Source organism: Marmota monax, unplaced genomic scaffold (genome assembly GCF_021218885.2).
Source record: "Marmota monax isolate L192 unplaced genomic scaffold, Marmota_monax_Labrador192_F-V1.1 WCK01_AAM20220418_F8-fsc00038, whole genome shotgun sequence".
NCBI lineage: Eukaryota > Metazoa > Chordata > Mammalia > Rodentia > Sciuridae > Marmota > Marmota monax.
This window is the reverse complement of record NW_026692498.1, coordinates 11,410,674-11,479,156: the sequence shown is the minus strand read 5'-3', so window position 1 is coordinate 11,479,156 and position 68,483 is coordinate 11,410,674. Positions and strand designations below refer to the sequence as shown.

The following is a 68,483-nucleotide window of genomic DNA, read 5'->3' as shown; positions in this document are numbered from 1 at the left end:
CGCAGAGACTGAGCCCCAGGAGGAGATGGGGAAAGGAGTGAGCCATGACCAGGTTCCTGGCAACAGAAGGCAGGGTAAACCTCTGCCCCTGGGTCCTGGGTGACAGGGGAAGCTCTGGTCGTGCAATTCAGATTGTGCAAATGCTCTTCTGAGGAAGGAAGTGGGGACACCTTCCAGAAGCCAAAGACTCCATACAGTACCCACAAGTGAGTCGAGATTGAAAAGGGCACTGAGCTCAGACTCAATCACAGTGAGTCCCCTACTTTAAAGCCCTCCTGCCTATTTCTGAGAGCAAGAACCTGTCCCCATCCTGACCTACAAACCCAGCAGGATCTGACACCTCCTCTGACTTCATCTCTGCTTCAAGTTCAGGGAATCCAGCCTACTGACCTTTCGGATTCTTCCCCAAACTGGGTTCCTTCCTACCTCTGAGACTACACCTTTGCTTCCTCTCTGCCAGAAAGACTCTTCCTCTAGATTTCTGCATGGCTGCCTTTTTCTCTTTATTTGAATTTCAACCCTTATTAAATGATCGCTCTCAATAGGCACCTCTCCTGATCATCTTAGTGAGCAACTGGCTTCTCAGCATCCTCTCTGTCACCTTGTCCTGTTATAATGTCTTCAGAGCACATATAACTTGTTCAGTCTCTTCTCCAGTAGAATGTCCTCTCCACTGGGTCAAGGACCTTTAGCTGTCTCATTCCCAGTGACTTCCCAGAGTCTGCTTGGCAAAATAGCAGATGCTCAGCAAGTACTGGATGAATAAATGAATGGGAATGAAGAATGTCCCAAGGCAAGATTTGTAAGAATAAAATCAGGAAATCTAAACGTTAACGTGAACCTTGCCAAAGCTGAACATATCACCAAAAATCATATATCTATATATCTATATATATATATATATATATATATATATATATATATACACACAATATATATATATATATAATACATATGCATCTATATGTATTTTATATGATACATATGTATGTATCTATAATATAATATTTTTTTGGTGATCCTTATGTATCATATAATATATGATCATATATATCATTTTTGGTGATCTATATATGTGTATATATTATATCTGATAAGAAGCCAAGCGTGGTGGATGATACAAACCCTTGGAGGTATAAGACTGAGGAGTGGTGGCAAGAAAGCAGGGCTGTCTTCTAAATTCTGCTTGTCACTGCAGTCAGGAACAGTGCGCTTTGGACCAGGCAGGGGAGAGAAGAGGGTGCCTCTGTGAGCCGTCTCCACCTCTCCATGGAGGAAGCTCAGGATCCCCAGCCACGGGGTGTAGGGACAAAGTGCAGGTCATATCAGACCCAGCTCCTACCTGTCTTGGCAAGGTCCCTAGACTGGCAGAGGTGACAAGGACCATCTCGGAGTGCTGAGCCTTACAAGGGAGAGTCCTGGCTTGCTCTCGGTGATCTTCGGAGGGTGGTGGAGGAGGGAAAGGCTTCTAACCACAGTGTGGTCTGCAGACAAGAAAGCAGCAGAGAAAAGCTCGGAGCAGTTTCTTCCTTTGCACCTGGACTCCATGCACAGACAGGGAGGAGCGAGTAGCCTCTGACAGATAGGGGAAGTAGTGTCTGCGGGTAACTGATTGTCACTTGGGGCATGAGTGACATTATTAACAGCTAGGGCAGGGACTCCTAGTACAGAGGAGCTGGAGAGCTCATGGCCGCAGGCATGACCCACAGACCCGTGTGGTTCGGTCCAGGTAGGGTTCAGCCCCAGACTGTCAAGTTTTCATTGTTGCATTTGTCATTATTTAAGGCTGCTGGTCCATAATATGCTGTGTGTGAGTGGGGGGGGAATGGGAGGATTCAATGAACTCTAGATAGAGCAAAGGGGAAAGGGGAGAGAGGGGATGGAAGGGGGCACAGGGGTAGGAAAGACGGTGGCATGCTATGGTCATCATTACCCTAAGTACGAGTATGAAGACATGAAGGATGTGACTCTACTTGTGTACAACCAGAGATATGAAAAATTGTGCTCTATATGTGTAATATGAATTGTAATGCATCCTGTTGTCATCTATAACAATTTAAAATTCAAAAAAATAAAGAATTTACAAAGTTATTAATTCAGTATCTCCTTCAGATGTCAGAATGAAAATTCAGGCGTTCAGCCACTTGAAGCTGCGGAGGGCCTGCAGAGCCAGGCCCTCTACAGGCAGCCAACAGGCAGCCGCCCCCGAGCGCTGGCAAGGTGAGGTGGGGTGCAGGGGGCTTGGCTGGAGGCTGCTGGCCCTGGGCTGCTTCACCTGCGCTTCTCTCAAGCTGCCCTTGAGTGTGAGAAAGGCGTAGGCTGCACTGAGGAGGGATGGCCTGGGGCTAGAGGTAGAAGTGGCCTCTCCAGTCTCCCACTTCCTACTGATGACACTCTGCCAGGTCAGGGAAAGAGTTGTCAGATTAAGGGAAGTTCAAAAGTGGGATTTACATAACCTCTCGGGCTCTAGCCCCACCTTCTAGAACCCAGCGCGATTACTTTATGTGGTTGAAAAGAATGGAATGATGAAGCCCAGATCTAACTTGCAGTCTCTAGGTGCAGCTTTTGAGAAATGCCCCAGTACTGCTGAGCTCCACTGCCTGCAGCTCATATAGCCACAGGAAGCATCGAATTGCATAGCCTCATTGGGACTCTGTAGGATGACCGTGATATGGCCCTTGCAGTGGGCTGGGCTGTCTGCCAAGGCCTGCCACACATGCAGAACAATCAGAATTTCTTTTAGACCTGGACAACCTACTCCCTGTTCCCATAGGGGGGATGCTGGGCTGGAGAACAGGTGGAAAGCAAATACCTGAGCCACCTGGATACAGTCTAATATCCATGGAGGAAGGACTGGCAGGACAGAGGGAAGGAGACGGACAGTCCCAGGGACTTCCTGGATTGCTGAGTAGGCATCCCCCTGGAGCAGTGTGGCCCAGTCCAACACCCTGTTTAGGCCACAGATGGTCAGGGCCAACATGTCCCACAGTGCAGCGGGTGAACCGGGAACTGTACTTTACCTGCAGCTCGCTGTCCAGTAGCACTCTCATTCTCCTGGGAAGCAGGTGGCTGCACAGGAATGCCACCATCTGGTTGCACTGTGGCAGGACCAGGTGGAGGTAAGGCTGCTCTCTTCCATTCCCATGACCACCAGGACAGGCAGGTGCTTTTAAAGGAACAGAAGCCGGAGTAAATGAGCAGCTTGTTCGCAGGGCCACAGCTGAGGATGGGACATTGACTGTGGCCTGCACTGTGGAAGATGGCAGTAGAGGAGGCCTCCTCAGATTGTCCTCCTTGTCCCCTTGGCACCCAGGAGTGAGGCTAGCCAGGAACTGAGAGTAAGTGGGTGGCGACATTTCATCAGTTGTATTAGCTTTCCATCACGATGACAAAGTACCTGAGAAAATGAACTTTGTGTGTGTCTGTGGTAGTGCGGGTTGAACTTGGGGCCTTGTGCAAACTAGGCAAGTGATCTATCGCTGAGCTACAGCCCAGCCCTTTCTATTTTTTGTGTTGAGATAGGGTGTAGCTAAGTTGCTGAGGCTGACCTTGAACTTGTGATCCTCCTCTCTCAGTCTTCCCAGGAGCTGGGATTACAGGCCTGCACCACTGTGTGCCTGGCTTAATAAATCAACTTTTAAGGGGGAAAGCCTTAAACAGTTTCAGAGGTGTCGGTTCGTGGTCACTTAGACCCATTGCTTTGGGGCCTGTGGCAAGGTCACACCTCATGGTCAGGAGCACTGGGGGAGCAAGATGCCCACTTCACAGCAGCCAGGATGAAAGGAGAGACCCAGGAAGGGGCAGGAGTGCCAATATCCCCTTCAAGGGCATGTCCCCAATTACTCAACTGCCACCAGGGCCCACTTCTTAAAGGTTTCATCACCTTCCTGTAGCCCCATGGACTAGGGACCAAGCCTTCCACATATGGGGGACATACAACATCCAGAATATAACACCAATGACAGTTGTTTCTTATTATATCCTTTTAGTAAATTTTCACTCTCACCAGCCTTTTACAAAAGTGATGGGCTGTGATGTCTGTCCTCTATTTCAGGTCTCCCCAAGGGGCCTGTCCCTAAGTTCCCCTGATGTTGCTTGGCAACTGTGTCCCCCGCCCCCCGCCCCCCACCTGTTCTTCTCTCTCACCCTGCAGTGCCCACCATGTTCAGGCAGCCTGGACCTCACTGTAGTAGCACCTTCCAGTTCATGTTCAGCACTGAGGCCAGAAAGCTTGAAAACCACAGGGCCCCTTCCTGTTTTCTGGATGGGTCCATATTCCTTTGTCCAATCTAGAGGGTCTGCCAGGATTTACCCCTTCTGTTCCAACTCCCAAGCTGCATCTGTGCTCTCTCTCCTGCCTGCCACCCCCACTCTGCCCTCTGCTCAGCTTCCAGCTCTCTTGCACCTGGAACTTGGCACATGCTGCTCTTCCACTGCTCATCAATACTGACCCCTGAGAGCTTGACTCAGATGCTGTCTCTTCTGAGAAGTCTCCTTTGATTTCCAGGGTTGGATGCAGGTCCCCTGCATGACTCGTAGCTGCCTGCTGACTTCCCTGTTTCTTCCAGGGCACGCTTATTTATTTATTTTTGGTACCAGAGATTGAACTCAGCAGCACTTAACCACTGAGCTTCATCCCAGCCCCTCCTTTATAAAATTGTTAATTTTGAGACAGGGTCTCGCTGAGTTGCTTAGGGCCTTGCTAAGTGGCTGAGGCTGCCTTTGAATTGTGCTCCTCCTGCCTCAGCCTGCAGAGCTGCTGGGAGTACAGGTGTGCACCACTGCACCTGGTGCATTAGAGACTTTCTGAGGACAGGGGTTGTATTTTCTTCGTCTCTGGGCTCCATTGCCTGGCACCAGACCTGGCTCACAGGAGATACATCCTCTTCCAGAGAACAAGCTCTAAGAGTTGGATCACCTGAGAAAGGGTCCAGTTTTGACATCTTAAGAGTAACTTAGCCTCTTCAGTTTCTTTACCTGTAAAATGGAAAGAGAATCATAATTCTTACCTTAGAGATTTGACTTGTGATTATCAGAATGAGATAAGCCAGACCTGGGGGTGCAGCTCAGTGGAACATGCTTTCCTACTGCGTGTGAGACGTTGCGTTCCATCCCTAGCATGAGAGACAGAACCAGTACTATGTCTGGCATAGGGCCAGAACTCCTGAAATTCGTGCACATCAGTAAATAAATAAACAAATAAAATATATAGAGATCTCCTACTATGTGTCGGGCACTGTCCAAGGTGCTGAGATGACTGAACAAAACAGGCAAAAATCTGTCCTCATTGAGCTAACACTCTAGTGATTGGAGGAAATAGACAACAAGCAAATAGAGAGAGCCTGGAACAGAACAGAACAGGGTGTATTTAAGGTCATAGGTAACAAAGGTAATAATAAAAAATAAAGTTGCATATAGAGAAGAGGCTGACAGTTGGTACTTTTTAGACACAATATAATACAATAACTTGTTGTTATAAATCAGGACTTCTTGACCCTGAGAGTACTGGTGCACTGGTCTGGGTAGTGTCTGCTGTGGGGCTGCCTTGGTTATTATGGGTGTTTATTTGCAACACACTCTTCTCTGTTCACAAGATGCTAGCTATACCCTGTGCTAGTCAGCCCTCTGTTACTATAACAAAATGCCCAAGCCAATCAGTTTATAAAGAGAAAATGTTTATTTTGGCTCACAAGTTTGGACGTTTCTGTCCACCACTGATCAGCCCTGTTGCACTGGGTTTGTGGCAAGGCAGCACATTAGAGTGAGGAGCATATGGTGGAACAGACAGCTTACCTCATGGCAGGGAAGCGAAAAGAGAGAAAGAGGGGGCGATTTCCCCTTTACATCCCCAATGACCAGATGACTCGGCCCCACCTCTTAAAGTTTCTACTACTTCTCAAGAGCACCTTGGACTGGGGACCAAGCCTTAGCACAAGGGCCTTGGGACACACTTAAGATCCAAACTAGCTGAGTGTGATGGTGCAGGCTTATAATCCCAGCGACTCAGGAGGCGGAGGCAGGAGGATCACATATTCAAGACCAGCCTCAGCAGCTTAGCAAGACCCTGCCTTAAAATAAAAAATAGAAAGGGATGGGGATGTAGCTCAGTGGTCAAATACCCCTGAGTTCAAGTTTCAATCACCAGTATCCCCCCAACACAACACACAAGTCCAAACTGTACCCCCCCACACACATACACATACAGCCTCAATTATGACAACTGAAAAAGTCACATTATCAAATGTCCCCTAGTGGCAAAATCTCCCTGGAGGGTATAAACAAAGGAGGAGGCTGGTATAAACAAATATGTCTGGTGAAGCCCCCACGCCCATCCCACCGCACCCCACATAGACATCCACAACCTAGCCCTGGAGCCTGCGAAGGCTACCTTATACTGAAAAGATCCTACTACAGTGAAGGATCCTGGAAGGAGGAGCTTGTCCTGGGCCATCTGGGTGGCACACCCCTGCCATCACAAGGGTCCTTGTAAGAGAAAGTCAGAGGGAGATTCGACAGACCCAGGCGGGAGATGAGTCACGGGGGCCACAGGTGGGGGATGCCAAAAACCTGCGGCCACAAGAAGGTGGAAGAAACGGGGGACATTCTCCTCTAGAGACTGGGTCTGGATTTCAGGCTCTGGCCTCCAGCACTGAGACAGAATAAACTTCGGTTGTTTTAGGTCATTAAGTTTGAGGCAATTTGTTACAGTCACATACAAACAAGTCCAGAGGGGAAGAACACACCACCCAGGGATGTGGTGTCACCACCGAAAGTCCTAATCCAACACGGGATTCCCATGGGGGGACTTAGGGAAATGCCTTTGACGGGGATGAGGGTGGCCCCGTGGGCAGATCACACGAAGCTGGAAGGGTGAATACAAACTTTGGCCAATAGGCCCTGGCGCCCAGAAATGACAGGGCAGCTGGACATGGACGCAGTAGACGGATCTGAACATAGTCCTCCTCTCAGGGCCCTTGGACTCAACCGAAAAGGGCCAGAATGATGTGGTTTAGCTTGGGATTTTTTTTTTTTCCAGTATGTTTCAGGGTGCACCAATGTTATTTGGGGCCACCCGAGGCCACAGGGAGACAATGGCTATCAAGGTGTGCAATCACTGGTGATGCTTTTCCCTTTCCTGATTTTCCAGAGTTGCTCTACTGGGGTTCGGAGGACTTGGTTATTACCGAAAGGTCAAATCTAGCACAGGGGCCATCCCTCTGAGGCACCCCAGGCTGCTGGGGTCCTACACGGATTGTCAGATTCAGCAGGCACCCACTTAAAGATTCAGTGGGGAGTGGTTGGGAGAGAGAGGGCCTCGGAGGCCAACACCTGGGAGGGCACTGACCCTGGGTTGCCCCTCAAACAGGACCTGTGTGTCTCAGGACAGGAACTAGTAGATTCCAGGTGCCCACTTTCATCTCTGACCACCGGGGCTCTTCCCTGGGAACCAGCAGTTCTCAAAGAGGGTCCTGAAGAGACCTGAGTCCCTTTCAAGGGTCCATGAGGTCAAAATTATTTTCATAATGGTACTAAGACATCATTGGCCCTTTTCACTGATATAATTTGCCTGGCTCAAAAGCAATGGCAGGCAAAGCTGCTGGTATGAATCAGAGCTGTACTCGTAGCCATTGGATTCTTCACCCCTGTGCACTCAGAATAAAAATGGGGTGGGGGATTGCTGCTCTTACTTGAGAATGTCCTCAATTAAGCAGTGAAATATGTTACCATTATTAAATCCACAACTCTTGGGTACGCATCTTTTTAATATTCTGTGCCACAAGATGCAGAGCAGGCATAAAGCATTTCAGAATATCGCAGCTTGACGGCTGCCTCTGGGAAAAGCACTTTATTTGCTGTTCTTTGATTTCCCAGCTGCACTGGCTGCACTGCTCTCACGGAACACCATATTTACTTGAAATTGTGGTTATTCAGACTTAAGGATTTGGCAGACTTTTTTTTTTTTTTTTAATGAATAAAGTGAGCTCATCCCTTCAAGGAAAACAACTGACAGCGTTTGTTGCCAATGATGAAATTGGAGCTTTTAAATGAATTCAAGTTTTAGGAGACTCTGCCACCATGGTATTGACAGCTTCCCCAATGCTTCAAGTCTTTTTTGATGGTTTCAGACATGATATCAGTGAATGGGTTTCTTAATATTTTGTAGTGAAATATGTCAACATTTGGAAGATCTGCGTGCCTCTGTGAACCAGTGTGTTCCAAAATGATCAATGCACCTTCTTACAAAATCCATTCAAAGTGCAAGATAGGCCAATAGATTTTAATTTAATGGTATATAAAAGGCTACGGAAGCCTGGCACGGTGGCGAATGCCTGTCATCTCAGCCACTGGGGAGGTGGAGGCAACAGGATCACAAGTTCGAGGCCAGTCTGGCAACATAGCCAGACCCTGTCTCAAAATAAAATAGAAAGCACTGGGGATGTGGCTCCGTGGTAGAGCAGTTATCTAGCATGGGTGAGGTCCTTGGTTCCAACCCAGTAGTGGAAAAAATAAAGGTCATTGACCTGATGTCAGATTTCCCATTGCAACTACCCTTTAGGAAGGATCACTTGTCGAGTTTGGTTGTAGCCAGGAAAGAATATCTACAATCAGCTTTTGAAAGCCATTAAGATATTCCTCTTTTTACTCGCTGCATATGGTGAGAGCAGATTTTTTCCCAAACACTTTAACTAAAACAACATATTTCAACAGATTGAATAAAGAAGCAGATACGAGAAACCAGATGCTTTCTATAAAGCCAGACATTCAAGAGAGCTGTAAAAATGTAAAAGAACGCCACTAGTCCTAATAAATTTTGGCAGGGGTTGTTTCTTTCTTTTTTTGTGGTGCTGGAGATTGAACCCAGGGCCTTGAGCATGCTAGGCAAGCACTCTGCCACTGAGCTACCTCCCCAGATATTTTTAAAATAATTAAGTAAACATTTTGCATTTCTCAGTTTTAATTTCTAATATGATAAACATCACATTTATCATATTAGATTTATCATATTAGTGGATAAATGATACACTAATTGCCAGTTCTTTGGAGTCCTTGATGATCTTTGAGAATATAAAGGGTCTTGTGATTAAAAAGTCTGGGGATTACTACCCCCTATATGCCAAAAAGTGAAAGATAAACCCCACGATGATGTACACTGCTTTATTGGGGGAATTTTAGGGGACACATGACCTGGAGCATGCTGGGACGTTGCCTTAGGGTGAAGAATAAGCTCCTGCACCTCGAATCCCTTACCTCTAATCACAAGTCACAGCATGTAGTAGGTGACATGGTTTGAATGTGTCCCTCAAAAGTCAATGTACTGGAAACCTGATCTCCAAAGTTACATGCTCATGGAATTTGGGAGATAATGAGGGTTAGATGAGGTCATGAAGGCAAGGCCCCACGATGCATGCATCAACGGCTTCACAAGAGGAGGAGGGACCGAGCCACATGCTCGTTCTCTCTCACCATCTGACACTCTCCGTATGCTATGAAGTAGCAAGCAGCCCCTTACCGGATGTCAGCACTGTGCCCTTGGACTTCCTGACCTCCAGAAGTGTGAGCTACATAAACCTCTATTCTTTATAAGTTACTCAGTCTGTGGTATTCAATGATAGCGACAGAAAACCAAGACAGTGGGCCTCTTTGGGTTTTAGGGCATATGCCATTTGTCGTGTGCCTTGATCGGTGGCCCAGAGCAAGAGAAGGCTCTGCAACCATTGCAGGAAGTGGTACCAGCTGCTGTGCCGCGCATCAGACCCACAAGGGCCAATCATGCCAGAGACACTTAGATGGATAAGGACGCTTACAGAGTCTCTGGAATCTTCCAGTGGAAGAAATCTGCAGCACAGACCTTTGGGGTACTGGACCAAAACCCTTGACTACTGCAGCAGAGAACCATGGGTCACTTGAAAGTCACTTCCCAGGTCCTACTTGTCCCCGACAAACTGTGCCTGATGAAGAGTCACCAATGACTAGGAGACCTGAGGACCCGTTGTGAGCTGGGTATTGTCACACACCAGGTCATGAGGTCTGGATGGAGGAGCAGGAGCATCTGCAGCTCAGGCACACACTGGCCCAGGAGGCACAGATGGCGGATGGCCCCTGGCTCCATTGCAATCCGGTTTTCCTTTTAACCCACACCTATGTCCTCAAGGGAGCTCCCTGGTGGAGGAGGGAAGGCTCAGAGGTGGTTCACAGATGAGCAACACCAGTCATGAACAGAAGCAGTTGGAGCTTCATGCAGAGGTGACTCTGTCAGACAATGATGAGGGGACCTCCTCGTGGTAGGCAGATGTGAGAGCAGCTTTGGTCATCGCTGTGTTTGGAAGGATGAGTGGCTTGAGGCTTGGAGATACAGGGACTCCTGGGCAGGGGCCCAGAAGGAGCAGGACAGGAGGTCAGAGACCGGGACATCTGGGTAGAGGCACGAGGACAGGGGTGTGGGTTTGTCACGGAGCATGCTGTTCTTTATGTCTCCTGTTCATGCCCAGGAGAGTTCTCTGCAAGGGCCTAGGATGACCGCGCAGACAGGGTGCCCTTCCTGTGGATACTGGGCAGCTTCTCTTCTCTGGCCACACCAGTGCGGGTGCAGCGGGGGGCAGAAATGGAGTCCACAGGTGGGGCGGGCGGTTCTGAGAACGATTCCGTGAGTCCGAGAGGGAGAGCTGTTTGCCCATGGCTATGGATCTCAAAGAGACCTGCTTTTTTTTTTTTTTTTTTTACTTTTGTCCTTTACCTACTTGCTATCTCTTGTACCTCATTTCTGTTCCCTGGGATCATTCCCAAATCACCTATCTGTGATCCAGCCCTTGTCCCAGGACTGATTTGAGGGGGAGGCCAGCCTAGGATACCACCTTATTTAAAAGCAACCCCTCCCCAGCATCTAACCCTATTTATCCAGCTCTATTTCTTTTCTCCATGCAATTTACTTATTATGGCTACTGCTGATTACAAAATGCTCCCCGTAAAACATAGTCCTATGAGAATAGAAATACTTGTGTGTTGGTCCACATGGCCTCCCCAGCATCTAGAACTCATGATAAAGGTGCATCAGATGCCTGAGTGAGGGGCTGGGGCTGGGGCTCAGAGGTAAAGCGCTCACCTACTATGCGTGAGACACTGGGTTCAATCCTCAGCACCACATACAAATAAAATAAAGACATAAAAAAATGCCTAAGAGTGTACACTTAGGTGCTGAATACTTGGACCCTGGTAGAAAACTCTTGGGTAGGAGCTCAGGGTCCTGGTGGGGAGTACATTTCTAAATTCAGAGCCCAGCCCTAGTCGTCAGAATGCTCCACGGACACAATCTATTTAGAGGAGTGAGGGAGAAATTCCAGGCACTGTGTTTGGAAGAGAAGGAGACGCTCACCAAGTATTAGTAGCATTAATGCGCCACATGGAGGTACGTGCAGTTCAAGGACGTCTCTTTCCGGTTAGAGACTCAGGTTTCTCTCTGATTCCCTTGGCTGGGCCAGGGTCAGGAGAGAGTTACAGTCTAACGAAAACTGCCTGGATTCCCCAAGGATGGAGAGCCACCAGGAGTCCCCTGCAAACTGAGATCAAAAGATCTGGGTTCCAAGAGTTATAAATAAAAATGAGCTCATTGATTTGGGTATCCAGCTGGGTACATCTTCCAGCCTCCTGTTCAAAGCTTCATGTCCATGAAACACGGGCGGCTTGGGGTGCACCCTGTCATTTCAGCTCCAGCAGCACCCACACCCTGCTGTCCTGCCTCTTGTACGCAGTGCTCCCTTCCAGGAGCACCTTCCCAGCACCCTGCACCCACCTCCACCTGCGGAAACCACCATCCTTCCGTTAGTCCTGTTCTTCCTATTTCATTTTTACTTTTGTGGTCCTCTTTTGGTTTATAACAGGCGCTCTCCCTCATTGCTCTATCAGCTTAACAAACGCATTGTACTTAACAAAGTGGTTATGGTTTCGAAATGAGGTGACCCCAAAAGTTCATGTGTCAGAATTTTCAGAGGTGACATGATTGGGTTATAAGAACATGAACTTCACCACTGGATTAATCCACTGTTGGGAATGAACTGGGTAGTGATTGTAGACTACTACTGGTAGGGAGTGGTTGGAAGAAGTAGGTCACTGAGGGTGGAAATTTGGGGGAGCAGCTCTCTCTCTCTGCTTCCTGTGGCCATATCCTGAGCTGCTTTCCTCTGCCACACCCTTCCGCCATGATGCTCTGTCTCACCTTGGGCCCAGAACCATGGAGTTGGTCAACCATGGACTGACCAAGCCTCTGAAACCATGAGTCAAAATAAAAATTTTCCTCCTTTAAGTTGTTCTTGTCAGGTCTTTTGGTCATGGCGATGAAAAAACTGACTAAAACAAAAGTCAAAAGGTAGGTCAACGTTTTCCCTCCCACCAAATAATACAGCTTCCTATCTCTGATTACGCCTTCCCGGTTCACTGGCTCTGGTTTTCTGGTTCTTTAGTTTTATCTGTGTTTTCCCCACTAACTCTATAAATTAGACATTATTATAATTGTTTAGTACACTTAATGCTTATTTAATCTATCTCTCTAATTATATATTTCTTTGCCACCACTCCTACGTGAAACTTAGATTTTCTTTCTGGGATTATTTTTCTGGTTCTTGAAGAACACCTTCCAGAGTTCCCCGAGGCCAAGGTCTGTGGAGTTGTAAATGCTCTCAGTTTTTATCTGAAAAGGAATCTGTCTTATCTGTTTTATGTTGTTACAAGATAAACGCCACACACTGGGTAAAAAGAAGTCTACTTCTTACAGTGGTGGAGGCTGGGAAGTCAGTGTCGCCACGCTGGAATCTGCTGCCTGACCACATGGCAGAGGGCACCATGTGATGAGATGCAAGAGCACAGGAGTGTGCAACCTGGAGTCTCTCTTCCTCTTCTTATAAAGCCACCAATCCCACCATGGGGGACCCACCCTCCAGGCCTCCTCTAACACTAATTATGTCCCAAAGTCCACCCACCGCCATACCATTGACATATGAACATGAACTTTGGCAGATGCATCTACACCATAGCAAAATCTTTTCGGTCTCGTTCTTGGAAGATACTCCAGGTTGACAGCTATTTTCTCTTAGTACTTTGAGATATTTAGTGACTGTCTTCTGGCCTTGGTTGTTCATTCTGAGGAGCTAACTACAGTTGTACTTCACAGTGCATCCACATTCGCCCTTGTGAGCCCCAGTTTGGCTACTCCAAGTGCTTGGTGTAGATTTCTTGTTATTCATCGTGTTTGGGTTGGGGGAGCTCTCACAACAGGCACTGAGATCCCTCCTCCAGACCCATTTGTGGGTCAGTGGGTGGTCAGGAGCATTCTGGGTTGATGGTCCCTTGTCTTTCACTCGGTCAATGTTGAGCTAGACTAGCTTTTCTCATCTCATCAGGAGGAGCTTTCTTTCCAAGTTCACCCACTGTGGGTACTGGGTTTGGTGCTCTTTGCTTTAGGCAGGGGGCTCAGATCTTGTTCTCCACTTGCTCCGTCCAGGCCCTTACACCACTAATGTGCTTGGCCACCTGGGATCAGCAGATGCCTCTTTTCCTGCTTCTTTGGACCTGTGCCTTCTTGTCATCTTTGACCTCTGGTGACTCCCCTTCTTTGCTTGCCATCTTGGCTATGCATTTTAGAAAATGGCTTAGAAGATTTTTTTTTTTTTTTCTGATGTTTTGGTCAGAAATGGAAGCCAAATCATCCTTCCCAGCCCATTTCAAATGTGCCTTCTCTCAGGTCCAGAAGACCTCGCCCTGGGTTCATCTCCACCTGGCTGGTGGTTTGGTCACTTTGTGTTTGTAAACCCTGTGCTCCTTGAGGTCAGGGAGATGGTTCCTCTCTACCCAAGTCTCTGGAGATGAGTGGAACTGAACCCAGGAGCTGGACCTGACTGTGCCCCAGCCTGTGCTGCCAGTGACTCTCCACTAGAGGGCAGCCTCAGCCGGGACCAGAGGGGAATCTACCCCCACTGTGGGCGGGGCAGGGTCTTAAAGTGGGAGGGGCCTGATTCCCTGTGGCTCCAAAACCTGCCACTCAAATGTGCCCTGGGTTGCAACCCAATGGAGTCAGAATCGTCACCATTCCACAGGTGAAGAAATGAAGAAAGGGGGCCAGGGGCAGGAGGGGTGACCTGACATGGGACCCTACAGGATAGGGCCAGAAATGGGAACCAGCCCCTTTCTGGACCCCAGGTTGTTCTTGAACAACCAAGTGATCTATTCCTTCATTCATTCAACATTTATTCAGCACCTACTGTATGCTCCCTTTGGAGTACAGTGGTCAATTAAACACACTTGGTCCCTGCCTCCTTCCTGTGGTGTCTGTCTGTTGGCAAACGTCCAGTTGGCCACCACTTGGCACTTCCTGGGCAGCCCTGGGCCTTCCTCTTCCAGCCCTGTGCCCCTGCTGCTCCTTCTGGCCCAGAGACCTCCCCCACTGGGGCCTGTTGACATCCTGCTCTCCCTCCAGCCCCAGCTCCCACGCCTGACTCCCCCAGAGACACGCTCAATCAGTGGCTGGGGGGCAGGGAGTGTTGGGGGGAGTCAGGCCCTTCTGTGCCCTCTCGGCAGGCAGCTCCCATGTGGGCTGGGGTCCCTTCTCTGCAGAAGGAGGTGGGAGACGATCTCTCAAATCTTTGGCCATCGACATTTTTTCTGGGGTTGGCTGAGGCTCATGACCACACCCTCCTGCTTTCCAGCCACCATGACACCCAAGAACCAGGCCACCCTTGGGATTTGATCCCATGAGAGCTGGGCTCTGTGGAATGGGACAACAATGGGTCACTTTTCCAGCTTGGGTTGACTCGGCATGTGCTAAATGCCAGTGTCCCCTCTGTCACCAGGAATGAGGCATGGCCCTTTTGTTCCTTTTTTCCTTTCTGAGAAGACCTTTGGGGAAGTGTGTTCCTCTAGGACTCTCCGGGTTCGTGTGGGTTTGGTGGGATCATGGCACAGGCGGCTAGGGCTCCCCCACCAGCCCGTGCAACACGAGCCCGGCTTCCTGGAGACCAAAACCACAAGCAGAGCGTAGAGGCGTGAGATCTCACAGGCTGAGTTTGGTCGCTTGTGTGTAGGAGAGAGCAGCAGAGAGAAAGACACCAACAGGAACAGAAAGGGCAGCGCAGGAGAGACGGGCACACAGCGTCCTCCTCCAGGCCCAGGATGGTGCTTCCCGTGGACAGGCACGCGTAGCAGTCAGAGATGGCTCAAGACATGTGGCTCTTCTTGGGAATCGCTGGATGGCTGACGGCAGCCCTCTCAGGTAGCCACCCTTCTGTCACCTCTTGCCACTCCGGCTGGGTCCTACCCTCTTGGCCCCTTTCTGGTAGTCTCCTCGTGGCCACCTTTCTGGAGCCTGATAGCAAAGACATGACCAGGAGGCCCTGGCTGGGGTGACAGCCCTGGGGCTTGGAGAGGGCCCAGGAACCCCTTCAAGGGGCTGAAATGTGGCTGGGCAGTGCTGCTGTCCAAAGAGTCCTCCTGGGAGTGAGGTGTTGAGGCACCGCGGGGGCCCCCGGGTCTGAGGAGGGAGACACACCTCCCACCGGTAGGCTGGGAACTCCCCCTCCCCCATTTCTTACCAGCTCACGGAAGGAGCCTCACCTTCCAGAGAGAAAGGAATGTGATAGACCTACTTTCAACACCGATGCTAAAGCTCGGGGCTCACCAGATCCTAAAACCCAAACTCAGAACTCCCAACAATCAGTCGCTGGTGGCTTTGGAACAACCTCTTGGGGTAGTTGAGGGCACAGACAAGCAGGAATGCTCTGGAGAACCACGCCTCGCCATTCTGACGGCCTCCGAGTGCCAAGGTACCCTCCCCACTTGGGCCCTGGACCAGGTGGCCACAGAGCTGCGCTTACTAAATTCTTGGGCCCAAGGACCTGTGTGGGAGACAGTCCAAGCCAGCCAGAGCTGGGCAGGGGCCAGAGACGCAGGAGCTCCTGTCCTGTTGGGTACTCCCATTTGGAACACAGCACTCAGCCTCGGGGGAGAAGTCCACCCTGCAAAAGGGGAATCGGGTGCTTTCAATTTGGTGTGAGGGAGACTCAGGAAGGCCATGTCAGACACGGGCGTTGAGCTGGCTCGGGGGCTGGGAGCATGTGGGGAGCGCTGAGGGGTGGTCTCTTCTCTCAGTCTCCATCTGCAGGTGTGTGCTCCAAGCCCCCTGACGGCACACTGGTTTAAGGAAAGCCACTTTGCTCTGGGAGCCGCAAATCTGTGCGTTTTCGGCCTGCAAGGGTCAGGCCTTGGCTTTGCCTCCCTGGCTTGACCAGCATTTCCCCAGGCGGCTCCTGGCACTCAGCTTTCTTCAGCCCTGAGCTGAGAGCAGACGATGTGAGAGGCCCTCCGTCCACCTCTCCATCAGAGCCACCTCCTCTGCCCTCGCCAGGAGGCCTAGCAGTAGACTCAGGATTAGGTCAGGGTCAGAAAGGTCTATGGCTGACTCCACCCAGGGCTTCAGATCAGCTCTTCCTAGCAGAATGAGAACCAGGGGCCCTCGTGCTAGAGCCCACGGGCCAGCTGATCCAGTGGTCCAAGAGAACAGGCCTTGAATACTGCCTGAAGGGGAGCTGGGACCTCAGGGGCCGGGGCAGAGCTTAGGGGGTCAGAGCTGGTCCTTGGAGCCCAGCTCCCTACCCGTCAGTCTCTCTCGCCCTAAGAGCTGCCCGGCCCACCACATTCCCAGCAATCGTGCTCTCCTTGGTGTTTTTGAAACTCTGTTGATGTTCAGTTGACTCACTTTTTGTTACAAATACAAGTTTAGTTTTGAAAGGAAAGTTTACATCACGGTTGTAAATGGAAAACCAATATCATTTGCCATAAATAAAAGGTAAGGAGAAGCATTAAAATGAATGGCGGCAAAAAAAAAACATTTTGGAACCGCGGGGTTGTGGCACACGCCTGTAATCCCAGCGACTTGGGAGATTGAGGCAGGAGGATCGCAAGTTTGAGGCCAGCCTCAGCAATTTAGCAAGACCCTCTCTCAAAAGAAAATAGAAAAGTGGTTGGGGACATAGCTCAGTCGTAAAGCACCCCTGCCTTCAACCCCCTGGAACAGGGGGAAAAATCTGTTAATATTCTAGCTGAAAGTTGAAAGCATGCCAAGGACCTTGAGTCTGAAGCTCAAGGGCACCTCCTTGTTAAAGGGGTGATGTGAAGGAGGTGATGAAGACCTTGGCTCCAATCGCTTTTTTCTACTAGGTTTTTTCGGAGGGACCGAGGCTCTGAGCAGGGTGCAGTTCCCTCACTGTGATGTAATGGCATTCAGAGCCTTTCCCTGAGACTGTCCAGGGCCACACATGGTCTGATTTTTCCTGCTGAGAAACACAGCCTGGTGGGAAGGGCTTTCTGGGCAGAAGAAAACTGCACCCCAAAGCAGGCTTGCATCCCAGCTCCAGGGCCGACGGGAGGGAGGCTGAGCCGCCAGCCCGTGGCTTGTCTGAGCTTCCTGCTGTCTGTCCTGGTCCTCTGTGTCCTAGAGCTGCATGTGGGGGGTCTGTTTGGGGCCAACCATGTTTGGGGAAAGAAATTAGAGCCTCTAAAGAGAAAAGGGAAATGATGAAGAATAGGGAGGAAAAGAAACCGAGAACGAGGCCTGGGGGACGCCCAGGAGCTACGAGGTCCAAAGCCTGAGTGGGCTGCCCGGCCCTGCGGGGCCTTCAGGCTGGTAGAGTCTGGCCCTCTGACCACTGGCAGACCTCCTGCCCTGCTCCAGCTCTCCAGCCCGGGTCTCCCACGGCTCTCGCTCTGCCCAGGTGGCCTGGGTTCTGGAGTGGCCTCTGGCAGGGACTTTATGTTGTTTGGGTGACGGGGACTTTAGGGATCTAGGCCTTCTGATTTTGCTGCTGTTGCTCCCTGCAGCCCTCAGTCCGGAACCCTCCGATTCTGTGCCTCCGTTTCCTGATGTGTCAACTGGGGATGAAGGGGGCAGAGAGAAGGAACTTTCACTGGGGAGGATGGGTGGGGTCAGGAGACTGAAGCTTTGGCCCAGTCCTGCCGCTGATTCACCATGCAGCCAGCTGCTGGTCTCCTCTGGGCCTGTTTCCCTGTCCGTGGAATGGGAGTGTTTGGGGCAGAACTCTTAAGGGCCCGTGCAGACCCAACTCTCTGAGGTGGTCACACAGAACCAGGCCCATGACTCTAATCCCATCAGTGCCGTAGATGGTAAGGTCCTTAAGGGCTGCATTTGTGTGCTGAAAAGGCAGTTTGTGGTTACTTTAAAATAACAATATTTTGGGCTGGGCCTATGGTTCAGTGGTGGAGCACTTGCCTAGCATGCACAAGGCCCTGGGTTCTATGACCGGCCTCGCGCAAAAGGAAAAGCAAGAAAAAAATATTTGCCTCTTATTAAAAAATTTAAGATAGGGCTGGGGATGTAGCTTATAGGTAGAGCACTTACTTATCATGTGTGAAGCCCTGAGTTTGATCCTTGTACCACAAAAACAAAAAAACAGATGGATAAAAAACAAAAATTTAAGAATCTGTTTTTTCCCCCTTAACTTGCAAATTCAGTACACAAACATCATTTTATCAATAAGCCCATTGATTTTTAACAATGACTTTCATAAAGTCTTTAATATTTGAACCAACAAAGCTGAACAGAGTAAGCGTCCTTAAATAATACATATCCTTGATATCTGCAGCTAATGAATTCCCTTAGATCTGTGCTGTCCGACATGGTAGCCACTAGAAACACACTTAAAATGTGGTAGTTCAAATTGAGACATGTAAAGTGTAGAATATATAGCAGATTCTGAAGGTGAGTTCTAAGAAAGGATTTAATCTGTAATCATAGTTACTTGGGGGGCCGAGGCAGGAGGAGTTCAAGTTTGAGGTCAGCCTTGGTAGCGTAATAAGACTCTGTATCAAAGTAAATTTTTTTCAAAAGGGCTGAGGATATAGCTCAGCGGTAAAGTACTTGCATAGCATGCTTGAGGGCCTGGGTTCAATCCTCAGTACAAAAAAAAAAAAAGAGTAATTTATCTCATTAATAAATTGTGAACTACATGTCAAAATGACAATATTTTAGATATGGAGGGTTACTATAATCAAGTTTGCCTCCCTTTTTGCTTTAAACGTGGTTACTAGCAAGCTTTAAAATACACAGGTCGCTTGCATTATATTTATACTAAATAACACTGCCTTTGATATTCTAAATTGCATTTATGAATTTAATGAATCCCATTTTCTTCCTTTTAATTCTTAATTTTGTGGTTCTGGGGATGGAACCCAAAACTGCTGTCTGAGTGGAGTGGTAGACAAGCTCTCTACCACCTGGGGACACCCGGCTCCATGGATCCCATTTTCTTACAGAATAGAAAACAAGGGCGGGGGTGTAGCTCAGTGGTGGGGAGCTGGCTGAGCACGCGGGAGACCCTGGCTCCCATCCTCAGCACCGCAAAAGCAAAACGAAAAGACCTTCCCAAGAATTTCAGAGGAGGCTTTTAGTTCTTAAAAAACTGAGATGGGTCCCGACTACTCAGATCTGGTAAATATTCTAATGGCACTCACAGGCGTTGCGGAGTTCCCCTAAATGTTAAACTTGAAATTTGAATTGAAGTCGGTGACTCCATCACATCTGTGAAAAACTCTACAGGTTCTAAATCCCAGGACTTCAGGCCCCAACACACACAGAACTTGACACAGTCAGTAAAAAAGTACAGCTTCTAGGGATTTTTGTTTACTTTCTTGTCTCCACTTTCTAAAGTCTAATCTTCCTGGGATTAAAAGCCCCCTACTAAGGAGAAATCAATTGTGAAATCAGGTGACTTGGGTTATCCCAAGCAGGTTGGAATTTTCCATCTCAGTGGACTTGAGTTCAGGTCAGTTTTTTTGTTGTTTTGCCAAAATTAAGATACAGTCCCCCCATGCTTCTGCTGACGGACATGTTGCATCCTTCAGGACAGCTCGTGCCCTCCTAGCGGGCTGGTCCCTCGACCCCCAATCTCTGCATCCAAATGACACAAACCTAATCCTATTCATTTGTCTCCTCATGCTAAGGGGCTCCCCATTTGATTTGGATTAAATCAAATGCTCACATTCATTTTCTGTTCGCCTTTTTTTTGCGCATTCTTCCTGTTTGCAAGACTCTGTCTTTGGGCTGGTGATGTGGCTCAGCGGCAGAGCACTTGACTAGCATGTGCAAGGCCCTGGTTTCAATCCCCAGCACCAAAAATAAACAAACAAATAAAAGACTAGGTGTCGCAGGTGTATCCATAATGTGGGACCAGCTTAGTGTGGCCGTCTAGGTGCAGGTTGGTGACTGGTGAGGACAGTTAGCATGGCCATTACTGCAAGGGCCATCCAGGGTGGTGGGACTAGTACACTGACCCAGATGATCACAGAGGGATCTGGAATGAGCCAGATACACTGCCTCCGTGTTCAGCCATTTCCCAATAGGAATTGTACTGGGCTCTAGCTGTTGGAGTCTGAGGCTAAGGAACCAGCCTTCTCCCTGGGACAGGTAGAAACAGGCAGGTGGCCCCTACTGAGTCTTCAGGATGGGGGCTGGAGGGCCTCTGAGAGCTGCCTAATAGGAAGAGCACCCAGGTACGAGGCCACCTTCCCCCGGCCTGGACCACAGACATGAAACCACTGACTTTGACGCCCACGCCGGGTGCTAGGCCTGCACCCTGTGGGGCTGGTGTCCCCAGCTCCTGTCTGCTTTGCCAGCCACAGTGTCCTCTGACTCTCCCTTCATCCTCTGCAGTGGTCTACCTGGCCTGGGGTGTGCAGGGTCAGAGCATGGGGAGTGGCCCAGAGCGCTCTTCCTGGGGCCTCTCATTCTAAACCTTCTTTACCTCACAATCCACTTAACGCTCCTTTTAATTGATGCTTTGTTTTATTTTTGTTTAACGAACTAACCAACTAATGAACTGCTGTATTTATTTTTGTGGTGCTGGGGATTGAACCCAGGAGTGCTTTTCCACTGAGCTCTGTCCCCAGCCTATTTTATTTAGTTGCTTTTTAAATTTTGAGGCAGGGTCTCACTAAGTTGCCCAGGCTGCTCTCAAACTTGTGATCCTCCTGCCTCAGCCTCCTGGATCACAGGGATTATAGGAATGGGCCTCCATGCCTGGCTTAAATGTGTAAATACATTTAATTTTAGAAGAAACTGTATATGGCTCACTCGAAAGGAAAGCAAATGTAAAGCAGCATAATGAGGGTAATGGTGAAGACAAACTTAATGGACCCAAAACCATGTCATTCAATCCTAGCCGGATGCTTTGCTATTTTTTTTTTTTTTTTTGCTGGAATGGAGTGGTGTGGGTATGGAAAGGCATCATAATGGCTGAAATAAAGATAAAGGGACATTTACTTCCTCACGTAACTTAATGGCACATGTGTCTGGTTGGTGACACCTGACCATTGTTCGTACCTTGGAGTATTCGCTTCTTGCTTTGAAAACACTGATCCAGAGGGGCTGGGCACCATGCCCCCATACAGGATTCAGGGGGAGGCCGCCTGCCCAGCGGCCTGAGGACATTCTGGATGGAAGGGACGCAGACCAAGCAGGCCCCAGACACCTAGCAAGCTCCTGCATTTCCCTGGTGAGCCGTGAAGCTGGGGGTGGTATGCAAACCATGCTCCCCACTTCCGCTCTGGGAAACGGAGCCCCTGCAACCGAGGAAGAGAAGGAGCCCTGGGGGGGGGGGAGATAGGAATGGAGTTTTGAAACTATCTCTAACCTTCACTTGCAGGGTCATCTGAGACACGTGTTTTCTTTTCTCTGACCCCAGTGCCTCCCTGGAAAAAAAGTGGGCAAATTGAACACTAAGGATGTTGCCTAAAAATCCTTTCCCTCTAAGTATGGTCCAGGGCACCTCAGAGGCGTGGAGCAGGGCGGCTGACTGTGAGCAGCAGAATTTAGCCCTAGTTTGGGCCCAGTATCACAACCCTAGCTGGGACCCTGGGGTCAGGCGGGCTTAGGTTTCCCGTTCTAGTCTGCATGACCCTGAGGTTGATTCTGTGCTGCACGTGAGAGATAAAACTCCCAGCTCACCAGGGTGTAAAAGTCAATTTAGATAATGCTTCTGAAAAATACCCAAGCAAAATGCAGTGCTCAAAAAAAAAAAATGTTAGCTTATAAATGTCGCAAGACCAGGTCAAAGAATCCCTGTGCAGAGGAACACAGGGTCTGGTAGTTAACACTATTTGCACGATGAGCTCGTTGACCCACGTGGCAAACCCATTTTATAGATGAGGAAACTGAGGTTTAGCGAGGCTTAAGAAATGTGTCCAAAATATGTAGCTGGTAAGTGCCAGAACTTGGGCTTAGTCTCCCGCAGGCAGTGCAGGGCTCCTCAGTCACAAGGGAGTGGCCTGGCTTGGGTCCAGGAGGTCCTCAGTGCTCCTCCAAATACCATCCCCACCCCCCCTGGCTGGTGACCTCCCCTCTGAGTTCAGCAGCAGCTGTGAGGGGCCTGACTCCCAGCTGAGGTCCTGGGACACCCTCCCTGAAAGGCCTCTTGGCCACAGATGAGAGGGAGCCCGGCTCCCCTGCCCACCGTGGCCCCGCTTTCCTGCCAGTTGCCAAGTGGATCAGGGCCAAGAAGGAAGGCAAAGTCAAAGAGGCGCCGTGAGCCAAGGGAAAGCTTACCTGAGGGGAGGCTTCGTCTCTGTGCATTTATTCAGCACCTGCTGTGTGCCAGGCCCCGGGCTGGCGCTGAGATATGAAAGGTTTCCATGGAATACCTTCTAGTGTGACCAGGGTCAGCACAGGCATGGCAGCTTACCTCCCTCACTGCAGGGACTCACCACTCTCCAAGTCTCTCCTTGGAAGGCTCACCCCACACCGGGACTCCTCCAAGCCAGAGTCTGTGGAGGGAAGAACGGCACCACCTTGGGTTGACTCGTCGACCCTGTACCCCGCCGAGCTGGAACTATCGCCCCCATTTAGAGGGTGGGGAAGCTGAGGCTCGGAGAGTTATGTAGCTCATCCCCGGTGGTACCTGATGCTGAATGTGAAAGTCCGTGTCTGTACATCTCCTGAATCCTCACTCTAAATCCTTCAGATTCAGGGTGTCTCAGGGAGCTGAGAGTCAGGGCAGGGAGGACGGGACAAGGCTGTTTTTCAGAAAGGGGGACATTGCTGTCTCATAGAGTATGGCATTGAGGAACAGAAGGTGTTAGTACACAGAGAAGGGCAGAGAAGGGTGCCGAGAACATTCTGGGCACAAAGGCATTTTAAAAGGAGTGCGAGCGAGAACTGGTGTGGGAGCTGATCACGCGCCAGTATCGACTTCCTGGTCTTGGCCACCTGCTCTAGCCATGTAACCAGGAAGCTGGGCAATGGATACACGGCATGTCTCTGTGCTATTTTTGCAATTTCTTGTATAATTCTTCTATAATTTCAAAATTAAAAGTTAAGGGAAGGAAAAGGATTTCAGGCAGAAAGACCCATGTAAGCAGAAACCTGAAGGTGGGATAGCCCATGAGGGGCTGGCTGTGGGGACTGACCATCGGCCAGCCCCATTGATCTCAGGGGTCCTGTTGGGTGCGGGAGGCCACAATTTCCAGGGAGTTGCAGTCGAGGCTCCTCCCAGCTGGTGTGTCGTGAGGATGTCATGGGCTGACAGCCGTGAGAACACCACACACCGTGACCGACTGAGCGATGTACACACCCAAGATGCACACCTACCCGGGCAGTGGCAGGGACAGTGGCCTCAGGGCACAACATAAAATGGCCTTCTTATGGATTTATGATCAACTATCCCCATTTTACTGATTGAGTGATTGAGGCCTGGGGAGGTGAAGGGACTCTTCCTGGACTGTAGCAGTTACCAGGTCTCTAACTCGACCTCCATCTCCAAAGCCAACGCTCTTTCTCAGCCCTAGAAATCGGGCAGGGGACCCCACCCACCTCAAGATTTCTGCAGGAAAGTCCTCGCCCTGGTCTCTGGATACTTTCCACACCCCACCCAGCCTTGGGTGGGCTGTCAAGGACCCGTGTAGAGCCAGCTCTGTCGCGGCCAGCCTGGGTAGCTGCACCGAGCCTCGGCTTCCCCAGCTGGGCAGCAGTGTCAAGGGCAGTCCTCAGAGCCCAGGGGTGGGTGCAGCTCCATGAGAGGTGGGCGGTGGGGCACTTGGAGAAAGACGGGGCTTCCTGGGAAGGCTGGCCTGCTAGGAGACCCCCTGGGCCACAACAGCCAGGGCAAGCGCTCACAAGATGGGGCCGCAGAGGGAGAACCGAGAAGGGCCCAGGCTTCCACCCACAAATTCATGGGCTCCTGCGGCCCCACTGCCTTCTGCCTGAAAACCGCGCCTGAGAGAGGCCATGAGGCCCCGGCAGGGTGTTGGGTGGAGGAGGCTGAGTGGCTGGGCCTCTGTCCCTTGGGTGATCCTGGATAGGTCCCCAAATCAGGAAAGTGATTCCTGCTTTCCTCTGCAAGGGAGGGTGCCCTGGGTCTCCCCTGTGTTTGGGCACACAGTAGAAGATCCAGCCTCTACACTTCCGGCCACTCCTAACCTCTGGGGGGGACTCCAGGTGGCACCAGCAGATGCCCAGATCCCCTCTGGAGTCCCCCCTGGGCCACATCACCACAGGGGTTAGGAGTGGGGCACAGGCTGTGAAGAGAAGCCTCAGATCTGGGGGTGGCTCAGGGGATCCCACCCGAGCACCCCACTTCCACTGCGGAGGTCACCTCCTGCTGTGCCTCAGGCTGGACATGGAGGTACGGTCACTGTCTTCAGAAGCAAAGCTGAGCTCTGTCCATTTTATGTAAGAGCAGACTGCTGCCCAGAGACCTTAAGCGGTACGATCGGCGGCTACCGCCCTGGGACCCGAGTCGCCTACTGGCCACTGGCCCACCCCCACCAGCTGCCTCTTTCTGAATGGAGTTGGGGATAGATTCTATGTGCCTGTCAGTATGTTTTTTGCTGCATGTTCGTCAGTACCAGAAGGGGATCCTGGGGGCAGGCAGAGGCCGGGGAAGGGTGGCACATCGACTGCCAGCTGCCCACCCCCCCTGTGCCAGGCACCTCGCATCCCTTCTCCCATCCAGGGATCATGCTCTCCCAAGGAATTAAACCACTGGAGAAACGCGTGGCCCTGCCCAGATGGGCTTCTAGGAACACAGCAGCGTCCAAGCTGGAAGGAACCCAGAGAGCCAGCAGTCGGGTCCTCTCATTTGTCAGAACCCAGCTGCACGTGGGAAGGGAGGCTCCTGAGGTCCAGAGCTCCGGTGAGAAGCCAATTCTGCAGGTCCCACCAGGGCCTCTTCCCACGCGGTATCCCACGCAGTACCCCACGCATGCTCAGCTCCCCACTTCCCTGCAAGGTGGCAGGGCAGACTGGGTTCAGCGTGAGCACGGGTGACCCTGGGCTCTGATGTCCCTGCTGGGGGAGGCGAGGGGTGGCCTGTACTGCAGCTCTGCCGAGCCCGCCCAGCTGCCTCAGTCCCTGGGCTCCGGCATCTTCTCCCAGGGCTTCTTAAACGGTTTATTTCAGCATGATCTCAGACTTACTGAGACGCTGCAAGACTAACACAGCAAGTTCCAGATGCAGGCTCTGACTGCTTAGCGAACGCCATTTGCTTTATCATGTCTATATTTTTTTTCTCTTACCTATTACTTTTTTCCTGGACCATTTGAGAGTAGGTTGGGGAAACAAATATTCCAATACATTTTGATTTTGTCCTTTTGCTGCTTTTTTTGTTTTTCAAGACCGAGTTGCTATTTAATCCATTCTGGTCTCAATTGAGAACTCCCGTCTCAGCCTCCCAGGTAGCTGAGATCACTTGCACGCACCCTACCACACCCAGCAGATAATAACTTTTACGACAAAAGAAAATTCTGTTCAATGTGCTGCATTTAATTCTCACTTCTCATTCTTCTCTTTTGATCTTGAGCACTTCCTCAGATTTTCTTTCTCTTGGATGACGTTGATCTTAAAGCATACGGGCCAGGTATTCTGAGTATGTCTGATAATTCCTCCTAACTAGTTTTAGATCATGCCTCTTTGGGAAGGAATACCACAGATGTGATGCGTGTCCTTCTCTGGGCACCGTCAGCAAGTGTGTGGTATCACTTGTCCTTTTTTGCTTGGCCTAACTGATATCCCGGCTAAGGTGTCATCTGCTGAGGGTCTCCACTGTAAAGTTTCTCTTGGCCCCCTTTGTAATCAACACGTATCTTGTTGGTAAATTATTGGAGAATAGGTAAAGATCTTGGTGCCCTCCCCCCAGTTGTGACATTATGAATGATCCTAACCTGAGTCGGTTCTTCTAACTATGGTTACCTGGCAGTGATGTCATTCGGCTCCATCATCCCCTCTATATTTATCTTTATCGACTGGGTTTCCTTGGCTGGATCCTGGGTGGGAGCCAGCGGAAGGCTTGTAGGAATGAGGCAAGTAGGAGCGCTCCCGCAGGCCACCATCTTGCCCTGCCTCAGATTTTGGAGGTTGGCTCCATTCCTCTCCGCCACTATGGCCAGTTCTCATTTGCCACCTCTCTGCTATCATGTGTGGGTGCCATTTTCAGTCACAGAGGTCATGGAACAAAGCCCTAGTCTTCAAGGAGCTTGTAGTTGAAGGAGAGACGTGAACAAGCAAGTAAACACATTTTTAGAGTAGCATAATGTCAGAAAGGAAGGGTGTCGACCTGCTAGAGGGGATTTCAGAGGAATGGGAGAATGGGGGAGATGAGGTTGGCGGGGTTGGCAGGGTTGGGGGCATAGGTACTGGGGTTTAGGATTATTTCAAGGGAAAGGAGAAATCATCAGAGAGTTTTGAGCGTAGGAGTTTGTGATGTGATCTTCCCTTCGTGTGTACAAAATTACTCAACGAGTATTTTTTACATCAACACCTTTTTCAAATCTAAGTTTATTTAAATCTAGAAATCTTCCTTCGCTACCATATGTCTGGAACCAATACTACTTCAGGGAACAGGATAGACCCAAATACACACATAAAACGTGGAGAAAGAAGGCGTCGGTGCTTAGCCTGCCTGTCCAAGCCCCAGTGAGCTCTTCCTTTGTTACAAAGTGTGGGGTGTCAGGGGCTGAGCAGCCCCCCGCTGAGATTTTTTTTTTGCAGGAGTAAGGAATTGGAAAAGGCATAATTTGCTTATTGTGTGATTCAACACTATTTCATCTTGCATCTTCAATTGCCTTCTGAACCCAGGCTGGCATGGGAAATGGTTCACTAATTGGTAGAAGCAGCAGGTGGCAAGGCCTCGAGGGCTGCCTGGCGCAGGAGAAAAGCAACGTACAATCTGAGGTGGAGGGCCGGGAGGGTACCCCAACTCCTGCAGCCAGACCCCAAGGGGTCCAACCCAGTCTCTGACCATGGAGAAACTGAGGCCCTGAACAGGGGACTTACCCGGGGTCCTACTCAAGGCTGGCCTCAATTCTCCCGGCTCTCTGCACTCCCACCCAATTCTGGCTGAAAGTTTAGACATGATGTAAACATTAGTCATCCTTATTGTAAAAACCTTGCAGCGACCACATTAAAAGGCTTGAAGAGAGAGAGGCAATCTCACCCAGCACCTTCGCACAGCACAGTCATTCGTTCTTGGAGGAGGGAATTTTTGAAGTCCCGGGAGTGTCCCGGTCATCTCCGGTGCTCATGGCTTTGGGCTGGTTTTCGTCCACATGGGTGAGGTGGCCGTGGAAGCTTGGATTCTGGGATTTGTGTTGATTTCAGCCTCCACTGAGAACTTGGGCAAGTTTCAGGACCTCTGAGCTAAGATGGGTACAACCCAGAGGTCAGATCCCCAGCTTCTGTGCTGTAGATGGAGCTCCTTGTAGACCCCGATGGATAATTTTTGGTCCCCTGCAACTATGGGGCTCAATTCTCAGCCACCTCATCATAACCCCGAAACTCAGCCCTGCAAAGCTTTTGTGTGCTGACAGACTCCATGGGTATTGGAAGTAAAGGATGGCATCTCCCTCCATCTTGCCAGCTTCTCCCCTCCCTTCTAGAACTCTCTAGAAGCTCCTCTGAGCTCCCTCCCCTGGAGGCCTTTTTCTTTTTTTATGGTGCTGGGAATCGAACCCAGGGCCTTGTGCATGTGAGGCAAGCACTCTACCAACTGAGCCATGTCCCCAGCCCTGGAAGCCATTTTTTTTTCTGTGGCAGGCCTGGGTGTAAAAGTAGGTGACTTCACTGCCATAGTCAAGTATCACAGACTGAGTGGCACAAAAAACAGAAATTTATGTTCACACAGTTCTGGAGGCTAGAAGTCCAAGATCCAGGTGTCAGCTGTGAGGGAGAACCTGCTCCAAGCCCGCCGTAGCTTCTAGAGGTTTCCTGGCAGCCCCTGGCCCGCCTTTGGTTTGCAGAAACACCATTGCAATCTCTGCCTTCATTTTAGTACGGCTTTCTGCTACGAGTGTATTTGTGTCCTAATTTTAGGACACCTATTGGATTAGGGTCCACCCTTTTAACTTGATCACCTCTTTAAAGACCTTCAAGTAAGGTCCCATTTGAAGTATAAGATTCCAGCATATCTTTTGGGGGTGGGGGGACACAATTCAGTCTACGGTAGCGGGTGTGTATGTGGGTCATTCGTTACTGTATGTTCAGGCAGAAGTGAAAAATCCCAACCCTACACTACTCAGGAGTGGCATCTCTGGATCATGATGATGGACATGTTTTCCAGAGTGACTGTACCAAGTCTGTGCCCCAGCAGTGGATCCATGGCCTGCCCTTTTACCCAGTCTCCTTGCCCATCTAGGGTGCAGAGTGTCCCCTGTAGCCGGGCCTCCCTTGGACCACTAAGGCCAGAGACTTTCCTGTGTTTGTGGTCCTGTGGCTCCTCGTCTGCCACGTGCCTGTTCCTTCCTGGTGCCAGGTTTCCCTCTCTCACCTTTTCCTTTTCCTTTCCAGAGGAAGCTCTCCATTAGTGCAGGTGAGGAGAGGCAGAGGAGGGGGAAGTGAGGGTGACCTTTCTGGCCTCATTTGTGTGTGTGTGTGTGTGTGTGTGTGTGTGTGTGTGTGTGTGTGTGGTACTAGGGATTGCTCTACCACGGAACTGCACCCACAGTCCTTTTTATTTTTATTTTATTTTTTGAGATAGGGTCTCCATACATTATCCAGGCTGGTCTCCAACTTGCAATCCTCCTACCTCAGCCTCCTGAGTATCGGGATTATAGGTGTGTACCACTGCACGGGGCTCTGGCCTCACGCTGTAACTGAGAGCTGCTCATCCCAGATACCCCTTCAGGGGAGAGGCAGGAAACCTTTTTGGGTCACAGTCTCTTTTGGGAACCCGCAGGCCAGGAGCAATGTAGAGTTTAGAGTGCTCTGGATTTCAAAAAGATGATAGCGTATGGTCATTATCCATTATGTAATGCCTCAGCAGGGGACAGGTCAGCCACTACAATCAAATACCTTCACACTTCTGTAGCAACATGTGCAGTTATTCACACCACAGGGAGTAAGTCAAGGCTATGAAAGTCCTCATAGGGGTCCAGGTCAGGTCCTGCCACCGAAAATTATGGAAACGCCTTCAAGTGGGGAGGCTCCGGGGCTTCCCTTGCAGTAAGGGGTGGTGCAAGAGGGTTCCCAGAATGCCACTGGCCAGGCCCCTGGGTGCCTGTTCCCTCTTCGACACCAGTACAGGCATTAAGAGGAAGCAGGGGATTTGAACACACACCTGGGTTTCCAAAGTCCACACACTTCTAACTCCATGAAACTGGCTTCTCTGCTCCCCAGGACTCCAAAGTTTGGAAGCAAAGTGGCCAATCACAGGGGCAGGCTGGAGTGAGTGGGGGGGGGGGAGGCTGAGCCAGACCTTCACCCCAAAACAGTGGGTGCTAGGTGCTGGAGCCTGAGGTGCCTGCCTCCAGCTTCTTCAAAGGTTCTCAAGCACTCATCCCACTAGGGCAGTGACCAAACATGTCTCCAAGTGTCGCTGGCCCCGGGCGGAAGGGCTACAGACTTTGCACCACAGAGAGAGGCATTGACCAAAGACACTCAGGGGCTGAGAGAGCCACAGCGCATTCCCGGCCTTAAAGTCAGGGCTTGCATGCCTTTTCCGGGGAGCACAGGAACCCCCTTGATGCCAGGCCAATGGTGGATCAAAGTGTGTGTGTGAGAGGCGTACAGAGAGAGAAGCCTGTTACCACCCTACCTTCCTCACTGTGGAAGGTGCATGTTAGACAGCTCAGGTTGGGCCAAGGCCTGGATGTCTACTTCTCTCCATTGATTTTTCATCCCTGAAGACTCCTACTCACCCTCTAAAACCCCTCCAAATCTGTCCCTTGTTCTTTGAAGTTAAAATTATTCTCTCCTGCCTCTTTTTTTTCCCCAGAACACTTTGTTCTCAGCCCTGGGATAGCACTTATATCTGATCATCATCAACTGTAAGCACATCTGTGCCCTCCGCAGGGGCATGGGCCAGGCACAGAGCTGATTGAGAGTGAGGAATCAATGGTGGATGAATGAATGGCTTCTGCCAGGCTAAGCATTCAGAGAAGTGAGCACTGGAAGGGCTGGGGGCTCCTCAAAGGCACCTAGAAGTGACTTGCAGAGGGGAGCGTGGGGTGATGGTGCATGGGACAGGGGAGAGTGTGGTTGGGATGTAGAAAGTTCTGAAGTCAAATCCTGGGTCCACTTCTTAGCAGCTGTGACCTTGGGGAGACCGTCCCATGCTGCTGAGCCTCAGTGTTCTGACCTGAAAAGCTGAGACTTGTCAGGCCCCTACGGAGGACTGAGGAGTGTGCTCGTATGTGATCCGGGGTAGGCGGCGGCTGTTCAGAGGCTACCTCCCTTCCCAGAACCCATGTTCATTCCCTGAACTTGAATCCCTGGGTCCACTTGGACCCTGAGCCACATGGATCCACATGGCCACTGGCCACTGCCAGTCCCCAGCAATTAAGGACATGTGGTGGTCACAGAGCATCAGGCTGAACATCCGCAGCTTCTCTGTGAACTTGGATTTAGTGAAAGAGAGGAGGTGGGTGGTGGGTGGGAAAGGGGACCCGTGGGCACAGGGGACAAGCAGGTAGCCGGGGCTGGTCCCAGTTTCCAGCCCAGGCTAAAGTGCCGCCTCTCTTAGAAGGGCCATGTTTCCTGCCAAGAAGGGATGCCGATGACTTCCGGGGGCTCTGGGCGCCCCACCTCGAGGTGCCTTCTCTTAGAGGTTTTAGGCCACCTTGAACGGTCTCAGCCTCTCCTCCTGGAGTGGGGACAATTTTCACACCCGGGTTTCATCCACCCAGAAACTGCTGCTCCGGCAACTCTGGGCGACTGAAGCAGGGCCCCTCCGAAAGCCAGTGGGTGGGGGCAGGCCCCCTGGGAAACCCTGCAGGCCGGCGGTTTCACCTCCATTCCTCCAGCCTGCAGGGCCCAGCGCGCCTCCCCAGAGGGCTCTGGGGGATTTCATTCTCGAATTCAGTCTCTTGAGTCTCTAGCCCAAAGCACCAGGCCCGTGCTCCTTCCAGCCTTTGCTCCTGCTCTGTCCTCTGCTCAGCATGCCCTTCTCCCTCCTCTCTCTTGTCCAGGCCACCTACTGTCATGGGAAGGGTGAATCTGGTCAATAAACTTGGGTCTGAATCCGGGCTCTGTGGACTCCAAGCTGTGTGACCTGGAGTGGGCAGCTGAGTTTCTCCGAGCTTCTTTGTGGGTAAATGGGTTTTGAAATAGCACTTCCTCATGGGTTGTAATACGTATCAAGCACAGAGGAAGTCCTTGGTAAATGTGGGCCTGCTCCCCTGCCCAGCGACAGCTCCTTGACCTTTAAGCCCTAGCCCAAAGGTCACCTTTCCTGTGATACATCCTGGACTCTGGTCAGCTCTGCCTGGTCAGAGCAGACCTCTCACTCCTCTGGGTTCCTCCAGTACAGTAGCCGTGACTCTGTCCACAGAAACAATTCTAGTTGGCTCTTGACACTCAGACCTCCTAGGTGGACGCTGTCCCTCGCCTCCACCTTCCTCAGAGAAGAACAAGCCTTGGAAATGCTGGGGAAGGTGTGGTGAGTTCTAGAGGTTTCCATCCGTAATAGGGGCAGCTAGGATTTGTTGAGCACTTACCGTGCACCCTGAGGTGATGAGAGGGTATGATTAGGGGAGCCCAGGAGACCCTCTGTCTGGGTTCAAATCCCCACTCTGCCTCTTATGAGCTCTAGAGTTCCTTCACCTCCTGAATCCTAGATTCTCCCATCTATAGTGGTGATAACAATCATGTTCACCTCTGAGCGCTGTTAAGAGCTTTGCCATGGTTTTCCCAGCAGGGCACAAAGATCGCTGGCACAGCACATCGGCATGGCTCAATTTACAAACGTTTTCCACATATGGGTGTTTTAAAAAATTATTTTTTTTATTTTGATCACTAAAAATCATATATTCTAAATTGTCACAGAATTAAGAAAATACAGAAAGACAAAAAGGAAAAAACTTTCCAATGATGCTTCCAATTTTGGGTGGATGGTTTTCTCCTGCAGAATCTTCTACAACTTACACTTATCATTGTCTCCAACATCCATCTAAGTAGGGGCGAGGGGAGATCTAGTTCATTCATTTAACGGGAGAATTCAGTCTATGATACAACACAGTATATTTATTTCCAACCGGTGGACTATTGTTACCGTACTTCTAATTTTCTTCTGTTACAAACAGTGGACATCCCTGAGACTATCCTATTTTCTGGGATACAGGTATCACATAAAGGTATAGTCTGGGGATTAAGGATCTTGAACTTTATTTACTATCAGCACTTTTTTTTAAAACTTAAAGAAATTTTTTAGTTGTTGATAGACCTTTATTTATTTATTTATTTATTTATTTATTTATTTATTTATTTATATGAGGTGCTGAGAATTGAACCCAGTGCCTCACATATGCCAGGCCAGGCAAGTGCTCTACCACTGAGCCCCAGCCCCAGCCCCTATTGTCAGCACTTTTTAATGCATCATATTCTAAAGACATGGTCATCCTGTATATGGAGCTTGTGATCTGCTCTTCCACCCTCCGTGCATGGGCGAGCACATGCACCTATCTTCTTGGGCACTTACGGAGGCCCAGGAGCTGGATTTGTCTTGTGAGTTTGCATCAGTCCTATGAGGCTTTCCTAACCATGAGGTGACGGAGGTAAGCTGGGCACATGAAGAGATTTCCCCAAGGTCACACCAGAGTAAGGAGGAAGCTGGGATTGGAACCCAGACATTTGATTCTGATCCCATGCACCTTCTGCTGCCCAAGACCTGGTAGGTAGTTTTCTCCAACCGGATCTAAGGGCTCCATGCAAGACCTCTCTGTGAGTAGGACTCTACAGGAGGGACCTGGACCTCCCCCTCCCCCACTCAGTGGTCTGAATTCTATGGCAGACCAAGAAGATGGGTTCCGTGAAAGTCCAGTGTTTCTGCCCCTGTGAGTTTTCTTGGAGCCAAATCCTCACAGTTATCCCTTGGGATTTTGACTGAGGGACTCATGACCCTCCATATGGAGGTGTCTCATCTTAACACCTGGTAGCTGCAAAAAAAAAAAAATAAATAAAAATAAAGCACAGCCCAGACAAGCCATGAGGCCGAGACCAGAACCTCTTCTTTTAGAGAAACTCCCGTTGCCATGGCAACTGCAGCCCACCTCTCCTCTCCAGGAACACCTGTCGCCATCTTTGCAGAGCCAGGGAAGCCAGCAGGCAGGTTGTGAGTGAGAGAGGTTCTAACAAGGCTCAGAAGAAAAATGGGGAGGGAGGAGGGAAGGTGCAGCCCTGGGGAAACTGGACTTGGTCCTTTGGAGAAGAAGGCTAAGGGGCCCTCAGAGTCATCTCGATGCCCGGGATGGAATGAATGTGGAATGAATGGCCAACTGCCCTCTCCTATCCACTCGTGTACTAGAGGAAGGAAGTGTTATAGGGGATCATAACAAGAGCAACTGCCAAATCCCACGTCCCAATCACTTACCATACATCATCCACAAACCCCTCAAAGCAATCCTGTATGGCCTGCCTATGGTGCCCAGAGCCCGATCAGAGCCAAAACCCAGCTGGGCTTAGAGACTTTCCCAAGGTCTCACAGGTAGTGATCCACAGAGTTGGTTCTGATTGCTGTTTTTTTTCTGTTTCCAAAGTCCCTCTTCTATGACAAAAAGGGTGTACTGAGTTTGGAGGCTGTGACACAAATGGATGGGTGCCTGGGGAAGGTGGCACCTCTTCTCCTTTCTAGATCATTCCACTTACACTTATCTCTCAAATACCCACCCCAGCTCCCAGCCCAGGGAGCAAGTTCAGCAAATGTTAATGGAATTGAACGCAGGCCAGCAACAGACTCATTTCTCAGCCTTCCAGGGGAACGTGGCGCACACGCTCTCACTTTCTCGGGCAGGCGGGGGAGTTCCAGAAATTTAACATCCCCCAGAGCCTATCGTGTTGCAGTGGTCTTACTGTCCGCTTCTTCACGGCAGAGATATGAGTTTTTCTTTACTTCTCCTTGGATTCGGTGGTAGAGGAGGGGCGAATTAAAACCCAGGCATGCGTGGAAGGTGACATGCAGGTGCACGTCCGTCCTCTGCTGTGTGACATGGTGGCAAAGTTTTAAAAGTCTGCCTTTCTTTGGCCCGAGTGACTGAAATCCTTCAGCCCTGGGACTCAGTGAGCCTTTGCCCTCTACTTCTCTGGGTCAATCAGGTGCATAGTTTTCTTTGGGTCCCCAAGCCTTTCCTAATTATAACAGAAAAGTATAAAAACAGACAAAGATCCTGTAAAATAATACCACAACCTGTAACGACTGGCTTTCCCTTTGGCCCTAAAGGGAGAGAAGTAACTCCAGCCTTTCTGGGTTTGGAGACCCCAGAGGGTATAAACTGGTCCAGTTAATGCAGTAGGTCACACGTGTGAGCAAGACTGACAGATCCAAAGAAGCCCCCAGCATAGCTGCAGTTTGTTAAGACAAAGCACAGTCAGCCCAACTGGATGTTCAAAGGCAGAACACGGTCATCCCTTCCGATCCAATCATGTTCCTGGTGTAAGCCAGCCCGACACTTCTCCCCAGTTTTAACAGAACAGCATGGTTTTTCTTCTTTGTAGTTGCCTGAGTGATTGCTCACCACCAACGACACTAAGCGAATCTCCAAACCCCTCACGACAGCATGAGCACCCTCCTGCCCAGGGCTCCTCCCCTGCTAATTCAATGGTTCTGCTAGTTCTAGATCCTTCCAAATGGTCTGTCTCTCCAGCCTCAGAATTGAAAAGAGGGATGTTAGTGACGGAGCCAGGCGTGGGAAGGTGTGGGCGCAGCTCGTGGCTAGAGGCCAGACCTCTTGTCCCTGCTGTGAGGGGCTGTGAGACAAATGCCTCCCTGGGCCCCCTGCCCTGCGGGGAGGAAGGTCTCCTAGTGGCTGCTCATCTTTGGAGTCAGGGACCTCCCTGGTGCTTGCTGGGCTGTGTTACTGGTGCTGGGGAGAGGTGGGTGATGGTTTCTAAGCTCAGGGCTGGTTGAGCACCACAGAGTCAGGAGGAGTTTGGAAGATCACCTGGGGCTGTCACCACTCCCTGCCTTCCTCCCTTGGCATGGTCACCCAAGCAGAAAACAATGTGAGTCTCTAACCAAGTGAGAGGGAATGGTTAAGAACGCAACCCTGGAACCGGACAGCCTGGGTCCAACAAAGCAAAAACAAGCGCTCTGTGCCTCAGTTTCCCCACCAGGTAGACTGACTAGGAGAATTACATTGGTTCATTCCTCTAAAGTAGTCTTTAAAGGGTTTGGTGGGTAAAATGACTGTCTAAATGCCAGCTGTCATTGCTGAGCGGGTCTGTGTCTTGGGGTCTCCCTTTTCCCTATCAGAACATGGGGAGCATCACAACGTCCTTCTCTTATCTGCATCTTAGACTTGGGATACCCAGTAGGTAACTGTTCCCATCAGGGTGGGTGGGAACTAGAATATTAGGCACCTCTGGTTGCCTCTCGAATGTCCACCTGTAGCTGGGAACGTTGGTGTAGCTGGCCACCCACTGCAACTCGGGGCCAAGGGCAGGCAGGTGTTTGGGGACTGCTTCCTGAACCAGCTGCTCCTTTGAATACCCTGAGCCTGAGCCAGGGCCTTGGGAGGCAGTTCAGCCAGGGTGCTCACAGCCTTTGTCTCCTTGCTGAAGCCACAAAAGACTGGTCTGCCTACCTGAGGTGATGGTGGTCTCCAGGTCAGCCAGAGGCTGTTAATTAAATATGTTAAAGTAATAGATATTTTACTTACCCCAATATATCAAAAATATTGTCATTTCAACATGCTACCTAGAAAACAATTACTAGTGAACCATTTTTACATTTTTTTCCCTCATTCAATCTTTACAACACAGGGTGGATTTTACCAGTGAAGTACACCTCAATTTGGACACCAGAATTTTCATTAGTGATACTCCATCTGTATTTAGATGTTAACTTTTCTCCTATGTCATTAAGAACTGTTTATACCCAGACACGGAGGCACACACCTGTAATCCCAGCAGCTCAGAAGGATAACAAGTTCAAGACCAGCCTCAGAAACTTGGCAAGGTCCTAAACAACCTGTCTCAAAATTAAAAAAATAAATAAATAACATGGACTTGGATGTGGCTCAGTGGTTAAGCACTTCTGGGCTCAATCACGGGTACTAAAATAAAGGAACTCTTTATAGTTTTCAGCAAATATTTTTAATGTGCTGTTTCCTAACCAATCCCCCAGTCACTTTTAGACAATTCTGTTGTCTCCAGGTGTGGGCTACTGTTTGGTTGCTTGTTTTGGATTTTGTTGTTTTACTATGAGAAACAACACGGCCGGAAGCTTTTGTCTCCAAAGCAAAGTGCTTCAGAGCTCTGTGCTCCCTCGTGCAGTGATTAAATGTCATCTCATCTCACCCTCACCACAAGCCTGCAACCTGGGTACACCTCTGTGGGGGCGGGTACTCGAGATTAAACCCAGGATCCACTGAGCTCCATTCCCAGCCCTTTTTATTTTTGATTTTGAGACAAGGGTCTCACTAAGTTGCTGAGGCTGGCCTCAAACTTGCGATCCTCCTGCTTCAACCTCCCAAGTGGCTAGGATCACTGGTGTGCACCACCATGCCCAGCCTCCTGGGTACCTCTTATTGGCAGCTTACAGAGGGACGACCTGAGACTCAGAGGGTTTCAATGGTTTGCCTGAGTCATGCCAGTTAGACGGGAAAAGGCATCTCAAACCATCCAATTCCAAAGTGTGATCTCCATGGAGGGGTATTTGGGCCATTTCTTTGGGATACGTTTCAGAAATGGAAATACTGGACCCAAAGGGCCTGGTTTGCTTTGCTGCAGCTCCTGTCGTTAAAGGCTGTTGACGCATGGACTTACAAACGCTCTCTGTGGATCTCCTCTTCTGGCAGGTGACACATGCCACACTTCCCACACTCGTTCTTTTTGTAGCTCCCACCTCCGTCTTTCTATAACCTCCACTCTCCCGGCCTCCTCCCCCTGCATCCACTCGGCTACCATTTATTGTGCACCTACTTGTTTCCCAGGACATCTAATGGCGCCACCCTCCTTTCTGGCACTCACCTTCCCCGAACCCCCGTGGCTGGTGTTCCCCGGGCAGTATTCCTGTGTGCCCCCAAGACACCTGAGGAACTGGCACCGGGAAGGCCAGGGGCCTCGGCTTTCTTCGGTGTCTATATACCTCCTCTCTCCCCAAGTCCCTTGCGGGAAATCCCAGGGGCCCCGGGGGAAACAGGAGACCTCAGAGCCCCATTTCCTCCGTCTCTGGACCAGGAGGCTCTTCGGTGCTCTCACTCCTGCTGTGCCCAGGCCCTTGAGCTGCCCCTTCCCTTGGGGTCTTCCTCAGACTGCCCTCGCCCAGGGTCCCGTCCAGCTCAGGGGCTTCCGCTGGGGACTGGCTTGAAGGGCTGCTCCTTCCTGGGCTGAGGGGGACCCCAGCTCCTTTCTCCTCTCCCACCCCTTCCTCTTCTTGGTCTGTCACTTTCTAAAACACAGGGCACAACTCAGCATGATTCTTAGGGACACACCAGAAACTCTTAGGCAGTGAATGAACTTAGCATTAAGTAACAGTGCGTCGTGTGGTAAAGAAAGTTCAGTGATTACCCTCGTTTCATGGTTCCTTCTGATTCTATCAAAGAACTGGTCTATTTGAGGATGACGGTGTTCCATGCCACTTCTAACATGGCTTCAGTTGTGCTATGTTTATTTTAACGCCATCTATTTTAAGCAAGCACTCTAAAACACATCTTTATGTCTGAGTAGTATTTTTGCATGTCAGCCTGTGTAACTGATTCTACATACACGAAGCCATAGCACCTGCGATTCTTCAAAGCACAGCCTTTAAAAAACTGCTTCTCTTCATCACTCTCCTCTCTGCGTCTTGCTTTCCCCACTGGACCCAACGTGAAAATCCCTCCAAGGGATCTGGGTCTGTGTCTTCCTTTATAAGAGCTGACGAGGCACCACGCTGGAAATGGACCGCACATTCCCCCACAGACAGATCTTCACTCCATTTCCAATTTTTTGTCGTTCAAAAACCTAATAATGACCATTTTTATGTCCAGGTATCTTAAGGCAGTAAAGCAAATCCACAGGTTTCTTTTCAAATAAATTTAATGCATTAAAAAAAAAATAGAACTAACTTGAGGTGTGAAACACAGGGCCAGGCAAGACGGGTAACGGGGACCAGAAGCGCCCACCTCTCCGTGCTCCTGTGTGCAGAGGCCAGGAAGGAAGGGCAGCTCAAGGTTGCTTTTGCTTGCTGTTTCAATAGCACCGGAGAACACCCAAGCCAGGCTCATGCCTTGGGAACAGGGACCGTAAAATACCTGTGACACAAAAACCAAAATGCCTGAGTAAAAACCATTTCACTAAACTGCCTTGGAGACAGCTGTCCTTGAAACTGGCAGCTGCCTGCTCTCTCTTCCCTTCAGTCAGTCAGTCAACAAACAGCACACGCTAGGGCACAGGGCTGACCCAGCCTGGGGCCCTGCCCACCTGGATTTTCTGGTCTGGAAGAACCCTTATGTGACTTAACTTATGAGAGAATGATCCTCCACACCCAGAGAGAAAAGCAGAACTGAGTTAGAGTTCCAGTACACACAAGGTCACACACAGCCATATCCTCTACTAACACACAGTCCCTCCTGCTCACACATGTGGGTGTGCACACACTGTAGCCAGCGCCACGATCTCCTGTCCCCCTCTTCCTGCACATATACGAATAATTGAAAGCTACTCGGGAGCACTGGGACTGTTGCTGTGGGAACCAGAATTCTGAAATCCCAACTTGTGGGCATCTAAATTATTGCTCTGAATATTACATTCTCTGCAGAGTTGTGCTCTGAATTCTGAGCCATTTCCCCTTCAGGGTTCAGGCTGGGCAGCCAACCAGGGAGCTAGCGAGGAAGGGCAATTAAAGCCTGATTACTTCCTGTCGGGGTGATGGAGTGGCCCCGACAGCGCTCACAGGAGGGCTGTATCTGCTGGGTGTGTGTGCACGCGCGCGCGTGTGCATGCTCATGCCCATGGGGCGTGGGTCCACGGGATGTTCTAGGTGAGGCCCTGAGAATGTGCAGTAGCATGCCCAAACCTTCTGCTTCTGCTTCTGGCCAGGCCCAGATGCCCAAGACTGTGGTAACCACTACAGCCCCAGATGTTCATAGCACAATAGAGCTTTATTCCTTCTCATACGAAACCTGGCCTGGGTCAACATCCCCCTCCACCTCCTAGTGCATCTGGAACCCAGGGCATCTCATATCCCACAAGATGAAGGAGGCTCACCTCCTCTGCCCTGCATTGGCCTGGAAGTGGACACATGTCATTCTGCCCAGATCATAATGGCCCAAACTTAAGTGTGTGACAAACAGGGAATGCACAGGGGCTCACCTGTGAGCATGTGGGCCCCTGCCACAGCCCTCCCCTCAGGCTTGCAAACTAGAACATTCTGGGCCAGAGTGGGATGAGCTCCTTGGGGACAGTTCAAATGCTGGTTCTGTTGCTTGCTACTTTGGTGGCCTCAGGTCATGCACGTATCAGTCAGGGTCCCAGCAAGAAGCAGGTAGCGCACTCAAAATACAGGAGTTTGGAGGGAGCTTATTTTATAAAAGGAGCACTTACGAAAGGTCCTGTGGTAGCCAGCAGCTAGGATCAGCTGAGCTCTTATTTCCCAGGGCCCAAGAAGATAAGACCAGAATGGTTAGGAGACCCAGGAGATGGCAGAGGAGAGGTAACCACCTTGAGAGGAGTTGTGACCTTCAGATAAGGGACAGCCTGCTCAAGGGACCAGAGTAAGGGGAATAGAAGCCACAACTTCACTCGCCTCCCTTCCTCCCTACTCTGTTGGGGCTCTCCATTGGTTGAGCCCAACAGGAGCCAAAAGGCCCAGGAAGATGCTGAGGTCAGCCTCCTGGGGCAGAATGGATCCTGGCTCTGGAGGTAGGAGAGGACTCTATCTGGCCTCCTGCTCTTACCTCCCTTGCTTCTTTGTCAAAAGTAAATGGAGACTGTATGTGAAGACCTCACGTAGGAAAGATCCTTCGCCAAGGTCAGTTTCTCAGCATCTAAAAGCACCCTGGGGTCTGTGGTTCCCAGGCCAGCATGTGCCTAAAGTCTGGTATGAAATTCTCAAATTCTCCAAACAAGAATGTTTTTCCTAAATCACTCCCATTTCCCAGCTTCTGCCGTAGGCCAGTATTTTCCAGATTGTCTCACTGTAGCCTCATGATACTTTCCTAAGTGTCACTGTCAACAAACCAGGACTGGCAAGATAGGTGAAACCACCCATCCACAGTCACACAGCCAGCAGATGGGTCTGGCCTCAAAGGCCACACCGTTCCTCCCTGCTCTACTCCCTGCCCCCCCCGCCTCCTGCCCCCCACATTTTTTAGTTGGTGCCAAGGACCACGTTCTGTCCAGAGACCTCATATAGACAGGCTCCAGAAAGTGCCACCCCCACCCCTACCCGCCATCGGGTATCTCTGCCCCCTGCTTGAGCTCACACACCCACCACGGCTGCTGCTGGTTCATTGCAGGTCTGCCGTCTCCAGGCCCTGCAGGCCAGCTCAATACCAGCAGTGCACAAAGCAAGACTTTGGAGGCAGGTGAGCAAACAATCTTGGGGGTCTGGGGAGGAGTCCGTGATCAGCTTGTTGAGACCAAGCAGGTGGACTCTTGGGGTAGTGAAAAAGGGAAGCAGACTTTTAGGTGAAGATCCCTGACTTCCAACAACACCACTCCTTCCTGGCCCAAGGGCTGGAGTCCACCATTAGACTCACTGTGAGATCTAAGGACAGTCACCAATAAGTGGCAGGCACGGGCAAGGCATGCTTTTAGCACCTTTAGGGGATTTTTTTGTTTCGAAAATAGGCTAAAATCACTCGTGGTTGGGGTGCTGGGGTGCCCCCAGATTAGCCTTGCATTTACTTAGCACGTGTTTATTAAGGGCACACTGTGTGTGGAGCACATTGGGGTACAATCCTGGGCAAAAATGGGCAGGTGGTTCCCAAAGGAAGGGCTTTGGAGTGGGAGGACCAACTTTCGCTGCAGCAGTCTATCTTCCATGTGTGACCAACTCCATGTCAGTCCTGGGGCCAACTTCAAGACAGTACCTTCAGAGTAGCTGAGGGGTCCCCTGGGAGGGGACACAAGGCCCCCACTGGGCCAGGGCCCCTGAACCTGAAGTTTGCCCTTCTTTGACAAAGGGTGTCCCTAGAGACAGTGGCAAAGGAGAAATGTTTGTAGGACTGGGTGTCTGGTTCTCTGTCACCTCAGGCCTAACCCTCCTAACCTCTAGAATCGCACTAGAGCCATCCTCCAGACTCTAAAGAAAACCAGAGAGAAGGTCAGGCTTGGAAGGGACTTGGGAGTGACCTAGCCCGGCCCCATTTTGCAGACTGGGAGGCTGAAGCCAAGAGCCCTGGGGGAGGGGTGTTGGCCAAGGTCACTCTGGGTTAGTGTCACTGCAGCTGAATTGAAAGAGGTCCCGTCTTGCATCTGACACTTCCAGGGGAGCCGCTGGGGGTCCGCCTGGTGAACGGGAGCAGCCGCTGCAACGGGACAGTGGAGGTCCTGCTCGGGAAGTCCTGGCAGCCCGTGTGCGGGGCCCTGTGGGACAGCAGCGCCTCCGAAGCTGTGTGTCGCGCCCTGGGCTGCGGCGCGGCGGGGACAGCTGCCCCGCGGGTCCTTCCGACTATGGAGGTGTCTCCTGGGTCACCCACGGGGAACACCAGCCGGGCCCCGAACGTCACGCAGGCCCTAGCGCCAGCAGTCCTGTGCAGCGGCGCTGAGTGGCGGTTCTGCCGGGTGGTGGAGCGCCCGTGCAGCGGCGACGGGTGGCTGGCCCAGCTCACCTGTGCAGGTGCGTGTGCCCACTCACACCCTCGGGCCCCACTCCTCGCGCTCTCAGTCACCACCCATCGCTCCAAACACTGGACCCAGGCCTTGCTCTGGAACCCCATGGGGAGAACCGCAGAGAGCCAAATCCGAGCAAACCCCTCCCTTGCTAGTCCTGGAAGTCACCACTTGGTCCCCCTAGGGGTGTTGCTCTCTTTACTGGGCCACCTCACACCCCTTCTTTCTAAAGACAGGATCCCTTAGCGCTGCGGCTCCCCTGCCCCAGATCCCTGGCCCAGACCCCTGGCCTGCAGCTCTGCCCACGGGTGGGCAGCCCAGAGTGGATTCCCAGTCCTGCCCTCCGGGTTGCAGCCCCTCTCCCCAGGCCCACGCCCCGCCCACACCCTCCGGCCCCTCCCTTCCTGACCCCGCCCCCTCCGCCCAAAACCTCCCACCCTCAGAGACCCGCGATTTGCGGTTGGTGGATGGAGGTAGCCCCTGCGCTGGCCGCGTGGAGATGCTGGAGCACGGCAAATGGGGGACAGTGTGCGACGACACATGGGACCTGAAGGATGCCCAAGTGGTGTGCCAGCAACTTAAATGTGGCTGGGCAGTCCAGGCCCTGCCAGGATTGCACTTCACCCCTGGCAAAGGGCCCATCCACCGAGACCAGGTGAACTGCTCAGGAACTGAGGCCTACCTGTGGGACTGCCCCGGGCTGCCAGGAGACCAGTACTGTGGCCACAAGGAAGACGCCGGCGCCGTGTGCTCAGGTCAGTGGGTCCTCAGTGGGCACATCACAGAAGGGAGTTACCCATAACACCTCGGCCTAGTGCCCAGGTTAGTGCGGGAGAGCTGGGCCCTGCTCACAGTCCAGGAGGGGAGATGGGACCCAAACAATGCAAGGAGGAGGTGACATTAGGGTGGGACTCACCCCGGGTGAGAGTCGGTCATCTGGTTTGGAGCAGGAAGGGGGACTGCAGGCAGGGAGTCCTCTGAAGAGCTATTGGGCCGTCCAGGTGAGACTCCAGGTTCTGGTCCGGCCAGTGCTGCTTATTCACATGCACGAGAATGGGGGACACACTTTTGGCAGCCAGGATCTAAAGTGCAGCATCAGGGGTCAGCCAGATGCGGGGCAGGTGAGAGGGGCCCGTCGACACAGGAGGGAGAAGACCCAGATCTGGAGGCTGGCGGGCTGCGTTCTTCTCTGCATCTGGGACCTGGAGTTTCAACCTCGAGGATCTGGACCTGACTCTGCCCCCTGCCCCTCCCCCCACAGAGCACCAGTCCTGGCGCCTGACGGGGGGCATCGACCCCTGTGAAGGGCAGGTGGAGGTGTACTTCCGAGGGGTCTGGAGCACCGTGTGTGACAGTGAGTGGTACTCCTCAGAGGCTGAGGTGCTGTGCCGGGCCCTGGGCTGTGGAACCACAGTGGAGCAACCCAAGGGACTGCCCCACTCCCTGTCAGGCAGGATGTACTACTCATGTGAAGGAAAGGAGGCCACCCTCTCTGACTGCTCCTGGCGGTTCAACAACTCCAACCTCTGCAGTCAGTCAATGGCAGCCAGGGTCCTCTGCTCAGGTATCCTCCCCCTGCGCACCCCATTCCACCACCAGATGGGCTAGGAGTGCCACCTGAATCTCTGTCCCTAAGGGCTTGCAGCCCAAGGGCCGCAGCTTAGACTGGATCAGCAGGGACCATTCCCCTACTATGCTCAAGCAGACATTGGTAGTTAATCAGGACTTTCTTTACTGCAGGTGCCCAGCTCAGTCTCAGAATCATGAGTCAAATGTGTATGAAGGCATTATTGCATGCTAAGCAGTGGTCTCCACTGAATCAAGTTGGCTCGGGAAATGAAGCCAATTTGCCATCCCAGAGCTGGTGATCATGGGAAAAGTCACCTTAGGAGACACCAGTAATAATAGCTGCAAGAGCATCTGGGCATTGCCCAGCACTCAGGAGCTCATTTTGGTCTAGCCTCATACCCAATCTATGAGGTGATATTGATCATGAGTCACAGTATCATCATCTTACGTACCATAAAGTAAAACATTTTTTTTTTATTTATATGAAATCAACTGTTGACATGCTGTCAAAAGGTAATAAGGCCATCTTCCAATTTCAAAGGTGTAAGTATGAAAAGCGAGATTGACACCTGAAGAAACATGGTGTTGGTACCCTGTGGAGCTCAGACACTTGATCACGGGTGTGATTCTGGCTCTGCTGTGTATCGGCCAGGAAGCTTAGAACAGTCCCTTAATCTCTGTGGCTTCAGTTTCCTGAATACGTGGGCGCTGCTAGGCCTTCCATGTGGTAGCTGGGAAATCAGATCATGTCCGTCAAGGGGCCTTGTAATCTCCGCTCCTATGTGGGCAGAGCTGCTCCATGGGAGTGCAGATTATGGTAATAAGGCTAACACACAAGCGTCCCATCCCCTGAAGCCCACAACTGACTAAAGACTGAATGGAAGAGGGATTTGTGGTCTGCAGCAGATTGTACAGAAAGAAGGGATGATTCTTCCGTCAGCCCCTATTCTGACCAAAGCACCTTCCCAGGGTGTAATTCATGATCCTCCTATTGCTGGGGGTGGGGGGAGGCAAGTTTCCTTAGCCATGTGTCCCCGATGAGAACACATCCTGTTCCAGGTCAGTTGTCTGTCTAGTTCAGATTCTAACACAGGACCTGGCACACAGTAGGTGCTCAGTAAATGTGTTGAGTGAATGAATGAGTGGTGCTTTCTGGCAGGTTCTCGAAGATTGCAGAATATCTCTACTCCTGAAGTCCCTGCTAGTGTTCAGCCAGCCACCATGGGTGAGTGCTGCTTCTCTTGGAAGCTCAGTTGCCTCTATGATGTGTGCGGCGTGCGTGTGCGTGCATGAGCCTGGTGGTGGACTGGTGGTTTGTCCCCCCCACCCCCACCCCCACACAATGCACTTGCCTTTCTGGGCACTGTGCTCCCCTCCCTGCCAACTAGACCACAGTTCACAGGAGTCTCCTCCCCCGACCGCTGTGACCTCCTGCTGGGCTGGAGACCCCGGGGTCCTGTAGTCCTGATGCCCTCCAGTGGGGGCACTCCTGCAGCAGCCAGGTGGTAGGCTGCTGAAGGTACCAGCCAGGGAGTGGGTCAGGTTCCAGGCACTGCGCCCAGTGCCCCGTCACCCTTATTTTCAGGCCTGTACTCCTCCTGGCAGCTCGATGGGAGCGGTCTCATAACCCTTGCACGAAGGAAGGAAGAAGCGAGGCTCAGAGGCTGAGTGACAGCCAGCGGTGTTGCCCGGGACTGGCACCCACAGTTCTAATGCCAGACCCAGGCTTGGTCTGTCTGCCAGCTGGGTGTAGCTTGGGGGGGTATCAGAGCAGACTCCTGGGGTTCAAATCCCAGCTGTGCCTCTTGCTAGCTGTGTGACATTGAGCAATTCTTAACCTCTCTGCCTCAGATCCCTGAGTACAGGGGGTGATAATCACAGTTCCCCTCCCCTAACGCTGAATTGATTCTTACCGAGCGCTAGCACAGGGCCTGCACGGGGGGAGCACTGCCAGCCGTTCTTATGATCATCTAGTGCAGGCAGACAGCCCCTGGCAGCCCTGGGCTACCCCAGAGTACCTTCCCCTCCCGCCTGGGTCCCCCTCGCCATCTCAGACACCCCAGACAGGGCTCATGGAGAGAGCAGAGGGGCAGAGTCCTGCTGGAGGCCCTGGTGGTGGGCGAGGGGCACAGGAGGGAGTGAGATGCTGGGAACTGCACAGGCTGCAGGGGGCACCTGCGGACCCCCAGCACTCCTGAGGTCGGGGGGGGGGCACGCCTCCTCTAAAGAGCAGAGAGAGCAGCCTCCCAGGTCCATGCCCCCAGGACAGCCCTGACCCTGATCCATCAGCTCATCTCCCTGAAGCCCCCACTGCCACACAGCAGACCGACAGGGAAGGAGAAGTGAGGGCAGGTGAATCCCAGGCACAGAAGGGAGATCCAGCTTTCCTGGTGGTTTGGTCACGGCCAGGGGCGGCTCAGTCACCTCTCCGGGAAGTCAGCCTTGGTTGCCCCCACAAAGAATAAGGTGGTCCTTGTAGGGCCTCATGTCCCCAAGTTCTCTGTCCTTACCTCCATCACAGCACACGTCTCACTATGTGGGACTGGATCTCCTGTTGATCTCCCTCTAGAGAGCCCTAAGGAGATCTAGACAGCCTCCCGAGGCTTTTAACACTGGTGTCTTAACTGCCATCCCCGGGATTCAATGCCTGGTACGCAGTGGGTGCTCAATAATTAATTGTCTATTGAGCAAAGACTAAGGACCAAAGTCTCGAAGAGAGTGTCACCGGAGGAAAGTTTTGGGCAATAAATTCATTTAGTCAATTATTCATTAATATGCATGTATTGAGCAACTACTGTATACCAGGCACTTAAAGGGAGGAGAAAGTTAGGTGGAAAGGGAGGTGGCTCTGCTGTGGGGAAAACGGAGAGGCAGGTAGAAGGGTGGAGAGTCGCCTGGGCCGCTCCTTTCTCGCTCTGAATGGAGCCCTATTTCTAGGGTCGTCTGTGACAGTGAAGGTGGAGGACTGGGGGTCCCGGGAGCTGACGCTCCTCATCCCCTGCATCCTCCTGGCAGTTCTCCTCCTTGTCTCCCTTATCTGCATGGCTGTCGTCCTCTTGAGAGTTAAAGGAAAATACGGTAGGTGGCTCGCAGCAGGGCACAGCAGGCCTCAAGTGTGGCCCTCCCAGGGGCACAGGAGCCTCCGAGGGACCCCAGCAGGAGTGGCATGATCCAGCAATGGCCACCCAGACCCGCCCCTGGGGAGCTCCTCCTGGTGATGGGAAGGATTTTCCCAGCATGCCTAGAGGAAGCGGCAGACCAGATGGGGGTGTGTGTGTGTGTGTGTGTGTGTGTGCACGTGTGTGCGGGTGTGTGCGCGCCTGTGAACAGGTATGTGTGTGCCTCTGTACTGGTGTGTGCAGGGAGCACGAGGAGGAGGTGTCTCACTGAGACCAGAACCTGGAAGTCTGAGAGAGGGCAAAAAATGACGTGTAGACTCTCTGCCCGCCCTCCCTCAGCCCTCCCTGTTCCAGCGAACCAGCAGCACCTTCCCACCACCATCCCAGCAGGGAGCAATAGCTATCAAGCGGTCCCCATCACCATCCCCAAAGAAGAAGGTAGGCTGTCACCCACCTGGTGGGGCGGGGGGACAGAAAGGGTCGACTTTCTGGTAGGTCGGTACCACCCAGGTCTAAGCAGGGCCTGGCTGGGAGGAGACCTGGGCAGGTCAAGTCCCTCTCTGGCTTGGAGGACAGATGACATGCCAGTCCAGTCCTCCTGGGACTCCGGGCTTTCCAGTTCTGGATAAACGTGGGCCACGGACACTTGGGATCGTGGTTCTCAGAGGGAACCTCTGCTTTACTAATTAGCTCGTCCCTTTGTGATACTGGCACCTCCTGCACTATCCTGCCCCAGCAGCCGCCCTGCAGAGCCCCATCTAGATTCTCCGGGGACATGATTGTATTTCATATTTTCTGACTAAAGACGATCGGATCAGTTGTCTCGATTAATTGGATCAATTACCCCTTGAAAGGCTTGCACAGGAGTTTGAGTTGAATCATTTGCATTCTGAGCAGATCCGATCACCTTAATTTGGGAAGCGTTCAATGCCATGGAAAGCAATAGAAAACTCAGCCAAATATTAGGAAGACGATTTGCACGCAGTATCCATGTATTTGAGAGGAGGCTATAATAGAGCATGGCACACGCTGAGCCAGGGAGCCTCACGGAATAGTACCACCTATAATTTAGAACCAGGTCGCCTGCTTCCCTGGGCAGGGGGAGAACCTCTCTGTGCCTCAGTTTCTTCAGCTATAAAATGGGGATGGTAATATCCCTATTTTGCTGAGTTACTATGAGGGTTAAATGAGCTCATGTTTGTACATGTTAAATATGTTAAAATAGTGCCTGGCACATGGTATTAGCTAAATTAATAAAAGCCGTTTAGTTCTCCATATTTGACATGGAGGAGGACCTTGGCAATCAGGGTGGAGGGTCCTGTACAAAATGGACCACCTGGTGCTCTTCCTGCCACCCATGCTCTGGGCACCCCCATGTCCTCCTGCCCACCGCATTGTCTGTCCTCCACCCCGGGCCCTGCTCTGTTCTCTCCCCAGTTCCCAAGCTGCCCATCCAAGTCCGGGTCCCGCCCCCCGAGGACTCGAACTCCAGCTCGGACTCCGACTATGAGCACTATGACTTCAGCTCCCAGCCTCCCGTGGCCCTGACCACCTTCTACAGTGAGTGCAGGGCCACCCGGCCGCCTCAGGGAGAAGCCCCAGCTGATCTGGGACCTTCGACAGGCGTGGCTGGGGCAGAACCGCCCTCATTACCACCACCACCACCACCCCGCCCCCGCTGTGACTGTCAGTGGCCCTACATTCAGGTTTTCAATGCCTGTGACCCCGGAGGGACTTGAATCCCACCCCTGTCTCTGGCCCGAAGGGTCTCAACGCCACAACCAGGCCCTGGACATTCCCCTGAGGGCTGCGTCTGTATGAAGAGTGGGAGGTGCAGGCGGGGGACGCTGGGATGCCCCTCTGGCCTGCCTGACCCCCTCACCCTCTCAGCACCCACAGCAGGGCCAAGGTGGTGCTGGGGATGGGTGGACCAGAGGACCCCACAGGTCTTGAAGACTCACGTGGAAGCTTGTTAGACATTCCCAGCCAGACTCGCTTCTGCTGTTGAGTTGCAATGAGAGTTTGTCTGTGTACCACAGAGACCCCCATAGGACAGGGCCCTGAGAAGTGGGTGGCTTTCCAGCTGCTCGGCAGTCCCTAAGATGTCACTCCTGTCCCCACTGTCCCCTTGGCCACATTCACATGGCAGCCTACATGAAAAGCAAGGTAGACTTCCAGGAGTCGCACCCTCTGTGCCCAGGCTGAGACTGCGGGCTGCAAGACAGGCAGGCACTGGCCACCACCCCGCCAGCATGTGTCCGGACCCAGGCCAGAGGGAGAAGGCGGCAGGGGAGCGGGCAGCCAGCCCCGCCCGCCTGCTGGCTTGGCCTCCAGGGAAGGGGTGGGAGGTGCCACGTCTGGGAGCCCCAGGAACGAGTCCTCAGGACCCGGCACTCTGAGCTCAGGCTCGTAGGACACACGCAGAGTCCCCAATCCTGTGACACTGGGACTAAAGTCAGTGGTGCTGGATTCCAGGACTGGCTCCTGGTCCTGGGTGTTCAAGACCGAATCTCCGTCCGTCTGTCCGTCTCACTCTGAAACCTGAAGGTGCCCCAGGGTCTGTGACAGGATTCTAGCTCATAGGCTTCTGCTGGGGACAGGTTCCTCCCAGGGCCCCATCAGTCCGTTTCTGGAGCCACCAGGTCCCAGGGGGAAACCCAGGCTCGACTTTTCCCTAAGTGGTGGGAGGCGCAGGGCACTCGGGCCTCTGGCCAGAAGCCGCCTGTCTCGGGGCTGGCTCCGGCCCTGGACTGAGGTCAGATGTCGGCCTGGACCAGGGCAGGGGCTGGAGCCCTGCAGGAAAGGCCGACGCCTCTCTCCCTGTGCTGTCCCCCCAGAGAACCCCAGCCTCCTCCCAGGCCCCGAGACAGGGAGGTGAGCCTTACCCCTCCCCACTGCCACCTCTGCTTTTTGCAGATTCCCAGAGGCACCGGGTCACGGAGGAGGAGGCCCAGCAAAGCAGGTTCCGGATGCCCCCTTTAGAGGAAGGTGAGTCTGGGTGGGAGTCGTGGTGAGGTGGTGGGTGGGACGCCAACCTGGCCTCAGCCTCAGCAGCTCAGCTCAGCTTGAGACACACGGGCAGCAACCTCCCTCCATGAAGGGGCCCTGACTTTAACCATTCCTATAGGCAGTAAGTTCTTTCTGGAGTCTCACTTAAGGCCCTCTTAGTATGTTGCTTCCTCTTTCCTCATCATTCTCTCTCTACCGACGCAGGGGCTGAGGAGCTGCATGTTTCCCACGCCCCAGCAGCCATCCCCGGACACCACATTGCAGACCGTCCGTCTCTGGTCCCCCAGTTTCACCCAAGGATCAACAGTGGGTCCAGCACATCTTCTGGGGAGGATTACTGCAACAGCCCCAGCACCAAGCCACCTCCGTGGAATCCCCAGGGGTTTTCTTCAGAGAGGAGCCCCTTCCAGGAGCAGCCCCCCAACTTGGAGCTTGCTGGGTCCCAGGCAACTTTTGCAGGTAGCTGTGTGTCCCCCTGTCTTGCATCCTGTAGCCAGCCTGGCTAGAGGAGGCATAGAGTTGGGAACCCTGAACCAGGCCAAGTTCAGGATTCCAGTTCCAGATCAGCAGCGATTTGCTGTGTTACCTTGGACAAGTGTCCTTCCCACTCTGGGCCTTCATTTCCTCACTTGTCACAGTGGGGTCTTGGCACTCCGGAGGGCCTCCCAGCTCCAGCAGTTCAAGAGCTGGCTGTGTCCTGGCAGAGGGTCACTGGTCCTGTGGATCCCAGCAGGGCCCTCGGCTGACGACAGCTCCAGCACCTCATCTGGCGGAGAGTGGTACCAGAACTTCCAGCCGCCACCTCAGCTCCCCTCGGTGGAACAGCTCGAGTGCCCAGGTGCTGGGCAGGGGGAGAGATCCTGGGAGAGGGGACGGAGAGTGACTGGGGAGTGAATGAGCTGGGCGGGGCGGGCTCTGGATTCACCGGATCCATCAGCCCAAGGGGGAAAGGGAGGAAGGCGGGGGAAAGAGAGGGGTGAGAAAGGGCAGATCCGCAGTGAATGAGAGGCTTGTTGAGTGAGCTCCTTTTAAGGCCCGGATTCAGGCAGAAGCAGCAGGTCGGCCCCTGGGGGGAGCCTGCCTGGACCCCAGCCTCAATAGACAGGCAAGGCTCTGCCCACGGCCACACCCTGGCCCCTGAGCTGCAGTGAGGGCGCGGTCCACTCCTGCTGACTTGAGCCTCCTGGCCCCACAGGGACCCACAACCCCCAACGGGACTCCACCGACCAGGAAGACTATGATGACATCGGAGCTGCCTAGACTGGGTCCAGCCCGGCTCCAGGGAGGGCCCCTCTCGGCCCTCCTGCTCCCCTCTCCCTGCCTTCCATCAATCCCAGGGGTCAAGGCCTTCCCTGGGGAGGTGGAAGGGAATGCCCCGGAACCCCGCAGTCTCCGTCCATCCAGCAGACTGCCCACACGGCCCCAAACAGTAGCCCCTGATGGGGGCGGCCCCGGAGGGTGGGCTCCCTCTCAGGGTGAACAAGCAGGGCTTGGGCCATCTCTCTGCAGCTGCTGGAGGGTGGTGCTGGGTGATCCTAAAGCCCCTGCCACCCTTGGGTGTCGGGGCATTGATTTCCTGAGCCTCAGGTAGCTCAGAGGTACTAAGAGTGGCAGAAAGGGCTCATCCTGATGCCACCCAGAGAGGCCCTGACTGGGATGGCTGAGCACAGCACCTGAGAGGTGGGTGCCAGCCACACACACTGGCTGAGCCAGGCCCTCACTCGCTGTGGTCACTGCACTGTTCCGCCAGCCGTCAGCAAGCAGGATGACCATGCGTCCCACCTAAGAGCCAGGGCCCTGGGCCAGTCCTGCCTCTGAGACTACCACGGACCCAGACGGTTCTGCTGTGCCCATCCCTGGACAGCTGATCCTTATTCTGAGTTTCTTATGGTTTATGAGAACTTGGGGGCCCAGTCCCCATGGGGGAGGGGAACAGAGATGATTTTCAGGAAGGGCCCAGAGACTGCACCAAGCCCCGGGTGAACCAGAGAATATGCAGCGCCCCGGCTGAGAGCCACACGTGTCCAGGCAGCCTGGAGAGGCTCAGCCAGGCCTTTGGCGTCCTGTGCTGATGATCCTGAGATTAAACTGAAATGCTGAATGAAACCAGGACGTGGAGTGACGAGTCCTTGACCTTGGCCAGGCCCAACTATGTGCGTGGGAGCATGTGTGTGTGCGTGGGGTCACCGCAGATCAGGAGAGGCGAGCTGGGGCCTTTATCTAGAGAGTGTCCAGGGGACACCAGCGAGAGCCGGAGGAAGACAGAGGGAAGGACAGAGAAAGTGTTCTTGAACGGGCTGATGTTGTGGGCAAGTGCCCGGCTGAGTACCGGGTCTTAGGACTGTCCCCCCAAGGGCAAGGGAGCTGTCCCAGCTCCACCTCTGCCTGCCGTTGGCTTAGGGGCCACCAACCCCCTCACGCCCACCCCCAGTACCCCCCAGCTGCCGGGTATGAGGTGAGCTGAGCCTGCTCCAGGGCCCAGAGGCACTGCCACCGGCAGAAGGCACACCTTCTAGGGCGACGGTGCCGGTGGGGGGAGGGTGCTCTGCGCAGTGGGTGTTGGGTGCGGGCCAAGCAAGAGGCAGCTGTTGACCATTTAAGCAACGACGACGATGTGTGAGTGAGCTGGAAACCCTCGGTGGCCCGGCACCGTGGAGGATGTTTGGGAGGGACACAGGTGCCGTGCTGAAAGAGTCCCCCTGCGTCCCTGGCAAGCTGCGGGGTTGGTGTCTGGCCAAGGGACTGCACACGGCCCAGGAGGGGTGGAGCTGGGCTGGTGGGGACAGGACTGCAGCCCTCTGTCCACTCAGGGGGTGTGATCCCGGCCAGCAGCGGGGATGGAGGGGACAGGGCCAAGGATGAGGGCGCTGGGCAGCGGGGCGGGGCCTGCCTTCCGTTTGGGTCCCCGGGGTGGAGAGAAGGCAGGCGCTCCCCAGGGCAACCGTCACAGGATGCGGTTTCCTCTGCTGGGCCCCCCTGGGCCAGCGGGGGATTCCTAGGGGAGGAGCCACGGCTGCGGTGGGCGGGGCCGGTCTCCCGCGGAGGAGCCCGGGTGAAAACCTGTTGTGTTAGGCAACCGGGTTCAATGCCCTGCTCCCGCCTGTCCTGGCTGTGTGTCCTCGGGCAAGCCACACAACATCTCTGAGTCTCTCCTTGCTGCACATTTGTCTAGAGGGGTGCACAGCAGGAGAGCGCAACTCCAGGTGGTGGAGAGGGTCAGAAGTTTGAGAATGAGTGTCCCCTCTCATTGGTAGACCAATGGCGATGAGCGAGAGATCTCCTTAAAAGGAGGAAGGGGAGGGAAAGAGAGACACGCTGAGGTTTGGAGGCAGAGTGACTTGTCCAGGTCACTGAGTTAATAGCAGAGTCCCAGTTCTGCCCTGTCCCCACCCTCAGAAGGACCTCAAAAACCTTTGGGTTCACTTCTCCCACCTCCCCAGAGCTGCCCGCCTCAGCAGAGACACCCCCAGGCACACAGTGCCAGAGAAGGACAAACCCTGACACATGTCCCCTGCCCCTCCACTCCCTCGACAGCCTGGGGACACAGGGTGAGGCGGGGTAAGGGAACTGAGGTCCAGAGGGTGACCACAAGGCCTACGGAAGATGATGAGATAGGAATTTGGGACTAGAAGGACAGACTGAGTCTCAAAGGAAGTGCCCCCAAAGTGTTAAAATCAGGAAACACCAGCGAACCTCTGAAATGCAGAACACGCCCACAAACCATGGCCACTCCTGAGCGGCAAGCCCTTGGCCCTGACCTTGACCCATGCCCTTAGAACATGAGGGCACCAGGCAAGTGCCGGGAAAACTGGCCAGAAGCTATGCAGCTCCGTCCGGGCTCCACTTCCAGTCCACCCTAGCAACTTCCCTCTGTGACCGGTCAACAGCCCCTGCGCGCCTCCCTCTGGACCTGGCCCACTCTCCCTGGGGACCACCTACTTTCCTAAGTGAACCTCGATGCCCTCGGCTGCCTGGGGCTGAAGTCTCCCCCCACATACGCCAAGAACCAGCTGTTCCCGAGTCTAGTCCCCGCCTCTCAAGTCCCAGCCCCTCTTTGGAGACATCTCCTCTCCTGGGACAGCGATGGGCGCTGCACCCAGAAAGACCCTTCCCCATCTCCTCGACCTGCTCCTGAGTGAACCAGCATGTGCCAGGCAGAGCCGGGACTGGGAAACCCAGATACGTGGCGTCCCGTAGGCTCTGACTGACACTGGGAGCTGCCGGCTGGCAGGGGAGCTGAGAAGCGAGCAGGTGGCTCTTCTGCTCCCTCAGGAGCCCCCAAGGATCAGGATGCCTCAAGAACCCGGGGGAGGAAACGCACAGGTTCAGGTTACGTGAACCTGGCAGGTGAATCCCTGCTGTGGGAATGGGCAATATCCCAGCTGTGAGCTCACCCAGCCCTGCTAGTCCAGGGAGAGAAGGAGGTTCCAGGGAAGCACTGGCCCGACTGGAGCTGGGGGTGGCCAATCCAGAAAGGGTCACCCTGGGAGGCCATGCCTGAGCTGGTCCTGCAGGCTGAACAGGCAGTAGTGACCCAAGCTGAGAGGGAGGCGTTCCAAGCCAGCGGGAGTGATGAGCTCAAGACGGCAAGAACTGAGGCTGGGGACAGTCAATTCTTATACCAACCCTGTTTTGAAAGCCATAGAACTAAGGCTCAGAGGGGGTAAGTAAAACACCCAAGGTCACACAGCTCAAGATTTAAATACAGGACATCTAACTTCAGAATCTGAGCACTGACTTTGCCTCTTCTGGTGGAAACTTGTTCCTGTCCCTGCGGCATTAGAGCCATGCTGAGGGGCCCAGCCAGAGCCCCAGCCTATCTATTTGGAGACAGCGGCCTATCTGTCTACCAATAGCACAGCCCCACGGTGCACTCTGGGATGTGGGGCTTGGGGTCACGACCTGGGTACCCACACAGAGCCAGACTCTGTGCTGAGCCCTGAGGGCACAGAGAGGAATGAAGCCTGGCTCTTACCTTTGGGGAGTTTACAATCTGGAGGGGACTGACAGAGATGGATGACTGCAGTATGTCACCACAGATTGGTGGTGGAGGTGACAGTGATCAGGTAGGTTGCCTTTACCATGTGCCCGGCAGGCATTATGTCATAAGGGCACTCTGAGAAGGTATCATCTCCTCTCTTTATAAATAAGTCAACTGAGTCCCAGAGAAGTTAAGCAACTAGCCAGAAGCCACACAGCTTGGTGGGAAGCATCACTTTTCTACCTAGTTCAGAAACCCAAATGTGAAGCACTGCATGGCATAGTGAGGGTGCATCATGGGCACATTGAACCCACACGAACTTTGGTGTCTGCTCAGCAGCAAACAGAAAAGAGCCACTGAGGACACCACTCCTCCCCGTGGAGCCTCCTGCCCTGTCTCTCCTCTCCTCCCCTGCCGTCCCTCCCTCCCTCTTTTTAAGTGGGAAATACTCCACAGGGGCTCAAACCTGCAACACCAAGGACCCACAGCAGGATGCTCTCGTCCTCACCCCCTCCCTACCCTACCCTTCCCTTCCCCTGCCCCACCGCACTCCAGTAAATGCATTGGCTGATTTACAAACAGGCTTGCACACCTCTGCTGTCCCTCTTTCCTATTAAAAACACAGGGTTGTGTCCACACACTCAGGCTCAGAGAACTTCCTCCGGATCCTGAAGAGTAACGTCAATGTGTTCAAGGTCCATCCCACGTGCCGTGCCGCTCCGCTCAAGCCCGTAGGACCTCCACAGCAGACGGGGCTCCACCACGTGGTGCCGGAGGTTGTGCCGTCAGAGGGGAAGGTGTGACGAAAGGGGGGACACTGGCAAGCCATTGAAGGGTGCGCAGAGTTTGCTGGATGGAGCGTGAAGGACGTTCTCAGGGACTCTCACGTCAACCTAGCAGCACTGTGAGACAGTCCTGCCACCTTTCTTCCCACACACACCTCTCCTCCAGCCCCGTCACTCCCCAATTTCTGGGGGACATCTATCAAGGATCCTGAGAACTGTGAGGACTCCATAAACCATCTTGTGACCACCAGACCCACGCCGACCCCTCGTGCCTTCCGGGACCCTCCCCTCCCCGAGTCTCCTTTCACAGAGGAGCCGGGAGTGGGCCCGGGGCTTTGGCGCTCAGGTGGCCGCACTCTCATCCAGCATCTCCGCTTCTCTGGGTGAACCTCTGGCTCCCGACTGGCACGTCCTCAAACTCGTCTCTGTGACGTTTGTCATGGAACCCACTCATCCCGAGTTGAGGTCCCCATCTCAGGAACTCCCTCTGTGACACAGGATGGTGCTCATTGCCGGAGCCCGGGAGAAAGGGTACGGGAGAGAAGGACCCGGGCACTGGGGAGTGACGAGCAGTTTCTGGGGCAGGGGAGTGACCTGCTAGGACAAAGCTCTTTTCATGAAGCAGTGTGAGGGGCAGGAGCCTGAGGAACAGAGGCCAGATTGGAGGTGGCCACGGAGCACAGATGGCCACGGGGCACAGGTGGCCATGGGGCACAGGTGGCCACAGAGCACAGGTGGCCATGGGGCACAGGTGGCCACGGAGCACAGGTGGCCATGGGGCACAGGTGGCCACGGAGCACAGGTGGCCACAGAGCACAGGTGGCCATGGGGCACAGGTGGCCACGGAGCACAGGTGGCCATGGGGCACAGGTGGCCAGGACTGGGGATGAGATGAGGGACGGGTTAGTGAAGGCTCCCAGGATGCAGAGTGCAGACAGATGACTTCCCAGCATGCAGCCTCCAGCCCTGGGGGAGGGGATGGCGGTGACATTAATAGCAGCAGCTGCCGTCCCAGTCCTCGCTCCACTTCAGATGGGAGCACGGCATGGACACCAGCCTTGTGTGATCCCATCTTACAGCTGAGGAAACCGAGGCTCGGAGTCTCCCCCTTCATCGTGGAGGAAGGACCACAGCTCCCCGCGAGGGTGGGACGGGCCCACGGAGCTCTTGCCCTGCCTGCTGACTGCATGCCCTGCTGGGCAGCCATGTGCCCTGCCGCAGGCCCCGTGGTTCCCCTGCACCCCCAGATGCCTGGAGAGCCCCAGGAGCTCTGGGGGATGGGGGGAGAGCCCAGGCCCGGGCTCCCCTTCCCCGTCCTGCTGGTACCCATCCCTGTCCCTGGAGACCTCACCTGCAAGGTACACCTGCCGTGCTCCACCCCCTCCCCATCTCCCATCTGTGGTTTCCTCTTCCTCTCAGAGACTCCCTGGACAGCTCTGGAGGTGGGCAGAGGAGATGGGCACCTGCGTGTCCGCTCAGGGGGCCCCTCTGGGCCGCCTGGCCTGCTGAGGATGGGACGGGGTCTCCAGAGCAGGGCGGTGCAGGGGAGCCCCGTGAAGGGAGAGCTGAGTTCAGAGTCGCCTCAGTGGAAAGTTCATCTCCCACCACATCCTTCAGCTGTTTACCAGCTCGACGGGGCTCTGCATCCTGACATGAAAAGAGGCTCACCCTCGCCGTCATCATGGAGGAAGGACCAAAATAGCAACCAAAGAAGATAGCAGAGACGGGCGGGGGAGGGAGAGGAGGGAAGGGGATCCGAGCAGACAAGGGAAAGGATGGGCAGCAGGGCCTGAGGAAGCCCTGTGTCCACCCCTGTGTCCATCTCCACCTGTGTCCACCCCTGTGTCCATCTCCACCTGTGTCCACCCCTGTGTCCACCCCCGTGTCCAGCCCCTGTGTCCACCCCCACCTGTGTCCACCCCCGTGTCCAGCCCCTGTGTCCACCCCCATGTCTACCCCAACCTGTGTCCACCCCGTGTCCACCCCCACCTGTGTCCACCCCCACCTGTGTCCACCCCTGTGTCCATCTCCACCTGTGTCCACCCCTGTGTCCACCCCCACCTGTGTCCACCCCCTGTGTCCACCCCACCTGTGTCCACCCCCGTGTCCAGCCCCTGTGTCCACCCCCATGTCTACCCCAACCTGTGTCCACCCCCACCTGTGTCCACCCCCACCTGTGTCCACCGCCTTCTGAGCCTGAGAAGTGGCCGCAGGGTGGGGGTGGGATGGGCAGGAGGGGGTGGGGACGCTTTCCTGGGGAGGGAATCCAGCCCCCCAGGATGGCAGCCAGTCCTGCTCTCTTTCCAGGCCACCACACCTCCAAATGGCCACCCCCTAAGTCAAAGGAGTAGGGCACCTGTGCCCTGGGGCAGGGACCCTGCTGAGAAGTATTTGGTCCCGAAGGACCAGCTCAGGAGCATTCCCCTGCCTCCGAGTGCCCTGCCCTGGAGCCCTGGCTGGCCTCACTGCCCACACCTTGACCCCCTCACACAGCTGGAGAAGGAAAATGACCCACGTCCACACTCGCCCGGGGCCACCCAGTTCCCTCTTCCAGAATCCATCGCCCTGACCCCGCTCCAAGCCTCCGCTCCTGGCGTCCAGGCGGGTCCAGGTGGCTCTCATCCGACAGAAGACCCTCAAGCAGCCCCCCAACTCTCCTGAATGTCGAGGACACAGAGACGTCCTTTGCCATGTGACCATGACAGTCACCCTCCACTCCCCAGTGCCTGAAGGTCCTGCAGCTAGCTCTGCCCTTCCTGTTTTGGCCCCCGTTCCTCCCACCTGCTGGACAACCCAAAAAGGTGGGGCAAGTGCTGCAGCATAGGACAGAGAGCACCTGCCCCCAATAATTGCAGCCCCAGCACGGGATCTGTCTCTGGCAGGGGCCCCACGAGAACTCAGGCTCAAGCTCACCCTCTGGCAGGATTCTCAAGCCCTTCAGAGGGCCCGCTGAGCCTGGTGCAGTGGCACACGCCTGTAATCCCAGCGACTCAGGAGGCTGAGGCAGGAGGATGGTAACCTGAAGGCCAGCCTTGAACACTTAGAGATCTTTTCTCAAAAATACAACTGAAACAGCTTGGGCTGTAACTCAGTGATCAAGTGCCCCAGGGTCCATCCCAGTTCCAGAGGGTCGGGGAAGAGGGCCCTTCTGGGTTCTAGAGCCAGGCAAGGCTACCCACCATGGCCTCTGTCCCCAGGCCACCTGCCCTGGGGAGAGGTAGTCCAGGCCACAGTAGCCAGGCCCCTGTGCTCATGTTGAGGCTCCTTGGCTGCGGGAACTCTCAAGGGTGGGGGTGATGACTCTGGAGCCCTGCCCCATAATGACCCCGAGAGCCCACCCTTTGTTCCAGCTCACTGGTGTCCCCACTTGTCCCCGCCCCCTGGACAGGCTTTCCTCTCTGTCAAGGTTATCCGGCACCTGCAGCTGGGACTTACAGGCACCTCCTTGCACAAGCACATCTCCTCCCAGGCCCCAACAGCACCCAGAGGAGAGCCCAGCACCCTCCTCTGCTGGGTGAGATGAGCCCCCACCCAGGCCTGGGACAGTCCTCAACTCATTGCCTTAGCCCTGGACCGTGTCTTCTTTTCGTTACGTGGTTTTTCTTTCAATAGAGATACTGAAATAACTCGGGGTCAGCAACGCCCCAACTTGCCTGAACATCCAATTACAGTGACATTCTTTGTCACAAGATCATGACAGTCACCCTCTGCTCCCAAACTCATGGCCCCTTCTGCTGCTTTTAAAACAGATTTTTTTTTAATTTATTTTTTTAAACATAAATTTATTTTTAAAGGAATCTTCAGACATTTTACAAAACATCGGCATGTACTGTTCAAACAGGATGACGTCACAGAATACAAAGATTCAAGAACTGTTTTGGACTAAAGGAGCCAAGGAGACATGACAGTCAGGCAGGGTGGCACTCTCCTCTAATCCCAGAGACTTGAGAGACTGAGGCAGGAGGATCGAAAGTTCGAGGCCAGCCCGGGCAATTGAGGGAGACCCTATTTCAAAATGAAATATAAAAAGGTCTAGAGATACAGCTGTGTGGCAAAGCATCCTTGGGTTTAATCCCTAATACCACAGAAAGAGAGAGAAGGGGAGGGAGAAAGGAGGCATCTAGGAATTCTTTGTATTATGCTTAAAACCTTTTTTTATATCTGAAATTGTATTAAAATTGAAAACCTGCTGGATGCAGTAGGGCACACCTGTAATCCCGGCAGCTCGGGAGGCTAAGGCAGGAGGTTCACAAGTTCAAAGCCAGCCTCAGCAAAAGCAAGGTGCTAAGCATCTCAGTGAGAACCTGACTCTAAATAAAATGCAAAATAGGGCTGGGGATGTGGCTCAGTGGTTGAGTGCCCCTGAGTTCAATACCCAGTGCTAGATAGATAGATAGATAGATAGATAAATAAAATCAATTTAAAGGACACCTGTATTGCTATTGCAAGTGGAAAACTGTTATCTTCTTTTGCTATAAGTTGAAAATGATTCTAAAATAAAGCAACACTGCTACTCTTGATGGATACATTTGTCTGCTCAGGTCTGAGCCAAGGATTTGCCCCTTCCTGGCCATACGCCAAAACAGCCGAGAGGGAGAGGAGGGAAGATGTCCTCACCCCCACCTGGAGGAGCTCCTAGCTGTCATGAGAAGACAGGCACCGAGTTAAAAAGGACATTGCTTCCCACTGTGTAGAGTCCTGTGTCCTTGAGTTCCAGAACACTGATTCCATGAAAGTCTAATGGCACCCTTAGGCCCGGTTCCACTGGGACGCCCTGGTGCCAGAGGACAGGCCCTCGTCCTCAGGAAGCTCACAGCCCGGAGGTCCTGGGTGGAAGGTATCGAGGACAGGGCAGGCTCCTCTGAATCCCAGTGTTCCCAGGGCCCAGGTGTCCGGGGTGGCGGCCGAAGAGCTGGCAGGGACCCCAGGAACTGAGGCAGTCCAGAGCTGGGGAGGAAAAGAGAGCAATGTCAGTGTGGGGGGATGAGTGGCAGGACAGGCCCTGCCTCTTCACCCCAGGAAAACCAGCCCCAGGGTCGTGGGTCCCTGAAGCGCCTGCTGTGATTCCTGCTGTCCCTGCTGCCTGCAGACCCTTCCTCCCCAGCACCAGACTGCTCATTTCTCAAAGCCACCATCACGATCAAAAATAAGGACAGCCTGACTTGTCTGATATTTTTTGTCACTCACACTCTGACGGAGGTCCTGGGACAGGAGGAGGGTCCCTGGAGCTGAAGAGCCATTGTCCCGACTTCTAACCCATGAGGTGTGCAGGTGAATGAGACCGGTCACCTCCTGCCAGGGCCACGCTTGTCCACTGTGGTCACTCTTGCCCCGCCCCCACCCGCTGTACCATACTGAACTCTCTGGAAGGAACCCAGGGTGCACAGCCCACCCCTAAGGAGTGGGGAACTGCACTCCACCCCTTGAAGGGCAAAGCTTCTCCATAAATATTTGAAGTATTTCCTCAGGGGAGATTTGCCTCTGTTCCTCTATCTGTTCAATTATTTATATATATATCAGCCGAGCCCAGTAGCCGAGCCCAGTAGCCGAGCCCAGTTCATATTGATGTCCCAACCCTAACCCCCAGGGAATCCTCCTGCCCTCTCTTTTCTTGAACTGTAACCCCCCCACCCCATGTCTTTTCAAAACAACCTAACCAGTGTTTCTTGAGCACCTACTACATGTCACGTTCTCTGCTCATCTCCAGGGATGCCCGGGGGGGAGGGCGGTAAGACGTGGTGCTGACCCCCCAGTGGCTGGCACCACCAGTAGATATTGGCTGAACAATAAACGAGGGTCTTGGTGCCGGAGTGACTGATTTTCGCATCCCAAGGAAGGGGACTGTACAGATACAGGAAACAGACAGGAACGCACCTCCAGCAGGCAGGGGCTGTTGCCTCCCCACCGCACCCCAGCACCCCAGCACCCCAGCACCCCAAGGAGAATCTGGCTCCCCGCAGAAGTTCAATAAATGCTTGAAAATGGGTCTGGAGGAGCAGTCCTCCACTTCCCCGGGAGCACCTTTCAAAGGCCTGGCGCTTTTGTTCCGCACAAGACACACCTCAAGGTCCCCTCCTGCGCTGAATCTGGATCACCCACGTGGTCTGCGCGGGTGGGAGCTGCTGCCCGTCTGCCACCCACCTTCCTAACCGTGCTGCTGTGTGCGGTTATCTAATCACATGGTCTGACTCTATGAAGGTGAGTGGAAAATGGAAACACCAAGGGCTTGATTCCAACGAGAAGAGGGGGTCTCGCTGACCCAACCCCGCTAAGTCCCAGCAGAGACCCCCGAAACTGGTCCTGAGGTCCACCTTGTCACGTGGCCTGGCCTGGCCATTACAGGGCGGGTTGGGATGAGGAGCCACCAGGCGGGCACACATGCCCGCTAAGGAAAAGGTTCTGCAGTGTACGCGCAGCCTCTGAAGGTCTGGGTTAACTGTCTCTGTGGAGAGGTAGGTTTGCTCTTCCTTTGACATGTTTCTGTAAATAGGCCCGCTACAGCCTGAACATCTGTGTCCCACAAAGGTTTTAAAAAGTTGTAAATGATGTCACCATCTCCCCCATTCCTGCCCCAATTTCACACAAGGAAGGGGCTCGGCCTTGCCCCTCCCCCGCTCTCCCCAGGCAGCCCCTCCCCACCCTGGTCCAGGACAGGCCAGTTTTCTGAGGGTCTCAGACACCACCCCTGGTGTCCTTCTCCCTGTGTCCTGAGCCAAAGGGGCCCAAGTCCTCCTGGGGGACAAAAGAGCCCCTTGGGTCTGGGAGACCGAGTGACACCTCTGAATATTAGCACCCTTTAGGGTATCACTTTTTTTACTTTTTTTTAATATTTATTTTTTAGTTTTCGGCGGACACAACATCTCTGTTTGTATGTGGTGCTGAGGATCGAACCCCGGGCCACACGCATGCCAGGCGAGCGCGCTACTGCTTGAGCCACATCCCCAGCCCTAGAGTATCACTTTTTGATCAAGCAAAATGAAAAGACGAGGAGTGATCAGAAAGCCAGCCTGGGGCGGTGTCCCCAGGCAGAGTGTCTGTGCCGCCTGCTTAGAACCAACAGTTACTCCTGCACTGCCTTCAGTTTTCATTTAATTTGTGAAACATAAATCTTGCTCCTGCTCCAGCCCCTCTCCTCCCCTTCCACCAGGCCTCTGTGGCAGCTACTGTCATTATCTCTGTCATCCAGGGGGGACAAGTGACAAGAGATCCAAAACTCAAACCCAGACCCGGGAAACCGGGACCCTCGCTCTGCCACCGCCCTCGGGTCTCCAGCACCAGCCTGGCACCAGGGGAGGGGGAGAGGATGGACCCTTCTCCGGATCCCCTCAAGGGCTCCGATGTTCCTCTAAGAGAGGAACGCCCACGCGAAGCCCGGAAAGCCGACCTGGGCGTTGTGCGTGCGATGAGTTTATCGTCACCATCTCCGCAGCCGCCCCCTCCCCGGGGTCTGGGTCTGTGGGGCGCTGAGCACCTCCGGTCTGAGAGGCTTCCTTAGGTGGGTGGAGGGGCCACCTACACTGGCAGAGCGCGGGTGCCACCGCCCAGGACCCGGCGAGTCCAGCCCGCTCCCCGAAGCAGCAGAGGACGCATCGCGAGCAGACCCGGCAGCCCACCAGCCTCGGTCCCCTCGGTCATCAGAAGACACTGCAGAGCTGCCAAGCCAGGAGGAGGGACACTTATGGTCCCAGCGCATCTGACCCTCTCACTGGAAGAGGGGCTGAGTCTCCCGACACCTGCAAAGTCCAGGCCTGTTCCGGGCTTTGGAGATGAAGCTGATGCTTAGAGGCTGGGTGACCAGCCCCCCAGCCAGCGTCCCAAAAGTCTCAAACCGGCAACCTGGGGCCAAATTGGACCCGTGGGTGTGTTTTTTGAGGCCAACTCAGTGTTTATTTTTATTTCTGGAATGAATGACCAACATTTGAAAATCGGGAGACTTGAGAGAGAATTCCAGATTCCTGAAAGTGGGTGGCCTCCGTTTAGAACCCACCAGGGGCTCCGGGTGGCGCTGGCTTTGCCATTGCTGCCTCGCTGCTCAAAGCTCCCCTCACCAAGGACAGCTGGTCATGCTTGACCCATGGGAAGGCACAGCACAGAGCCTGGCCAGGGCAAGCTGGAGAGGACAGAGGGACCCTGATCACCCAGCCCTCCCCTCCACGCTCTTGATGAGCCTCCTTCTGGCCCAAACCACACAGCACAGCCCACTGGAGTGGATGGGGCCATACCGTTTCTTTCTGGGGGACCTGGAGGGCCTGGACGCTGTGGCCTGTCCCTGTCTGCCTGGAACTCACTTGGCACCTCCCGTGAGACCCACAAGAGATGAGGTTTACAAAGACAGGGTGGGTGGAGAGCAGATGTGTGGCCCCGTCCTGCCGTGGAGCCTGGCACCCTGGGTGGGCTGGCCTAAGCCCTGGGCCTGGTCCCTCCCGAGGCTTCTGGGAAGTTTGTGGAATGGGCCAGGATGAACTTCTGGGGCACTGGCAGGTATTCTAACTGGACAGACTGACTTGCACAAACACTGAAAGGGACCAACGCCGGGAAGAGCCCCTCACCAAAATGTCCCCCGCCAAGCCACCTCACCCCTGTGCCCTACGGGTGTTGCTTCCTCCAGGGTCATTTTAAAAGACAGGTACTCCTGGCAGGTATCGATCATTAACACCTGGGTGTGAATTGCTTTCTCAGACTTCTCAAATCTTTAGAGGTGGAACAGAACTCAGAGATCACTTTGTCCAAACAGCGTTTTTTTGTTGTTGTTTTTTTTTTTCCCCCAGATTTAGCCACAGTCAGGAGCAGAGGCTTCCTGAAAACATCCAGATAGCAACGATCTCAGAATTTGCTGCCCATGCCTGCTCCCGTGAAACTTCTCAACTCTGCCATAGAACCATAAGGCACGTGCTGACAGTACATAAAATAACAAGTGTGGCTGTGTTCCGATTCCATTTTAACTCTGGGCGCCAAAAATTGAATTGCATATAATTTGTACATGTCATGAAATATTCTTTTTTCCTTTTTTCCCCCCAGTCATTTAAAAAATGTAAAAACTCCTCTCAGCTCTCAGGAACTCCAGAGGGCCACAGTTTGCTTACCCCCTCCCTCCCCATCTAGTGGGATGGTTTCCAGAAAGCCACCTTGTAGGCCTTGCGCATTTCAAAGCTGTTTTCTAAAATGTTTCATCAAAAGTGCAAAGAAGCAGGATGTGATTCATATCTCATCGCCAATGTCATATTTTCAATACTGATATTTGAAAAGAAAATTTACACCATCCTTTTAAATAAAACCAGTAGAATCGAACCTTGGTGTCCATCACCGTTTATTAGATATTTTTGTTATTCCTTTTCCCCCTGCAACTTTTATTCTCCATACAATTTTTTTTTTTTTTGGTACCGGGGATTGAACTCAGGGGCACTCGACCACTGAGCCACATCCTCAGCCCTATTTTGTATTTTATTTAGAGACAGGGTCTCACTGAGTGACTTAGCACCTCACTGTTGCTGAGGCTGGCTTTGAACTCGAGATCCTCCTGCCTCAGCCTCCCTGACCTCTGGGATTACAGGGTGCACCACCACGTCTACATTCTCCATATGATCTTATCCTGATATCTTTCCACGTCATCTTGTCCTCGTATATTTTCATGTTGCTAAGTCTTACAGTGACCTTGAATGATTCTTCCATGGTTCTTTGAAACCAAAGTATATATAAATTAAAATGCTAAGATTTTATCTTAATTCACTGTGGCCGTAGGCTCTGACAAACTTTCCTCTTAGATTATTTGCCAACTACAATCACTGTAAGCACCCAAAGCAATATAGCCCGGGTATTACAGATTTTGATATTATTTATTTTATCAATATACTTATATTATATTATATTATACTTATATTAGCCACAAAAAGCTAAATTTAATTGGAAGTGTATCTTAATGCATTTAGAGCATTTTCCCTCTCATTTAACATTTAATTATATTATTAACTGCTAGAACAAGATAGGAATTAGCATCCTATTTTTAATTTCTATAGATATGGGTACTGAATGCATGGAACTCAGGTTTTTTTACAGTGATTCCAAGTTCTTCAATCCTGTTGGATGCAAAAAAAAAAAATCACAAAATAATCTCAATTCAAACCATTTTTTATTTTATCTTATTCTATTTTGTGTTTATGGGGATTGAACCCCAGGCCTTGTGAATGCTAGGCAGATGCTACGTCCTCAGACCTACTTTTTAATTTTTAAAATGTTGAAAATAAAAACTGGAAACCATCTGACTTGCAAAATGATTTGTTCCCCGTGTCAGAGTCATCTAATTCCTCAGCACTCATGCCGATACCTCAAACATCCCTTGATTGTGCCACCCAAGTTTTTCCACCCAGTAGAATCCGGAATGGGCCCGGACGGCATCTCTTTAGTGAAGTGGGAGAAGAGCATTGTGAAGGACACGTGAAGGTCAAGGCGTGTGAGAGGTGACCTGGGAGGAAGGAGGCCCAGAAGGAAGTCAAGGACCCAGAAGCAGATTCCCTCGAAGACCTTCCCATCTGAAGACCCCCAGCTCGGCACAGAGGAAGACGAGCTCGTATCCTGCCTGAGAACTGGAAGTGATCTGAATCATCTTGTAAGAACAGTTCCATGCGACACCCGTCCCCCCCCCCCAACACCAGGCTCTGGCACAGCTTTCAGCAGCCTCGGGTGGTGTCCACAGGATGACCCCGCTCCCTTTGAGTCCCTGGGAAAGCTCAGGGCTCCCCAAAGAGTTTAGCGGTTGTTCCAGCCCATACCTGAGGATGGGCCCTAACCTCCCTTTTCTTAGAGCACTCATTTTACAAACTTCCAATCATAGATCCTCTCTTTGTCCCTGAGAGATGTACCTCGGTATCTCCTGTGACCCAGGAGCATCTTCCTCGAGGGCCTGAGAGCCATTCCTTTGACATGCGGTCCCCGGGACACAGAAGGCCTCCCCTCCCAGTCTCTAGGGGAAGGTAGGAGCCTCACTTTGATTCCCGTCTGTTCGCTGACCGGGAGGCCCAATCACAGGGACACTGATCACACTCCGACCCTTCCTCGATCTCTGTCACTTTTCACTTGACTCTGCCTGAGCCCCCTCCCTGCCCCCTCGTTCTGCCCTAAGACGGCAGGTCACCTCGGTGCACTGGACTTCTTCCCTACTATAGTGGCCACCACAGAATGACATCTTTCTTGATTCCCTTAACTGGGGCATGATTTTGTCTGTCTCCGACAGTGCAGAGGCCCCTTCCCCTGGCAGAACCAGTGACACATCAGTGTCCCTCCCCAAGGGACCAGAATTCAGCAGACCCCTTCTCCAGAGTGCTGGAGGCAATTGCCAACAGTGGTCACAGGAGCCACCAAGAGGACCCTGAGCTGAGTGGCCCAGCCACCATCACTCCTGCGGAGCCCCTGCCCGTCCCCTCACGGAAGATTTATCTTCCGGTGTTGTGGGGAGCCCAGCTCAGACGTCCAGGCAGGACAGAATGAGGACCTCTGAGTTTGGGAAGGGCCTCCTGTTCTGGGAGAGGAGAAGGAGGGCCCTGGTGATTGGGGCCTGAAAGGAACCTTGATGATCCATGAAGATCACCAAATGTACAGGGCCGACTGCACAGTGGAGTGGGTGGGGAGGGACAGGAGGGCACTAGGTGGCTTTCCTGAGGCTGCAAAGCTAGTCGAGAACCTCATTCTCCTCCTTCTCCAGCCACCCTGCCTGGCCTGTCACACGGCTGACGTGGGTCAGGTAAATGTCTGCTGATTGACAGCATGACCCCAAGTCCCTCACACGGCTCAGACCTGTTCACCTTGGCAGGTCCCGGATGCCACCACAGGAGGTCCAGGAGACTGTTCTGGGCGTGGGAAGCCAACGTGGATGTGGATGTGGTAAAAATCCAGGTTGAGACTGTCCCTTCTGAAATGGAGCAATGTCCCTCCCCCAGGGAGCTGTCTAGCTGCCTCGTGGTGGGTTCTGGAAGGCCTTCCTGGGGCGTGGGGGGATAAGCAGGAACATTTAACGAAGAGGGTACCTGGGGCAGGGGCTTGGACTCTGGCCCCCCAAGGAGCCCTGACTTCAAGGCCCCTGGAATGACCAGGCTCGATGCAGACATAGGAGTGAGGTCCCATGGTCCCCTGAAGGGGACTGGTGGCAGCTGCCTCTGAGCTAAATAATGGATCTTTTCAGAGACCTAAGCACTCCATCCAAAGCCCAAGGGGAAAGGCGGCCACAGGGGCACGGCCACAGGGGCAGGGCCAGGACCAGCCACTCCAGGAGACCCGCAGGCTGCTGGGAGGGGCTTAGACAGTTCTGCTCTACGGAGCCCCTCCTCATGTGGGGCTGAGTGTCAGTAATTGTAAAAAAGTGGAAAAACCTCCTAAAATGCAATCAGGACTGGCTGATCGCTGGTGGCACAGCCGTGATACGCTCTGCAGAGACCCATATGGAGCTAGACCAGCTGTCCCTGAGAGGGAGCCCAGCACAGGACCCAGTAAGGACATAGTTTAAAACAGCACGTGGCAAGACCTCGTCTAGGTAACGGTCCCCTCCCTCTCTCTGCCTCTCTCTCCCTCTCTCTGCCTCCCTCCCCGACCTCCACACACACCAGGCATCTGTAGTCAGCAAAGTGTCAGGGCCAGCGTCCTGGGCGTAGGACCTGCCTCAGGGCCCACACTCGGGGGGCCTCAAGCTGCAAGCTCTCGTGTCACCATCTCAAATCTTTTTTTAAAAGAAATATTTATTTTTTAGTTGTAGTTGGACACAATATCTTTATTTTATTTATTTATTTTTAGGTGGTGCTGATGAT

At 53.0% G+C, this 68,483-nt stretch overlaps 1 protein-coding gene across 8 annotated transcripts; it reads left to right on the top strand.

Annotated features, from left to right (window-relative positions):
- Positions 1–15,047: 15,047 nt before the first annotated feature.
- On the top strand, positions 15,048–52,035 carry Cd6 (CD6 molecule). Of its 8 annotated transcripts, none has more exons than XM_046445632.2 (13): positions 15,049–15,256; positions 40,912–40,980; positions 41,886–42,236; positions 42,673–42,984; positions 43,491–43,793; positions 44,958–45,023; positions 46,751–46,876; positions 47,257–47,355; positions 48,355–48,477; positions 49,834–49,905; positions 50,131–50,385; positions 50,657–50,764; positions 51,122–52,035. In XM_046445632.2, the coding sequence occupies exons 1-13, from the start codon at positions 15,196–15,198 to the stop codon at positions 51,184–51,186; spliced, it is 2,010 nt and encodes a 669-aa protein (XP_046301588.1). In that variant the 5' UTR covers positions 15,049–15,195; the 3' UTR covers positions 51,187–52,035. The 8 variants fall into 8 exon arrangements, with proteins under 8 accessions (XP_046301593.1, XP_046301591.1, XP_046301590.1 ...); XM_046445631.2 differs by having other exon boundaries at positions 46,736–46,876; positions 50,660–50,764; XM_046445630.2 differs by having other exon boundaries at positions 46,736–46,876.
- The last annotated feature ends 16,448 nt before the right edge of the window (positions 52,036–68,483 follow it).

Bases quoted from the DNA above. Each gene is read 5' to 3' on its own strand.
- Cd6 (XM_046445630.2), top strand. From the start codon at position 15,196: ATGGCTCAAGACATGTGGCTCTTCTTGGGAATCGCTGGATGGCTGACG. The intron at 45,024-46,735 runs GTGAGTGCTGCT...CCCTATTTCTAG, and splicing joins TGTTCAGCCAGCCACCATGG to GGTCGTCTGTGACAGTGAAG. The intron at 48,478-49,833 runs GTGAGTGCAGGG...TGCTTTTTGCAG, and splicing joins GGCCCTGACCACCTTCTACA to ATTCCCAGAGGCACCGGGTC.